Here is a 72,089-nt window from a genome sequence, read left to right on the forward strand (position 1 = left end):
GAATTATATAATTTGAAATTTAATTTTACTTCTCTGTTACACGATTTAAAAGTTACAAAATAATATTTCTCTTATATGGGAATGCAGAAAAAATATATGGAGGTGCAGAAAGCAGTTACCCAAACAATTCTGATTGAGCTAGCCGACCCAATAAAAGATAGATATCTTGAGTTTTTTCATGAAGTATTTAGGACAGCTAAAATCTTAAATTTATGCTAGAAAATAAGTTGCTTTCTTCGTTATAAAAGTTTTTTGGTTATGATTTTGAAAAAATCTTTTTCATTCAGTTTTATATACACTCATGTAATTTTTTTTATTGTGAAATAACGTTAGTAAGTTTTAAACTACTTTTGAGCAGAATTATCTATAAAATTGTAATTATAATTTAATATAAAAAAAGATATTATATCTGTTTGGAGAAATTTCTCTATAAACATTAAACAAAAACAACGAGAAGAAAAAAATGCATATAATATTTTTATAGTGCCATACTTAATCTTATTTTTAAATGTTAATTTTGTTTTCAAATGTTATTGTTTCTCTCGATATGTATGTTTAATTAAACAATTATTATATGAAACTTCGAATTTGAATATGAATATTTGATGATAGAGGAGAAAAATAGATTTCATTGCTCTTAAATTTTCTTTTCATGATTATATTTTTCATTTCATCAATAGAAAAATGTACTACCTATTGCAATGATGAATCGATTTGTTTGTTATTATTTTTTTAATAGAACAAAAAAATTACCCAATACATGTTTGTTTGATATGCTTTATTTTAAAAAATGATTTTTTTTTAAAAAAAATATCTTATATTATTTTTAAATAATGTATCTTACATTATTTCATCAAAAAGACTTATTTTTAGTTTAATAAAACTTGTCATTAAACTTTGGTGCTGCCATAGATGACTCCATAAGTGGACACTGCAATGGAATGTTTGCAGTGGACAAGTCCAATTTGAAGTACGTTTCACTTATTTTATTTTTTAAAAAAACACTGAAAACCTTAGTCTTTATCTAATTTTGTTAATTTTATTACATGTTTTTTCTCCATTCATTTTGAAATAAATCTCATTCATAATACTATGATGGTTGCCATTGCCAACTTTAAGAAAAAGGTCTTTATCAATAATAAATAATCCATTAATTTAAAATTTGAAAAAAAAATGACAATGTTTAATGTGCTTCACCAACATCTTATAAAATGACAAAAAGAATAAAAGTAAATAAGTTAAGAAATAATTGCACTGAATTTTCTCATCTCACTTCTCTCTCATCAAAGGAGGAACTGGTCAATATTTCATTAATGTGTAGGAGATTATACTCCATCTAGTTTTCTATCACCTACTTCAATAAATCTCTATTAGAAATATTTTTAATTTTAGATAAACAGTTACTTCAACATAATAACTCTTGATATATTTTATTTTTAACACAATAATAAAATAATTATAGTTTTAATATAAAATTTTAATTATGTTGATTTTGTTTGAGATTCATTTAATATTGAGATAATTGAATATATGTTTGTGTCTAGTACTTATCTCATCTATTTATTAAAGAGAAACTTAATGTTAATATGTAATTAATTTTGAAGGTAATTTTTAACTTTTACTTTTCTGTTTTATAAATTTCAAATCCTTAATAGTTTATTCAAGATTAATTTTATATCATTGCTAATTTTTTCTTCAATAAATACATGTGATAATCATTGAAAATCAAATATATGTTCAACTATGTTAATGATTAATGAAATTGAAATAAAACTAACATAATTGAAGTTTTTTTTATCAAAACTAGTTTTTTTTTATCGTAATAAAAATAATGTTAATATTTGTTCTGCTAAACCAATTATTTACTTGTAATTTTCATTGTCTTCATAAATTCATACATTACTAATTATTTGGCTAACAATAGATTCATTGTACATGTACATAGTCATAGTTTATAACCGATCACATACATTACTAATTATTTGCTTAACAATAGATTCATTGTACATGTACATAATCATAGTTTATAGCCGATATCAAATAATCTTTTAATTTTATATCATTTTTCTTGTATAATCTTTTTTGACAAACCCTTTTACTGTTTCTTTTACCTTCCTATAACTTTACCCGTTTTCAAACTAATATAATAAAAAGAGAATAAGTCATGGAAGAAGGTGAAAAAATTTAAAAATTGAATTTTTATGAGAAAGAAGAAAGAAGTGAAGATTAAAAGATAATCGTATATATACACCATTAAAGAGTGATTAATATAAAGAGATATTTGAAATGATTTTGTAGTTTCTTTTTTAATAAAGGTTAATTATGGTTGTAAACTAATAATTTTTATCTTAATAAAATAGAAATAAAATTTTATTTTAAAAACTAATATGTGTATGTTACATACTTCGTCGTGTTATTCAATTCCTTGTACTTCTATTTATTGTTACAAAACCCTTTTTCATGCCCTTTTATACCCTTCCCGAAATTAATTTTTCAATATATTTTTTGGGCGAAAAGTGTATTTCAAGAATTTACTTCGATGAATTTTTTCTTAATTTTTTTAGAGAAGGAAAATGAAATTAAATGCTATGTCAACTAAAACTTATGTTCAAGTAAGTTAAAAAAAAAAGTTTAAAAGGAAACTTATACAAATCATTTTGAACATAAATTAATTCTAGCATGATAAAAAAAAAACTAATTTCAATTATTTCTCCCCAAACCTAGTGGTGGAGTTGTTCCGAACATAGGAAAACATGCATGTTGGATGCATGCATTAGTTCTTAATGAATCTAATTGTTTTGAAATGTTTGCTTGTTGTATTAGTGTTGCTGTCGGTCTGAAAAGTAGAGTAATAGCATTGATGGTAAGTGTAGGAAGAATGACTCTCCTATCCACATATCACATTTTTTATCGATTCAAAAAGAAGAGTCAAAACTAAAAGAATTAGAAAAATGTCTTTTTAACAATTTTTTTACAACGATCTACGTGGTAACTTGTGATTGGTCTGTTTTAAATATACAAACCAATAAAATAGTGACACATAATCTGTTGTAAAAAAATTGTTAAAATATCATGGTGGAAAGAAAGAACTATAAGAAAAAGAAATTGTTTTCAAGATAATCTTTGCAAGTGGGTTTGGGTAACCATGTTGAAGTATAGTAATGAAGCATGAAGGTCCACTTGTCACATCTCAAAGCCATCCCTAATGGTTGGACATAACATACACTATGATCGCAAATAATGTAGGAGGGAGAAGGATTCATTCAACACCACATCCATGTGGAATGAAAATGACCTCACATTACACTTTGTAACAAAATCAATGTTTTGAATTATTAAATGGGTTACTCGTGTCTTTTAATTAAAAAGTACTTTTTGAGGAAAAAAAATAGTAAATTTAGTTATTTTTATTCTAATTGTCTATGATTTATACCGTTTTTCTTTAAATTGTATTTTCTTTTAAAATTGACCATCTCTTTCTACCTAATTAAAAAGAAATAGAGTTTATAACTTTTGTAATCCAAAGTGCACCAATAGATATTCTTAGAGTTTATTATCATGTATTCAATGTATTTTAAACTTTAGAGATTAAAATTTTGCTATGGGTTTCTTCTTTGAAAAGTAAAAGAAAAAAATAAATATTTAAATTGTTTTAGGCCTCTACTTTTAACGGTGTGAGATTATTGTGTATGATAGGAACAATAACATTTATGATTTTACTAAAAATTTTAATAAAAAAGATTTTATGAAAATAATTAAAAATAGTGAAATTTTTTGAAAAAAATAATTATATATAGATAGGAAGGGAGTATTTTAATAATTTTATATTGAAATATAGATATTGATACTTTTATCAATAATGATAAAAAGGTAAGTTAGAGCAATAAAAAAAAAGAAAAAAAAATTATGAAAGATTGAGATGAGCGAAGAGAGGAGGTAGTATTAAAAATTAGTGAAGGAAAATGATAAGTATACACTTTTAAATCTTTCCACACTTATTGAATACTTAAAAATATTAATATTTTAATTTTTCTACTTGATTTTATCTGTAAATATTTGGTACTTTGTAAGAATTTTTTTTGTGTGTTAAATAGGTGTGGAATTAAAAATGTGATGTTTGTTTATCATCATCCGTAGTAGTTTTTCTTCTTTCTTTTTCTTCTGTTTTGAATTTTGGAATTCATGAATTTAAATAATTATTTTTGTCTATGTTTAAAATTCTCTTAAAAATTATCCAAAAAGCGTATTTTATTACAAGTATTTTTCAATTTTCTAAAACTTTTATAAAAAATAAATATTAATTCAAGCATAAGTTACAGTCTTTTAATACAACAGAATTAAATAATGCAATAGGAATTCCTCTTTCGTAAGTAAAATTTTGATATTGAGATTCACATATTTTCTATAAAATATAATATAAACTTTTGTTTGACATTGTGACTATTATTATCAGTTGAAAAGTGTCAAATTGATAGATTATGAATGCAAGAATATTTAAGTTCGATCAATAACTTGAATCAATCCACAAACGTTTATAAATCTAATAAATTTATTTCAAGACATTATGAAAAGAAATCAAACTACAACCTTAAAACATTATATTAGTTAATTTAGTGAGTGATCAAAAAATAATTAATAATTTTGATAACTTGAGAAACATGTGCACCCTTGGAGAAAAAATAATAATAATTGGTTCTTTTGATGATTCGATATACTTTATGGGTCTTTTGCACCCCACCCTTATTGTCCCATGCATAACAATCATCACAACTTCACAACCACCTTTGAATTAATTCTTCATCCTTGTTTCTTGCAAATGAAAAAGACTGACACCAATTTTTTATAAGATAATCATACTTTAATAATATTTTTTTTACAATATTTTAATATTATCTACGTGTCATTATTTCAAAGTAAGGTATATTTTAGTCCTCCTTCAAAAAAGTCTTAATTTTTGAAGATAAAAAGTTATTTAAAGTTTTTTTTAAATAAAAAGACTAAAATGTACCTTATTTTGAAAGAGGAACTAAAAACAAATTCATAGTTTAGGGAATAAAAACATATTTAACCCTAAGTCAGTGAAGTTGAATAAAGGAAGGGAATCACTTTAAATAATCAAAGTTAAAATCAATTTGAAAAGCTAACAGTTAGTTTATAATATTTTCTTCTAAATTACCTTTTTTATTGTTTTGTTGGTTTGGAAAAGTAGATATGGAATATAAAGAAATGTTATTTCACTTTTTTATTAGAAAAAGGAGTGACTATATGTAGACATAATAGGAAAAGATAAATTATGATTCATTTCAATTCCTTGTATAGTTTTTTTTTTTAGATTATCAGATAAGTGTTTTCGTCTTTATAATTTTAAATATAACTAATCTCTTACGAATAACATGTTTAAACTAGAAAAAATATAAATGATAACTCTATTTTGTTTTTTTGTTAATAATGGAATACAGTTCTCGTCAATTTCCATCATACACTGGTCATATCAAACAATTAAATCAATTTTTTATTTCATTATACATGCACATGAACATACATATACACATATATATATATATATATATATATATATATATATATATATATATATATATATATATATATATATATATATATATATAATCGATATTTTTACTATATTTTTATCCATGTCATTTTCTTATTTATCACTGATCTGGATACCGTATCGATTTCTTTTTGTTAATTCTTAATCTGTTATTATAATTGAATTTATATTCTAATTAAAGAACTATTTGTTTTTCTTATAGTATTTTACTATTTTTTAATAATATATACAAATCAATTTTATTCTTAAAGATAAAAACGTGGATTTGTAAATAGGTGGTAAGATTTTAGGGGTTGTTTGAAAACTTTTATTAGTCGAAATGAAATTTTTTATTTTTCAAAAAGTAAAGATTTACCTATAAAAACCTTTATGACACTTAAATAAATAAAAAAATTTGGAATTTTTATAAATAATATTGAATATAAATGATTATTTAGTAAATAATTTTTGAAAATAATTAGTTGTATTTTAATCAACATGAATCTAGATTTTCATTGAAAAATAATATTCATCTCAATTTTAATAAAAAAGTAATTAATAGTTATAAATAATAGTTATAATATTAAATTATCGAAATTAATTATAATACGTAGATATTATTTAATAAAATTAGGTTTAGACTTTTAAAATGAAAAAAATTAATAAATTTTATTGAATAATACTTTTTAATATATTTATTGGATCACGTAGATACAACTTTAAAAAGTTTAGAATGCGAAATTTAATTTAAATAATTGAAGCTATAAATGAATGTTAAAATTGATAATTAAAACAAATGACCAATCATAACCGTAGAAACTAAAACTGTACAATTATATGCTCTTAAACCTAATTTGATTACGTTCTATAATAAAATTATAATATATGAATATACAGCCACACAAACTATACACAATCGGTATAGAAAGTAGTGTAATCATAATCCTAAAAGAAGTAACAACAAATACAAAATATGGTGTTATTAGGTTTTCTCTGACATTGGAGAATTCAGAAGTTTTAAACTCTAGCCTTCTAAAACTTATCGTAAAAAGAAATGCCACGTATGAGATATTTATTTTGATAATATTTAATATATGTTATTTTAATTTAGATTGACGCTAATAATTAAGTACTTTTTGTGGTGTCTACAATTTCTTTTTTTCAAATTTATCTTTTAAGTTTTATAATTTTTTAAAATTTAATCATTTTTTATTTAACCGTTTATAAATTTAACCATTTTCAGAATTAAATAAATAAAAATTGTCTACGAAATAAATAAAAAACTATATGATCAAATTGTAAGAATTATTTATATTTATGTTTTGTATTTTTATTTTACTTTTTATTATAAAATTAATATATTTTTAAGTAAATTTATGTTAGCCATCTATATGACATTCTATAATTCAATAATATGTATTTATTAAAATAAAATAAGATAAAAAAATACAAAAACACGAGTATCACATAAATCTCATTAAAATTAAATTTCACGAAAACAGACTATATTTATTATAAAAATTTTAAATAAATAAATTGAGATAAAATATTAAATCACTTATACAATTATCTGAATTAAAATTAAATTAACTATTTTATCAATATCATTATTTTTTTTACAGAAAAATAAGAGAAACTCTAATATCAACTGCATATATATATATATATATATATATATATATATCAAAATAAAAATATCTTGTATAATATATGTATATATTATTTTAAAAGACATATCAGTGTACGAAATGCAAGCATAATGGTAAGCTATATAGGTATAGTATCCACGCATCATAGGTCAAAAGCAAACGATTGCCATAACTGTTGTGCAGAGAAATTTTGGCAGCTACTTGGGAAGGTTATAACTGTATTAATATTCTGAGCTTATCAAGCATACGTAACGTACTGTAAGAACCTATTTTCTAATGCACCTGAAGATAACAATCAGAACTAGGATAGAGATCAATCATCACATTTTTTCTTTCTTTTTTTGATGAATTTTTTAATTATAGATAAAAATCACTTTCAAAGGAATAATTATATTCTTCAAATTAATTTTTTAGTTGCTGCACAATCAAATTTAAAACGGAAAAGCAAAATTGTCACGCTACCATAACGTGAATTAAACAGAGTTCAATAATAGGAGTGGGGGAAAAAAGAAGAATCACGCGCGCTGTTCAATTTTGGACGGTGATTTAAGGGTCTGTTTTCAACGTGTGAATAGAGATAAAACTTCTTCAAACAGTAAATAAGTGAAAATAAACTTTATTTCAGTTAAATTAAATTAAATTTAAATTAGAGTTTCCTATATTGTAATACAGTACTATAATTTTTAAAAAACTTATTTTATATTAAATGTTTAATTCGAAAAGTGTAATCCCTCAATCTTTCTTAAGGGTGTTTATCGGTCAACCAACCACTAGGCTGACCGTATGGTTAGATTATAAACAGTAATCGTTTATTAAAGTCCCTAATGAAGATTAAGGTGTGATTGAGCCATCATCAGACCCATAAAAGATAAAAGTCCATTACGACTACTACAAATAAAGGTCCCAAGTATGATTTTTGGAGGTGGCATAATACATGCTCTACTTGCTATAATAACCACTCGGTTAGTGCCTTTGACAGGTGTCTACCCATCCAGCTTGGAGAACGAGGAGGGAGAAGAAATACTACAACTGGGATACGAAAAAGAGAAGAGAGCTCGTTCGATCTTTGCCAGCACGTCCAGTCCTCAACAAACAAGTAACCGTCCGATTTTCCAAAGCTTGGAGCGCCTGAAGTATTTACGTGGCCCTTCAACGTCCGTCCGATCATTAACGTCCATCCAGTCTTCAATACAATTAGGAGTGTTTTAGTATGGTCATTCCAGATCGGACCAAAACAAAAAAGTATTGAATAGTATGTCTCAATGGTTTTGTCAGGCCTTTTGCAATTGTTGTGTGGATAGATATAAAAAGTGTAGCTGCCTTAGTTTTGTCCTTCCTATCATATTCATCATATTCAAGATCGTGATTGTCATTCTTCAACTCTTTCATTCTTTCTTTCAAGTCGCTTTTGGAGAGGTTTTGAAGAAAAATGAAACGAGTTAACCAATAATTTAAAATTAAAAAAAAAACTAATTGATCGATTCAATAAACATAAACAATGATAAAATATTGTTAATTATTTTGATATCCAAGATGAGTTAATATTAAGAAATAGTTGTATAAAATTAATTTAGATTTAAAATTTATTTATTAATATATTATTAAAATTATTTAAAATTCATTATTTGTGTAATTTATCATATTATCCATTTTCGAATCATCATTAATTAAGTTTATTTATGATAACGATTAATATTTGTAGGTACCACCACCACTCAGTGAGCCGTCAGTGATATCAGAAAAGAGTAGGAGTAGCTGTTACCGCACACTTACTGCACTAAGGTCATTGGAGGTCGGTAATTGGGACTATAAAATTTCTATCAACCACTAAGCCAATAAATTATATATACGTTTGTGTTTAATTAATTTAACTTTCACATTTCTTACATTAATTATATTAATTAATTTTTATTCTTATATTTTTTGGAAAATAAACAACTAAAGTATATTTTCCACTTTTAATACAATATTAATTCAATTAACATATATTTATTTATAACTCACTGTATTATGTTTTATTGCAAGACTTTATATTACTTTTAACTTATTATCATTTTTTATTCCTTTAATTCTTATCATAAACCACATTTACCTTAACTCAAATTGAAGGTATCGTCTCCAAATTCACCCTGTTACATCTAAAAACGTCTTTCCATGCTTTTTATATGGGCAAAAACATAATATTCATAAAAAAAATTAATATGTTTTTTTAACTCTTAATAAAAATTAAAATTATTTTTTCTTTTTTAATTTTAATCTAATTTAATTTCTCAATTTTAGAAATGTGTATATTTAATTTCTTTAACTAAATTTTATAAATAATTCAAATACGGTCATAAAATGTATTTAAAACATTAAATAAATTTAATAAAATTTAATTAAAAAACTAAAACTCTTAAACCAAACATATATTTAAAAAAATGTATATTTTTATTGTGATGGAAAAGATCTAAAATGAGATAGGCTTTTCCAATCTTCCTCCTTCCACTATTTTTTTTTCTTAACAAAGTGAACCATAAATATTAGTAGACATTCCAAGGTGTATGGTATATAGTATAGACCGAACGATCCATGTGCTACATCAACAAAGACTATTTGGTCTATCTGCTACATCAATAAATGTTGGGTCATAATTGGACCATCGTTTAAGTTATTATTAGGCCAATAGTTCAGCGGACGATAAAATGACGAAAGATATCTCATTAGAGATATTGATAAGCTGTTTATGAGTAAACAAACGAATCTAAAGGTAAGTTTATTTTTATTTTATTGGATCTGTGCTAATTTAGGATCCATGAGACACTTATAAATACAAGGTCAAGGCCAAAAGCCAAGTACGTTCTACTTATGCTCGACTCACACTCTACGAGACTCAAATACTCAATTAAACTGCTCCTAACTTGAGCGTGAGAGCGCCTTTTCCAGGTACATCCCCCGATCAAGAGTACAATCGATCGGAGCAGGTGACAACTGAGCGGAGCAGGTGATGGCCGAACGGAGCAATTGACAAGTGAGCAGTCTAGACTGAAAGCGAGCGGTTCAGACTATTCAGAGGAGCGGTTCAAACTATCCAGAGGAGCGGTTCAGAAGATCCAGGTATTCGGAACCATAAAGAACATGTCAGAAATGTTAGTCTCTCAATCCTGCACAAATTCCTACTGAAACACAAATTTAATACTTGGAATATATATATATATATATATATATATATATATATATATATATATATATATATATATATATATATATATATATATATATATATAGAGAGAGAGAGAGAGAGAGAGAGAGAGAGAGAGATAGATAGGTTTCATGATAACGCTATTTATAAATTCTGTCAATTTTTCTATGACCCACCGCTTTTAGGCTTTGTTCTTTTGATGTGATTTGGGGGAGATGATTTGAATGGATTTGAGTGGATTTTAGGATAATATTTTTGTTGTTTTTTGGAGTGGATTTGTGGGTAATTGAGAGTAGATTTGGAAATAAAGTTTGTGAGAATCAGTGTAGGATTTGATTAATGGGACAAATTTAAAAAATTTGTTTAATTGGTAAAAATTAAAGATTACCAAAATGTCCCTAGTTATTAAAGTAATATAAAATGATATTTGTTAATGTTATATTTAATTGTAAAAAATGTTTATAAATCAGGGTTCCTTTCTGATTCAAGTCCTAAATTGTTGTACTCAATGACTTAAATGGAACCCTCTTTTCCAATTCTGTAGGGCCACCTCCACCTCCAACTGTGCCTTCTCCCAATGAAACCGCTCTGAAAGGTTCCTTCAATCTTCATTTTTCGAAACCCCAAAAGCCTGATTTTGTTCTCTCCTTCTGCTGTAATAATGTTAGATTATTGCCAAAGAAAACATTGGATTGCAACGGTCAAAACTTTAATTGCCATTAACGTTTAAATTCATTTTACTAAGTGCTCAAACGGTAAAATATTTAATGGCTTTTATTGTCTTTTATTGATTTTATTCTTTTCTACCTCTATAAATAGAGAGCTTTTCCCATTCCAAAAACACACCAAAAGCAGTCTTCTCTCCTTCTCCTTTCTTCTTTTCCACTTCTAAAATTATTCTGGGTTTATTTTATACTCTTTTTAGATATCCTTACTAGTTCTGAGATCCTCAGAGATATTCTGAGAAGTTCCTGTTGTATACTGGGAGACTTGAGCAATACACTGCGGATAAGTCCTTAAGGACAGTGAATCTACTAGTCTCAGGAAATACTGCTCGTGATTTTGTAAGCATTTTTACAACAATCTTAAGGACTTATGGCTGACATCAACAACTCAATCCCGGAGGATCAAAACTTTGTTTTCAGAACTCAGACGGTATTTGCGAAACCCATAACTTCCAAAGGCTGCCAAGGTGCTTGCAGCAACGATGACTTATGATCGCATTTGTAAGGACCACAGATGAGGACGAAGAAGATGAGGTACTTGAGTAAATTTTCGTATACTTTACCTACAAAGGGAAAAGCACAACCAGGCATTTTCTCGTTTACCAATTTTAAAAAATATTTTTAAAATTATGGGGGTGTAGGTAATTTTACTTAATTACTCGAAAAAATAAATTTTGGCTTTTCACTTAATGATATTGATAATATTTTAAATTTGAAAGTAGAGAATATGTTATTTTGTATGTGAATGACATGTTAATTCTGGTATGCAATAAGTTTGTCACTAGAACTAAATTGTTTCTAGGATCAAAATTTGAAATGAAAGACATGGGTGAAGCCAATGTGATTTTAGGTATTAGAATCATAAGGAAGGGAGATATTATATTACTATCCCAAGAACAATATATTGAGAAACTTCTTAAGAAGTTTAGGTTTTATGACCTAAAACCAGTGAGTACCCCTTATGATGCTAATTCTAAATTAATAAAAAATAAAGGAGAATCATTGTCTCAACCTCAGTATGCCCAGATAATTGGGAGCTTACTGCATTTGATGAGTTTTTCTAGACCTGATATTGCTTATGCAGTAGGTAGACTGAGTAAGTACACTCAATGTCCAAATCAAGAACATTGGGATGCACTTGCTAGGCTTATGAGATACTTAAGAGGTTAAATGGATTATGTCATTGAATACAGTGGATTTCCCGTTGTACTAGAAGGGTACAGTGATGCTAACTGGACTTTGATTCAGATGAGACAAAATCCACTAGTGGTTATGTATTCACACTTGGGGGTGGTGCGATTACATGGAGATCAGCCAGACAAACAATTATTGCAAGATCAACAATGGAATCTGAGTTTGTCGCTCTTGAGATGGCTGGTAGTGAGGCTGAGTGGTTGAAAAACTTCTTATCAAACATTCCACTAGGAATGAAACCAACCCCATCGGTGTCAATACACTGTGATTGCTAATCGGCAATAACTATAGCTAAAAACAAGGATTACAATGGAAAGAATAGAGACACAATTTGGTGAAGCAGCGGCTAAAGAGTGAAACTATTTTCATTGACTATGTGAAGTCAGAACGAAATCTAGCTGGTCTTCTTACAAAACCCTAGGAAGACAAATGATATTAGAAACATCGAGGGGAATGAGACTTAAGCCATTGGCAAACAAACAAGTGATGGTAACCCAACCTTTGTGATTGGAGATCCCATGAATAAGGTTCATATGGGTAAAAACAAGTCACTTGTTAGTTCTGATAGCACTAAATTGATTTTAATCAATTATGTCCCTTCCTATGGTGTGTATGTGAAAGTGCTAGAGACTGCATTATGAGAGGTTAAACTTTTTCGTTAAAATTCTATGTGGTGAAAAAATTTTAGCGTAAACAAAGTTTTTAATGATTTTCATATCCCTTATGGGTGGTGTATGATTTGCAGCATACACTTGATGAAATCACCTATATGAGTGTCGAGTGGGGCCGCTTGCATGAGATCTTGGCATGATCTCTAGAGCACTCATGAATACCGGGCACGCGCATGGCCTAGTTAGCGCAACACAACGATAACAACAAGGATTGTGGGGGTGTATTGTGATTGATAAACCTCTAACACATATCAAGTGTCTTTGGTTTACATAGCTTGTTATACCAACTACATTGTGTGTTAAGTATTTCAATCTATGACTGGTTCATATAGTTTGCTATACCAGGTCTGATGCATTACATCCTATGAGACCCAAAATAAAAGTTTCTTATCTTTTTTCTTTTGCAATAAGTGGGGGATTGTTGTAATAATGTTAGATTATTGCAAAAGAAAACGTTGGATTGCAACGGTGAAAACTTTAATTGCCATTAACGTTTAAATTCATTTTATTAAGTGCTCAAACGGTAAAATATTTAATGGCTTTTATTGTCTTTTATTGATTTTATTCTTTTCTACCTCTATAAACAGAGAGCTTTTCCTCATTCCAAAAACACACCAAAAGCAGTCTTCTCTACTTCTCCTTTCTTCTTTTCCACTTCTAAAATTATTATGGGTTTATTTTATACTCTTTTTAGAGATCCTTACTAGTTCTGACATCCTCAGAGATATTCTGAGAAGTTCCTGTTGTATCCTAGGAGACTTGCGCAATACACCGCGGATAAGTCCTTAAGGACAGTGAATCTACACGCCTCAGGAAATACTGCTCGTGATTTTGTAAGCATTTTTACAACACCTTTTTCCAAAACCACGCATTCTCCAACTCTCATATATCTCATATCCTTGAAACCATCACGCTGGAAGCCACCCCAACCATGCATGCAATCGAATACTTTGGAACCGAATACCAAGCTTCTTCTTCATGGGAACCGAATATCAGGATGTTGTTCTTGGAAGAAGATTTTCACATAAACCTTCATCCTCTTCTCCATGCCACACATCTCCCTGCTCTTCGTCGTCCTTTTCTCCACCTGTAATGATGTCTGCGTCCAATGGTGGTCGTAACAACACACCTCCATCCTCTGCGGTCTTCTCCTAAACCCCAAGCCACCGTTGCTTCCATGGCGGATGAACACGTTTGACAGTGACGCCACAAACATCATAACCGCATCACCCCATGGATGGCCGGAAACACGGTTCTGCTAACCCAGTTTTGGCGACGAAGTTAGTATTCCAACTATGGGGAACCGGAGCACAGAGGTGCCATCCGCAGAATCGAAGACAAAGCACGCAGACCAGAGACTGATAGCTATATGGATTCGGTTACGCGAAGCATGTAATCGAATACACCTCCTTCGCAAATCCTTCCTATGGCTGGAACCGGATACGCTTTACAGTGGAACCGAATACATCACTATCTCTTCTGCTTCAAGCTTTCATCTTCTTCATCCGCTTGCCTCCTCCTCATCAACCGCCTTCTTCCTCGTCCTTCCTCTTCTTCATCTGCTTGCCTCCTCATCGTCAATCGCCTTCTTCATTGACGTCCAAACACTCCTGTCTTCGTCTTCACCGTTTGCATAATCGAATATGTTTCAACGTTTTTTTTATATTATACATGCCTTTAAAATGGTCGTGGAATTAAAGAAATAACACAGGGGCATATAGGACTTTTCGGTATAAATCATCGCAAATCTTTGCAAAATTGCGAGATGCTAAAAATAGTACAAATTTCGCAAATCCGTGCTTTTATCCGTTTTTCATTCTTCACAAATCACACCAAGCGAACAACGCAAACGAACACAACGTTAAGGTTATTACAACGTCCTCAACCACCAATAAGGTTAATTATTTTACTTTTATTTTATTTTATTTTCATTTCAAATCAATAATATTGAACTTATAAACCGTTGTTAATCATCTTCAGAGAGATGATGCACTTATTTATATTCATTAAGAATGTTTGGAAAAGAACATCAAATGATTACTATTAGTTAAGTTTTATTTACATTTCTATCCATCAAACAAACTAAAACATTTTGTTATATTTGGATTTTTTTTCTTCATATTTTTAAATAATTTGATAGATGTTTCCAATGTTAAGGTTTAATCAATATTTTTAAAATATACATTCGTTATAATATTAACAAGTAATAGTGAAAGCATCAAAGTCAAAATAACAAGATAAGATCTTTTTTAGCGACTTCTTTAATAATTTTAAGTTTAAATGTTATATTTACGTAAATATAAGATTTTGAATTCAGAATTTGGTAGCTCATAAGCTATATGTTAGTTTCAAATAATTCATTTTAGGTATTATAATAACTTTTATTTCTAATTTAGGCCAATACTTCAAAATTCAATAATTATTTGTAATCACATTAACAATTATGAAAATAAAAATAAAATAATACAAAACATGAAAAGACCACACTAAACTCAAGGTAAATTATATATTATAAGAAAAATATAAATAAATATATTGAGATGAAGCATTAAATCATTTATAATTTATTTACGAATAAAAATCAAATTAACTAAATTTTTCTTATTTTCTAAAACTCTGAGAAACCAAAAGTTGAAAAATCATTGACATATTAATCTTAACTTTCTTTAAAAATACTATTATATTAATCAACTTTTCTTTCTAATAAACAAATTTATTATGAATTTTATCAGCTAAAGGTTAAAAAAAATCATATATTAAAAATCCCATAAAGTGACATATCTAATCAGAACACCATTAACTCTGACTCTGACAAAGAGATGAGTATGTTATAAGATATGTGTTTCGGTAGGGATTTGTAGAACCAAGAGACTAACTTTTCTGACGTGTCTTCCTTGTCTTTGGAAGACTGGAATGCCTGAATCGCCTGTCTTCCTTCAGTCTGGGCTGCTTGCTTCTTTATGACCGTTCGGTCTGTTGGTCGTTCGGTAATGGCGCGAACCGCTCGGTCTCCTTCTTGACAAAGGGGGAGGTACCTGCAAAAGGCATTCTGACGCTCAAGTTAGGCATAGGTTATGGAGTCTTAGCTTTCAAGAAAGTGATTTTGTTATCACTGTGGAGTATTTTTGAGTGTGAGTAGAATATACCTGGCTTTTAGCCTTAACCCTGTATTTATAGGTTATCACAAGTCTAATAAAATATAAACAGATTTACCTTAAAATCCGGTCGGTTGCTCATAAACAACTTTATAAATATCTTTAATCACATATCTTTGATTATTTTATCATCTGCTGGATTATTAGCCAAAAAACTTAAATGATGGCTTAATTGTGGTCCAACACCTTTTAATTTGGTTTGACTTGGTTGACGAGCGTTGTTACAGTAGATAGACCGAACGATCTTGCATGTTAACCGTTCGGTCCCCGATTATATACCATACAATATGCAAAATCAATATAATAAACTTTTATATAAATCAAAATAATACAACACTTGACTTAAGAAATGTCAATTGATGCTATCAAGGTTATATCAATAATATATTATTATCTTTAATATTTTTTATAAAGAAGATTAATAACTTCGTAAATAATAAAAGGATAATTTTAACACTTTTACCTTTAATAAATCCATTTTGAATAGGGGAACAATATTGTTACCAATCACCGCAAACTTATAAATTAAAAGTTGTGTAATGATTTTGAGAGAGTTACATCATTTCTGGTATGAATTTAAATATTGTTTTTATAATTCCTAAAGTGAATAAGATAGAATATATAACTAATTTTTGTCTTATAACTATTTTTTCACAATATGAACATCAATACGAATAATATTCCGAAAAAGTAATGAAAAATATTCGTCAAAACCAGTTGAACCACAAACACAATCATTATTAAGTGAAAAATTGCATTCTTTACTTCATCAAGGTCAGGACATTTAGATAATATGTTTTTGACTTATAAATTTTTAACAAGTAAATTTAGTATAACCTATTGTCAAATATATTTTTATTCTGTCCCAATTAAGTTGAATTTTATGTTATTTTTAAAAGTTTGTATTAAACCTATTACAATATTATATTATATAAGAAATCTAATTAAAATATACAAAAGTTTAATCGTGGCAATAATAAAATATCGGGTTGGTTTGCTTGCTATTTTTCAAACAAGTTCTTATTTAATAAAATAAGTGGATTATCGTTATTTAATAATAAAATATTAATAAAAGAAACTGTTCAAATAAAAAATTAATAATGAATTTTTTAAGACAAAATTTTTTTATCACAACTTTTTATATTTTTTCATCAATAAACATATATTACTTTTTAAATAATATTATTTTAAGTAATAAAAGTAAAATATATTTTTTTAAATTTTATTTTATTAAATGATTAAGTAATATAAATCACAAAAAAAAGACTATATAAAAAAAATAATACTTTAAATATATTATATTTTTTAACATATTATTAAATATGTAAAAATATGTTAAAAAAACTTTTAATGATATTAAAATGTGTGTAAGCGCATACACTAAAATAACTATTTATTTTAAAAATCAACTTACTTTAAAATAAATATCAATATTATTATTTTTAAATGATAGTATTTTACATACTAAAACTAAAATATATTTTTTAACGTTAAATTTTATTAAATGAATATATAATGAAATATCATAAAAAAAATAGTAATGTAGCAAAAATAATTAATATTATAGAAATATCAAATGACAAAAAAATTAACAAACGTTTATTCAGAGTAATTTTTCTAGTATCATCTTTTATTATATTATAATAATTAATAAATATTAGTTTAATTTTTACATAATAAAATATAAATAATAAATAATTGATTAATAAAACAATTTTACGAGGGAACAAAATAAATATAAATAAAAAATTATTTTAAAATAAAATAAGTAGATAAAAAGATAAAATAAATTATATACACATATAAAACAAAAAAATATAAATAAAAAAATAAAAAATAAAATAAAATAAATAAATAAAAAATAAAATAATTTCCATACACATATAATAATAAAAGAAATATAAATAAAATAGAAAATAATAATATCAAATAATTAAAAAGTTAATTTGTAAGACACTTATGAATAAAATAAAATAAATATTAAAATAAATTTCAATTAAAAAGAACATGTATTGTTATACTATTCAGTTTAAAAACTAGTAAAATTGAGTTTAAAACTAGTACAATTCAGTTTAAAAACTAGTACAATTCAGTTTAAAATTAGTATAATTCAGTTTAAAATTAGTATAGTTAGTAGTTCAGTTTAGTTTATATTGTAGTTTAGTACAATTTAGTATAGTTCAATTCAGTCCAGTTTGATAAAACAACAAACAGTTCAGTGCTCAGTTTTTTTATTATTATATAAGGATCAAGAAAATAGATAATAATAATGTATAAAGTAATTTTCAATATATACATGCCTTAGTACATTTTACAAAGAAAGTTGTTTCGTGTTGGAATTCTCATCCAAAATATATAAAGCATTTTTCTTTATGATGATTATATAGCACAGAAAACTTATGTTAAAATTTCCACTAATACGGAAACTTGCGTGCATTGTAACTAATGAAAGGAAAATCGTGCTTAATTTTGTGGACAGGATTTATGCTAATTGTTCGTGTTCATTAATAACCACAAAATTTAAATAAACAAACAATCATTCTCTTTTGCCACTTATGGTTAATGTAAAGAATTTTACGTGTGAGTTTTTTTATTAATCCAGACAACTTAAACCAGCCAAATTAATTTTATTTCAATTTGCAACATAATCCAATAAGATAGTGATTAATGAAATGGGATTGTGATTTACTAATTTGTTGAACTTTAACCAATTCATTAATGAAATATAAATAATAATTTTATATATTTTTATAATTCGGTAAATATTTTTTATTTAGTATAGTGATCAACATTGACTTATAAAGAAAAATATTTGTCGATCAGCTTTTAGAAAATCGTTTGTACACTCAATAATTGAAAGGTCAAAAGTCTTCTCATTTGTACTATAATTTATTCGGTATAAGTCACTCATAATAGATTTTAAATTTGTTGTTTATACATCTCTTTGATGATTTTGGTTTTCAAAATCATGCTTATTTTATATATTTTTTTTATCAAAAGAACTTTTACATATTTGCATAACTAAGATTCAAGATTCAAGATTCAATTGATAATATTTATTTGATTTATTGGTTGGTTTTAAAAATAAAAATCTAAACTGACGAATGACTTGCTCAGTTATATTTTAAATTAAATCTGAGCTGTATTTGGACAGGTTTATACTTTAGTTGCTTAACTTTATACTAAATTATAGAAGAATTTGCTTTTACGAAAAGGTAATCTGAATATACATTTTTCTTTTCCATTTTAGAAACTATGCTGTTAATCTCACGAAAATGAAAAGATCAATGGAAATAAATATAAATTGATAAATGACATTTTTCATAATTACCTTATCAGAAAGTGAAATCAATTTAAATTAAATTTTATGCATTTATGGTAGAACGCGTGTTTTCTATATTCAAATTTCAAAATGTAATTTCAGTATTGAAAAAGTCCAATGGTAATTTTGATAATTGAAGTGCCAGTTTTCGACAATTTATTACAGTGTTTCTTTCTCAATTATTGAATTCTCTGTTTGTTAATTTTTAAAATTTAAAAACAAAAATCTGAAAAAAAAAATACACATGCAAATTGTTCTAAGATAATGATCTGGATTCCGTTTGATTCTTCACCTGTGCCCTTTGGTTGGTTAACCACAGGACCCATCACGAAGCCTCGAAATTTCGGAATCCTCTACAACAAGACTCCACGTGGTCCCCGTTATCCCACCTTATTCGTCGTCTTTGATTCTCTACGTATATCCTATCCTCCGAATCAAGGGCCAACCGCGTTTGGCCACAGTCAATCAAGTCCAACCACGTGTCCAACCTTGAAACCGTTTCAATCCCACTCTCTATAAATCTAACCCAAGCAATTCTGCCACTCCAAAGCGAGAAAACGTCCCACACCGAGAAAATCGACAACAACTCAGGGAAAGTATGTAGCGCCGCCATAACCCTACCTTCTTCCATTTTTTTTTTCGATTTTGCTCTTTCGTGGCCCTTAAATTACAGTTATACCCTTCTGGTTATGAGAGCTTCCAACCGGCGCAAGCCAGAGCCACCAAGCCGAAGCTCTTCTTCACCACTCGGCTTCCCTCGTCACAGATATTGCCGGTACCGCCGATTGAAATAGAGAGCCGCCGAGCCAGCCGAACAAACATTTCTCAAAGTCCGTCTTTACCCTTCCCTGTAAATATTCTTTCTTTTTTATTTAACTGTTTGTAACCACCATGCAAAACTCGAAGAACCACCGCAACGGCCAGGCGGAGCTTCACCGCCGGGGGAAGTTAACAAATAAATCCTCTTCCTTTCACAGCCAGTCAACGTCAACCGCCGGCATGCCCGGTGCATCGATTCGGCGGCCAATGACGGTGCCGGAACTTCTGCTAGACAGAAACCGCTCCTCTCCGGCCGCGGCGGCGGAGGTTGTCCGGAGGCAACCACCGAAGCTCTTGCTGAAGGTTACGATCATGGGAAGCCTTGGTCCCGTGCAGGTGGTGATGACGACGGAATCAGCCGTCGGAGATTTAGTGGCGGCGGCGGTGAACCAGTACGTTAAGGAAGGTCGCCGACCAATTCTTCCGTCGAACGATCCTTCGCAATTCGATCTTCACTATTCTCAGTTCACCTTAGAAAGTAATCTTCCTTACCAAAAAAAATTGATTTTTTTCTGAACGGAAAATCGTTAGAGATGTTAATCTTCTTGTTACTGTGTCTGTATTCAGGTTTGGACAGGAATGAGAAACTGAGCGATATTGGGTCTAGAAATTTCTTTCTGTGTCCGAGGAAGCATGGTGGTGGTGACGGTGGCTCAACGACGTCGTTTACTTCGTGTTCTACAGAGGCAGACAAAACGACGAAGGGTGGTGCGTTTGGATGGCTAAGGTTCATGGATTTGTCACGCTGAAAATTACTGTCCTAGTATTTTATCACAGTTATTTGCAGATATTTTTGTTATTAGATTTTTAATCTTTAATTATTTGTAATGCATCATTAGTGAATGGCCAATTAGTGTAAACAGAATATGTCGGCCATTTCATATTTAACTTTTTGGACGAAGCTTCCTTTTTTTCTTTTTTTTCGTTTCCTTCTCCAGAAGCTATTCCATTCTGCAAGTTGAAATGGGGCACACACTGTCTTGTTTCGTAATAAAAGTCAGTGATGTTGATATTTATAAATGATTCATTTTTGTATACCTAGTTTTGGTTCCCTTGAAAAAGAACTCCATGTTCTTAAATTTCCTAAAAAGTAGTAAATTAAAATAATATATTTATTTTATTGTTTTGCATATTAACTACATTATTATTAAGGTCATAATCTTTAGTATTAGAAAGAAGACAGAAGAGGTTAAGCATCGGAATAATCAAACTAACATTTTCTAATGTCAACCCGATTAATTTGTTTAGTGGATTTTCAGTGCTTTGGAATTAAATTATAGATGTTCTGGTAGTAGATGACACTCACGGCACTTAACTTTCACGTGTTAAAAACTGCTACTGTTTGAACAAAATATTGATTTGTTCAATTTATTTAATTAAAAGGATTAAATATTTGTTGATAAGTTTAAATGCAAATAGGAATAAATGATGCTACTTTATCAATGAATTACTAATTGTACTAATTTTAAACTAATTGTACTAGTTTTAAACTAATTGTACTAGTTTTAAACTAATTGTACTAGTTTTAAACTAATTGTATTAGTTTTAAACTTGTACTATTTTTAAACTGAATTGTACTATTTTTAAACTAAATTGTACTATTTTTAAACTGAATTAATAGTATAACAATACATGTTCTTTTTAATTGAAATTTATTTTAATATTTATTTTATTTTATTCATAAGTGTTTTACAAATTAACTTTTTAATTATTTGATATTATTATTTTCTATTTTATTTATATATTTTTTGTTATTATATGTGTATGGAAATTATTTTATTATTTATTTATTTATTTTATTTTATTTTATTTTTTATTTTTTTATTTATATTTATTTTGTCATGAATATTATTTTACTTTTATATTTATTTTTATAATCTTTTATTTATTTTTTTTGTTTTATATGTGCATATAATTTATTTTATCTTTTTATCTACTTATTTTATTTTAAAATAATTTTTTATTTACATTTATTTTATTCTCTCGTAAAATTGTTTTATTAATTAATTATTTATTATTTATATTTTATTATGTAAAAATTAAACTAATATTTATTAATTATTATAATATAATAAAAGATGATACTAAAAAATTACTCTTAATAAACGTTTGTTAATTTTTTTTTCATTTGATATTTCTATAATATTAATTATTTTTGCTACATTACTATTTTTTTATGATATTTCATTATATATTCATTTAATAAAATTTAACTTTAAAAAATATATTTTAGTTTTAGTAGGTAAAATACTATCATTTAAAAATAATAATATTGATATTTATTTTAAAGTAAGTTGATTTTTAAAATAAATAGTTATTTGAGTGTGCGCGCTTACACACATTTTAATATCATTAAAAATTTTTTTAACATAATTTTACATATTTAATAATATGTTAAAGAATATGATATATTTAAAGTATTATTTTTTTTATATAATTTTTTTTATGATTTATATTACTTAATCATTTAATAAATTAAATTTAAAAAAATATATTTTACTTTTATTACTTAAAATAATATTATTTAAAAAGTAATATATGTTTATTGATAAAAAAATATAAAAATTTGTGATAAAAAATTTGTCTTAAAAAATTCATTATTAATTTTTTAAACGGTTTATTTTATTAATATTTTATTATTAAATAACGTTTTCTTAGCAAGATGGAGCAATTGAACGGGAACTAGAGAAGAGAAGAGAGTAGATACAGTTCTACCGAAACTCTTATAAGTTCAGTTTTTAAAAACTAAACCATAAAATATTATACTGAACTTTTAGTAAAAGTGGATCAGTTTTTTTAAGTATAATATAGTATACTTAACTATAGTACAGTACATATCAGTTATTTTTGTCCAGCCCTATATTTAACCTTATAAAATGTTAAGATCGAGAGGCTAATTTATTATTTCTTATTATTTACGACGTTAAATATATTCAATATTAATAAATAACTATGTTTAAAATAAAACTTTTATACTTAATAAGTTCAAATTTTATCTAACGGTCATGATGACCAATAAAAAGATCAGGCATAAGTGGAAAGTTCGTATAAAATTTTAAAATTATGGAAATAAATATTTGTTTAATTTACTAAGTAAATGAATAAGACCTCAATGCATAGCATCATATGATAAAATAGAAACGTGTAAAGACTGAGAGTGGATGGTTAGGTGAGTTTGAGCAACTTTGAATCGACACTTTTTCGTATATATATAGATATGTTATTCTATGCTTAAACCTTTTTCTTTCCTATGTTGTATTCTAAGCACGTTTCTATTCTATTCCCTAAAATATAGGGACAAAATAGATAAAAAGGAACAAAAGGGGAAACTCCAATCAAACCAAATATAACAAAATAGAGCATTTTAAAATAAAAAATCTAATGAAAGCCCAGCTAAAATTCAATAGTCTAATAAAGGGTAGATCTTCTCGCACCCTCCAAGTTCTACCTGCACCTTAAAAACATTTGGAATTCCAGTTTTATCCTTCTGATTTTTATTTTAAATAGCATTTCCATTAAAACATCGCATTTTGTTTAAAAATGTCAAATGTACTCGTGTGTGTGTGTGTATATATATATATATATAAAATTATTATAGATAATAAGTGAATACTTTATATAAATATCCACAGGTACCGAATTAAAAAAAATGATTATTCACGGTGTCACTCGTGCTTAAACCAGGTACTAAGTTGCTTGTTCCTAATTCCTAATACTACAGAAATAAAACACTCAAGCTCAATTGATAGTTTTTTACTATATTTAAGAATGAGTATGGATTGGATTTTTGGAAATTACATTTAGATTCAATTAAATCTAAATATATAGATAGAATTTTGGATGCAAATCTATATTTTTTGTGTGTGTAAAACTAATTTGAATTTTTTTTAAATTTTGATCAAATGTTTGGATCAAGTTATAAATGTATATTCAAATATTTAGATTAAATTAGAAATCCAAATCTATTTCTAAATCTATTCATAATGAAACTTTATTTTTTTTATAAATTTAATTTTAACTCTAAATCTATATTTTAAAATTAAAATAACTATTTAATCTAATACAGTAAAAAAGTTAAGTGATAAAGAAAATAATAAAAAAACAAAAATATAATTTATTAATATTAAAAATTAAAAATCATATATTAAAAATAATAAAATTATAAATTTAATTTTAACTTTAAATCTATATTTTCTGTTTGGATAACAAGTTATTGAAACTAACTTTTTCCTAAAGTAAAAGTAACTTATGAACACTCTAAAAGTATTATAACTTATTGACTCTCTCTTTTTTAAAATAGTAGTGTTAATTTAAGAATGTAAAACTTTGTAATTAATAAAAGAAAACTATATATTAATTTTAAATAATCGTAATTACCTTAATTTTAAAATAACATCAATTAACCTATTCAAAATAAACACATATAATAAAAAGTATGTAAATAAAAATATAGATAATGAATTAATAGTTTTCTATAAAAATAATTATAGAATAACAATTTGTACGTTTGGTGTTTTGTGTTTCCATTTCCACTTTATTTATTTGTTATTCAATTTTTTTATTTTTTTTTATTTTTTATTTGTTTGAAAAAATTAAGTATTTATTTCCAATCAATTCAATTTTGAACATAAAATTCGTGGTTCTTTGTTGGAAGAAATAGAGAAGATTCATGATTCCCTCCAAAATTTTGGTAGGGAAGATCTTTTTTTCTTTTACTATTTTTTTTTCTTTTTAAAAATAAAAAAGAAAAGAAAAGAAGATGACATAAAAACCCGACAGGAACAATTTTTTTATTTTTTCTATTTTAATTGTTCCAATAAAAATTCAAACAATAAAATTAAAATTAAAAATAAACAAAATATCAACGTTATTAAAAGTAAAAATAAAGGGAAATGACACATGCATACAAAAAATAAAATAAACAAATAAATAAGAATAAGAATCAAATAAAAATGAAATTTATAATGAGTGGTAAAATACTATTTAATTATTATACAAATGTAAACAAATTTGGGATCTATAAAATGAAAATGGATTTTATTAATTTTTTTTATTTACTCAAACAAAATTGGATGTTTACAATTTAAGTGTTACAAACCTTATACATGGGGCACTGAAATTGCATTATTGTTTATGCACTGTATACGGACCTTTTTTAATATTATTAAAAAATATTGTTTATATGTAAGAATGTGTTTAAAAATAATAAATTATATGATACTATTTTATTCATCCATATTTAAAACGGACAGATAATAAATTATTATATAAGCGATATTAAAAAAATTGTAAAAAGAATTATTAAGAAAATATTTTTTATTTAAATTTAGGCAAAACTTATCTTGACAAATCAAGTAGTGTGGTAAACTTGGCCTGAGAACCAAGAAAAGTGGAATGAGAATTTGGATAACTCTTGTGACTTAATCTAAGTCCGTAAATTTTGTCCACGTTTTATTGAATTAAAATTAAATTATTTTCTGGATTGCTTAGGGTTGTTTGCAACTTTAATGACATTTTCCCTAGCTTCAACCAACCCAATTCTCAGACTCAACCGCTACCAAATTCACTACCACTCCAATCCTCTTCTTCTGCAATCTCATGTTTGATCAAACTCACCATCATCACTTTCACTTTCCTCTGCACCAATTTACACATAAAACAGACATTACAAAACTCTGTCTTTTTCCCCATTCACACACACCACGGCAACAGGGACCTCTCTCCATCACACGCCCTCTACTTTTCTACCTCCCCTTCCAACATTCCAACAACACAGACTAATCAATCGAGAAAGGATTAAAATAAATAACTGGTAAGGATAGAAGGTGAAGTGCGATGGTGGCACTGGCATTGTCCCCGATCACGATGAGCAACAACTGTGGGTGGGGCTCGACAAAGATCAAGACACGGTGGCTGGATTTGATGTTTTTGCGCAAGAAAATAGGAGGTGAGTGACGTTGTTGACACCGACAAGCACTTCGACTCCAATTGGTGTCGTCGTCCAAAGCTCAGACCGACAAGATGGCGGGCGGCGTTGAGGCACTTGATTCCGATGGTGGTGACTTGCGCGTGGAGAAGGAGAACGGGGAAGAAAAGTTCCTTGAGCGTTGATAAAGAAGGCCACACGTGACAACTTTTTCGGTATATTTCTGCAACAGAAAAAGAAGAAGAAATGAGAGAAAGTGAAACGAACATCAGAGAGAGATGAATGGATGCAGTGCAAAAAAATGAGTAGAAATAAAATTTTCAAATTAGTTAATAAAATGATAAATAGTAAAAATAAAAAAAATTTTAATCTAAGAATAAAATTAGAATTAAAAGAATTTAAGGAGACGAAGGGAGCAACACCCTAAGTTACATATATATCATCCGCTTTGTCTTTATTCTCTATTTTGCATTATTACACGATCTTTCTAAGATCGTGTATAAATAATATCAAATAGAGGTACAAAATAAAAATAAATAAATACTAGACAATATTTTTAAAAGAAATGGAAAGTTATAGTAATTTTAAAAATATGGGATCAAAAGCCGAACAAATAGTTGTTTAGTTTACTCCTTAGTGAATGAATAAGACTTGAATTTGTAAATTTATGCATAGCATCATAGATGGGGGTGCAACTAGAAATTCAGGGAGTTCAAAACGTAAACCCGTGACAGAATTATTGAAAGAGTGTTTTATCTACACAACTCATCTTACACTTTCAAAAGTTTCACTTTTAACTTTTTGAAATTTCATCATTATCCTACACCTTTAACTTTAAAGAAAATTTTACTTTTAACTTTAATAAATATATTTTTATTTTAAAAAGACTCTACACCACCTTAACAATAACTAAATTTAAAATTCAAATATTATTTAATATAATTTTATATTTTAATAATTATTAAAATATAATTTATGTTATAATAATAGTTATATTAAATATATAAAAATAAAATAATAAAAATAATAACAACAAAAATAAAATTACATTAAATAAAATATTTAATACATTCAAATATATTAAATTACATTAAAATATTAAATTAAATTAAATAATTATTAAAATTTAAATAAAAAATAAAATTTTAAAACAATTATTTATCAAATAACAAATAAAGTTATATTAAATAAAATATTTAAATATCCTAAATTATATTAAAATATTAAATTAAATTCAATAATTATTATAATTTATATATAAAATAAAATTTTAAGAATCATTCTTTATCGGATATGTATCTCTGATTCATAACTTATGTGATGTGTATTTTCGATTAACAAAACTTGTTTTTTTTAAATTTTAATAATTATTAAATTTAATTTAATATTTTAATATAATTTAATATATTTAAATATATTAAATATGGTTTTAAGTATTATTTTTATTTTAGTTATTACTTTTTAATTTTTTTAATAGAACTATTTTAAAAATATAAATCATATTTTATTAATTATTAAAATATAAAAATATAATAAATAATACTATAATTTTTATTTAAGTTTAATATTTATTAAATTTTAAATAAAAATAAAAGTATTAACATATTTTACAGATTTTAATATATAAATAAGTTTTTTAAAATTTTCATTTTTATTTAAAATTTAATAATTATTTAATTTATTTTAATATTCTATTATAATTTAATATATTTGAATATATTAAATCAAATTTATTATTATTATTATTTTTATTATTTTATTTTTATGTTTTTAATATAATAATTATTATAATATAAATTATATTTTAATAATTATTAAAATACAAAATTATTTTAAATAATATTTAAATTTTAAATTAAATTAAATTATTATTAAACTGATGAAGATTGTTTTTAATAAAAAAGAAAAGAAAATGGATAAATATTTATTTAAGTTAGAAATAAAAGTTTTGAAAAAGTTGAAAGTGTATAATGAAATGTGAGAAGGTTAAAAGTGGAATTTTTGAAGATAGGGTATAAAATCTTGTAGGTGTAGATGAAATACTCTTGTTGAAAACACAACAGAAAGTGAATCAAAACAATTAGGCTATTTCTTCCTTCACCCCAGAATTACTAATTACATCTATACACTCCTGTCACCACTACCTCATTATTTCCATCATCCCAAATACTACAGAGTAAAAAAAACTCATTTTGAAAAACTCTATCTAAAAAATATTTCATGTATTTAAATTTTTTATTTCAAAAGCTTTATTTCAGAAGATATTATATACGTTCAAGAAAAAAAGTCCTCTTTTACAAAAATTATTCAAAAATACATTTAATGTGTTTCAAAAATCTTGTTTCAGAAATATCATCCTGAAAATCTTACTCTGGAAATATCAGAAATCTTTTCTATAAATTTTCCAAAATATATGATTTGTAGGTTAATTTTACAAAATGTGAAACAATCATTTTAATAGTTTAGAGGTGCGTGAAAGAAGGTATGGGAGTGCAGGTAGTAAAAGCTGACCGATATTGGAAAGATATGATAATGAAAGCCCATCATAGTATAGTATTTTCGACAGCCCAAACTATTTATGGTATCAATTGTGCTTAAACGAAGTCCTAAAAATTTGGTCTAATAGGAAGTTATTTCTATTTTGTTAGGTTTTAATGTTCGTAGTGTTTTTCTTCTTATTTTTACACAAGTAAATACGCCAGCTTTTTCCCATTTAATTTATCCAAAACTATATTTAATTGAATTTATAAAAAAAATTCTTTTTTCTATTTTTAAAAACTTTTAGATAAAATTTTCCAAACATATATTTCAATTTTCAATAAATTTATTAAATTTTGGATTATGATCCATTAGCCAAATTCTGTTTGAATAACAAATTATCGAAACAAACTTTTCCATAAAGTAAATTCAACTTATGAACACAAAAGTGTTATAATTTATTCACTCTTGTTTAGATTTCATAGCCCTCGTGTTAATTTAAGAATGTCAAAGATTGTAATTAATAAAAAAACTCTATACTAATTTTAAATAACCGTAATTACCTTAATTTTAAAATAGCAACAATTACGTTAATCAAAACACACAGATATAGTAAAAGATAATAATAATTATAAAATAATAATAATATTGATTGATTAGCTAAGTTTAATCTATAATTGTGCTTTAAAACAAAGATCATGCTCAATATAAAAAAGAGTAAACAAAATATTTCAGACAAAACAAAACAAATGCTAAATTAATATATTAAATAATAATAATAATAAATATATATAAAACTAATCGGACAATTTCTTTTCAAGAGAAAAAAAAAGAAAAAGGAAGAAGAAAGAGGCGCGGAGAACTTCAAAAACCCTAACGAGTTGCATAAAGCACTATATATACATTTCTTAAACCCTCACATCCATTTCTCTCAATTCAATTTCTCTTCCTCCTTTTTCCCCTTAGCTTTTCTCTTCGGTACCTGCAAATGGACTCACCAATGGAGTTTTGGGGTAACTTTTTCTCTTCTTTTTTTCTTTATTTCATTTTTTTTCCGTCATTTCTTGCAATATCCTAAGTTGATCGATTCTTCTTCAAACTGTCGGATCACAGTTTCATGTGCTAATGTTTATGTATGTTTTTTGCGGAATCGGTGAATGATTTTGGTGATGTGATCTTAATGTTATGTCTTGGTTTGAAATTTAGGTGTTGAGGTTAAGGTTGGGCAAAATGTGAAGGTTGATCCCATGGATCCAGTGAGTGCGTATATACACATTTCTCAGGTTGCCCTTGGAGAGGCGAAAAAGGAAAAGGCAAATGAACCTGTGGTTGTGTACTTGAAAGTTGGTGATCAGAAGATTGTTTTGGGAACCCTTAAAAAGGATGATATCCCTCACCTTTCGTTGGATTTGGTTCTCGACTCTGATTCTGAGCTTTCGCACTCTTCGAAAAGTGCCAGTGTATTTTTTTGTGGATACAAAGTTCTGACGTATCCTTCCTTCATATTACACTCTCGATTCATTACTATATATTGTTATTTTCTAGAGAAAGTAACGCTTTATATTCTAAATGTTTTGTGTGAAGGTTCTTGAAAGGGTTAGTGGTCACTACTTGTCTTTCGATTTTTTTTTTACTTACTGTGGGTGTGATTGCAATTGTCGCTGTAATAGACCTAATTTGTCTGCAATTTTCTGCAATATCAATGAATGTCAAGAAATTTTGACAGCAAAGATAATTTAAAACCTTGGTTCTGGACCTATTTTTTTGATGTTTATGGTTTATTTAAATTTCTTACTGTAATGGCGGTATGGTCGTGGCATTGAGATAAGGATTTTATTTTTACCAAAATAGAATTCATTTACATACCTGCTTCATCTTTCACTTTTCCTTAACTTATGTGTTGCTGTGGCATTAGGGACGACGGTAACATTTCTGACTTTTCTGGTGAGGATCAACTGTATCTCTGTAACCTGGTATTACTGTTCTGTTATATAATTTGTTTGCTAAAGCATGATTTTATTTTGTGAAATTTGAGTAGATAGTGAAGAAGAGGAGGAGGCTCTTCCCTTGAAAGGTCAAGATAATGGTAAATTCTTCCTCTGTATGGGAAATATGTTGTTTAATTGTGTGTATTAGTATATAGATAGCTAATAGTTATATTCTTTTAGGGAAGCCTGTAACAAAAGCTGAAGGAGCAAAGGTTACCAAGCCCTCTAAACCTGCTTCCGTGAAAGGTGCATCTGTAAAACAAATAAAGACTGTTGATCCAAAGAAAGAGGATGATTCTGATTCTGACGAATCTGACGATGAGCTTACTGGTAATGATGAATCTGATTCTGACGAGGTATGTTGGTCACCAATGGTTTAAATTAAAGTTTTATGTACTCTATTTTATTTGAGATATCAAGATGTGTTATTTTTAAATCCAAACTTACAGCATAAGGTAATGCTTCCAAAGAATGATTTCCTTCCAAAGATTTCTTCATAGCACCTTAATGTTTTTGCAAGTCTTGTTTAAGTAAATACTTTTTTGTCTTTATGGAAATAATGTCTTGTGTTTTCATACCCGTTTGTGATAATTTTCCATCTTTGAAAATTGTAGATGGATGATGGTAGCGATAGTGATGAGGAGAGTGAAAGTGAGGAAGAGACCCCTGCGAAGAAGGTAAGATATTTATTTCTGCTGTAACATGTATATATTTTTTATTTGTCACAAAATATACTGTCTTCAATTATAATGGAAGAGTTTCTAAACAACTTCACCATATCTTAGATGTGACTTTTTCTTATGAATAATGATCAGGGAAAGAAGAGACAAAATGAGTCTGCCTCAAAAACTCCAATCTCTTCCAAGAAAGCTAAAACTGCTACTCCTGAGAAGACTGGTATCATATTCACATATTTCTTTTTCACATATGTCTACTATACCGTATACCAGTGCATCTTAAATTAGTGTTATTGATTAATGCATTTCAATTCAAGTTGTATGAGGCATATAGCGAAGTATCCAAGTTATAAATGCTTATAGTAATTGTTGTACACTGACTGGTAATATTCTGATAAAAAAATTTCTTGTAGATGGTAAAAAAAGTGTACATGTAGCAACTCCCTATCCTATGAAGAAAGGTGGAAAGACTCCCAAAAACGTCACAAAAGTGCAGTCTCCCACTTCTGCTGGACAACTATCTTGCGGATCTTGTAAAAAGTACGATTGTATTTTAAAAAATAGCACTAGACCTTGAAGAATAATAGCTTTACGAGCTTTATATAATATATCTTGTGCTTAATTATTTTATGGTTTTGTAGGAATTTTGCCAACGAAGATGGGTTGCAACAACATAAGAAGGCCAAGCATGGTGGTCAGTGATATTGCATTTTAGCGTACTCAAGTAGTAATTTTCCCTTGTATTACTGTGAGTAGTTTCAGTTCGTTCGAATTTTTATCTCAAGGGCTGGGAAACCTTTGTTTAAATATGAACGCAAGGTGTGGATTTTTCTTTTTGATATCGATGAGGCCTATATGATGGATCTGCTCTTTTCAAATCCTCTTTTTTATCATTCTACTCTGTTTTTGTTGGCTGCTATCCTTTCCAAGTGTTGCAATCTCACTTTATTCTAGAATTCATTTAGATGGTGAGATTCTTATGCAATGATAATTTAATTGCAAGAAAATGCTTTCCTATCATATTTGAAGGTGCTTTTCCTTTGTCTTTTGATGGCATTTATAATTTCAGGCTATAGAACATAGCAATTTTGTTTTCATCTTTCGTCTAAGTTAATATTCAAAAGTAGCAATCACGTTAGTATGTATTATTGGCTTTATATTTTTCTAATATCTGAGTTATTATTTATTAAAAGCAGATCAAATCAACGAGTAATTTTATTTTTTTCAGATCTCATCATTTGTTTTAATCGTTTCTTTGATAATATAAAATTACAAATAATTTTTTAAAATTAGCTCCAATGTTTTTGTTATGTATTAATAGTTCGGTTTTAACTTTTTCCTTTGCTCAATTGCATTTGTATACATTGTATTTTTAATCAATCCTATGTGTTTTGAATTTTCTTTTCAACTTAAACTGGAATTCAATCAAAAATTTTGGAAAAAAGAGATGATATTTCATTAGAACGCTGCACTCTCAATGTTACGACATATAATGGTAAAATAAATGTGGGTTGAAAGAATGATTTGCATTCAGTATGAAATGTGAATAAAGTAGACTTTTTTTTTATTATAATAGGTGGCTTAAAAAATAATATTATAGTTTGTTTATAATTCTTTTAAAAACTATGATCTTTCTATAATTTATTTGATAGAAATTATCACATTTATTTTATATTAAAGATAGATATCAAAATCTTTCCAATTTTTTTTTTAAAGAGTAAAACAATTTCGTTAAATTTTTTATCATCGTCAATGCCCATAAGCACTAACGAAATTAATGTTAAGTTTTTCAAACATTCTCTAACTTTTATTTTTCAAAATTAAAATTTAAGTCATTAAGTTGTAACATATCGATATTATTGTAATCAGAATCTCGATGTAATATTTAATTAAAAATATATATCTATTACTTTGAAATATTACTTAATCATGTATACCTTTTAAAATTATTGATAAATATTTAATTTTATTTAATAATAATACGGTTAAATACATTTATAATTTCTAAACTTTAACATAAAATTTAAATTATTTATCTAATTTTTGATATATATTGGTGTTTAAATTTTAAAAGTAAATTAATAATAAAAGAAGTAAATTAACATAATATATTATGATTCAAAGATCTTAGTCTTTTTATAAATTTAAATAATATTTTAGACTAACATTTAAGTTAAAATATTTCAAATAACTCAACGTCAAACTAAAATATTATTTTATATGTAAACAAATTAAATTAATTAAAAATGATTATATTTATTCGTTTTAATAATTAGGAAACCAATTTATATCATAGTTTAAAACAAAAATAAATTTTAATTTGACATTAAAGTTTAAAGACTAAAAATATATTTAAATGATAATAATATTTGTTTTTGTATTTTTATATTTATTTGACTGGATAAAATATAAGGGGAGAAAAGATGAAATGTACCTAAATAATATAACATGGAAAGGAAAAAAAGATAAAAAAAACATCTAGGAAAATAATTAACATAGGAACAAGAAATAGTGGATTCAAGTAAATTATTCAAAAAATGAATGTATGGTTACCTACTTATTAACCAATAGAGAAAGTTAATTTTTATTTACATAAAAGGTTTATAATATTGAAAAAGGTATTAGTTGTATTATTTACTTATTTTGTTCAATTTATCTCTCTCATGAAGAAATGTTAAATAAAATCTCTAATTTTTAAGTTGTAATAATTGATTTTTTAAGATTTAATATAAAGTTCAGTAATTTTAAAATACAATAATACATTATTTAATTTAGGATTAGATATATTTTTAGTCCCTAAACTATTGGCCGTTTTTTGTTTTCGTCTCTCTTTCAAAATAAGGTACAATTTGGTCCTTATTCTTTTCGAAACTCTAGTTTTAGTCCTCGAAACTTTGGTTTTAGTCCTCGAAAACTATCACATTTTTAACGGTGTTAGTTTTCAAAAACTAAAACCAAATTTTGAAAAGAATGAGAATCAAATTGTACCTTAGTTACGAAAATAAAAAACAACCAATAGTTTAGGGACTAAAAATATATTTAACCATTTAATTTATGTCATTAGTTTATAAGAGCGTGTAAATATCTGTAGGAGTTATGTAGGCCATTGATTATTGCTTGAAACAACTCTTCACTTTGTAAGATTCTCATATGCTCTTGAGTTGATTAATTTTCTTTTTAAGTAGCTTCTGCAAACACCTGTTTTTTTTTTAAGAATATGAAACAATATTTGTTTCAAATATAAATTAAAATAAAATTATAATTATTTGATATTCTTTTAAAATTTATTAAAAAAAATATATAACACCATAGAAACTACAAATGTCAATTAAAACGCGGAAAGCAATTTCCGTCAAAATGTCTTATAACTATGTAAATTAAAGGTTTAATCCTTTTCGACATCCCTATTTATGTACGAATGTCTCAATTGGGTCCTCGTTTTCTAAAGTGTATCAAAATGATCTTTAATTTTGAAAATTGATATCAATTGAGTCCTTTCCGTTAAGTTGGCTGGACGACGTTAAAAAAATTGATGAGTGGATGCTGAGATGACGAACGAACGCTCGTCCACCAGCGAACGAACGCTCGTCCATTAGCGAACGAACGCTCGTCGACCACCGAACGAACGGGCGTCCAGTGTGGAACGAACGGTCGTCCAGTAGTAAGAGGTCGACGAGCGTTCGTTCTCTGGTGGACGAGCGTTCGTTCGCTGGTGGACGAGCGTTCGTTCGTCATCTCAGCATCCACTCATCAATTTTTTTAACGCCGTCCAGCCAACTTAACGGAAAGGACTCAATTGATATTAATTTTCAAAATTAGGACCATTTTAATACACTTTAAAAAACGAGGACCCAATTGAGACATTCGTACATAAATAGGGATGTCGAAAAGGATTAAACCTAAATTAAAATCATCAATGTGTATTGTTACATTTTAAAAATTCAGAGAGTTAATTAATTTTTTGTTAAATTGAAAACTGAGTATAATAAATCAATAATGGCTTACCAAAAGTACTGAAACATAAATAGTGTCCGTTGGAAGCACTAAAATATAAAAAGTGATTTTAAAAGTTTGCCCTTTAAAACAAGAAGCTGGTTTGCCCGAGTGGTTAAGGGGGAAGACTTAAGATCTTCTGCACATAAGTGCGCGTGGGTTCGAACCCCACAGCCAGCAAATTTTTTATTATTCTTAAAATTAAAATTTTTTAGTTTAACTTTTCAAAAATAAAATTAAAGGGTCAAACTTCACTTTTTGTAAAAAGGAGCAACAAAGTAAAAACTTAAATTAAACCTCATTAAACCAAACTTAAATTAATATTGTAAACAGGCAGAAACGTTAAGGAATCTCTGGTGGTCCAACAAGCATATACAGCCACTTCATATTATTAGAAAATCCAAAGTGGAAAAGTAATTATCAATGACCACAGATACAAATATTTGAAATAAAAAAATCAGTGCAGTGCAACAATATTGTAGAAATTTTATTTAGAGGTGCATTTAGTTGTATCATCAAAGGTATGATATTCAATTTTTATTTTCCTACATGTTTTTATTGAATAAAATATTAAATATAAATAAAGTCTCGTATCAAATAAAATAAGAGATAAATATAAATTTACATACAAATAAAATAATTAATGGATAAATTGTCTTGAAAACAAATTCTTGAAGTTATTTAATTCAAAGTGAACAGTATCTACCATGAAGATTTGTGATTGATTATTCATTTATTTTGTTTGAGTTTCAAATTTTTTGTACTATGGTCTAAATTTTCACAATGCTTTTTGTGGGAAATAGGATTTGATTTCATGATGAATATGATGAAAGAACAAAATGTAGCTGGTACTCTGACCTTTATCATAGGCTTTTGAGAAAAATCTTACCTTGAAAGTATCTATTTTCTTTATAAAAAGGAAATCATTCTGACATACCTTTTAAACTAAAGGTAAAAATTATGTTGACCCCTTCCAATTATCTTAAGAAACTTAGTTTAATTAATAGCACCCTCTTTATTATATGAGGATTAAGGACTAAGATTGAGTGGTGTCTTCATAATTATTAGACAGTAATTAATTTAAAGGAGTATAAAACTGGTGAAAAAGGTTACATTCATAATGATAATGACCCTTTTTGCCTCAAGTAACCAAAATGACAACTAATCATTCTTATCACCATCCAAAAGGCCTTTCTGCTTATTTTTAATCTTTTGATGAAATTTAAAAGATATATATTTTTTAAAAGGTTAAAAATTTAAATATAACTTTAAGTTTCACATTAAATAAAAAAAATTAAATATTATCTAAGAAAAAAGTTTTTTTTTTAATTTTGCTTAATAGTTTTAGATAGCTGAGGATTGAAACAAAAAATAATTTAAATATTTTTTTTCATATTTTTAAAGACAAAATCATTATGAAATACAAATTCCAAAAATAGTATTAATATATTATATGAATTGAATTTATACTTTATTGGTATTGTATTTATTGTGTGATTACCTCAAAAAAATCCAAGAAACATAGTAGTTTTAATGAAATCATGATTCTATTGGTGTGTGTTTATTTTTTTTACTGTTTTAAATTAAAGATAAGGTCAATATATTATATAAATTGAACTTATATAAATTGAAATTATGTCTCGTTAATATTCTTCTGGATTTATCTTATGATTATCTAAAAATATTCAAAGAACATCATGTTCTTAGTAACATGATGAAGCAATATTAAGAAAGAGTTATAATTGAGCTATTTGCATTAAGACAACTGGCTTGAGAATGTTAGTCAGTTGAAACAGAGGTCTAGTGAGTGAAAAAAAAAAATTATGGTTGATGGTGTAGTTTTAGAGAAGAGAACAAACAGCACATGCACAACTGCATTTGATTTCTTATCCTAATGTTTGTTTCTATAAAAGTTGAAAGATATTATCAAAAATTGCAATATGGCATCCCATGCTTTTCCCTCATAGCATGACATGTATTAAAATAAGTGCAAAGGAAAGACTGAAAAAAACAAAAGAACTCCTTTTTTCTGAACTAATGAAAATGATTGAAAGGGCTATCTGAAAATTTTACAATTATTTGTTTTCTTGTCGGAAGGTTAAGTAATCAAATATGATGTATTTTTTAAATAATAAATGAAAAAAATAAAAATAAACATGAAGGTGTGAGTGAATAAAAATATGCGTTAGAGCTTAATCATAGAGAGCATAGACAGAAAAGGTGTCGGTAGGAGAAAGCTATAGTGACTAGGGAATATTCGCATTCTTTGTAACCAAGTAACTTATTTTTCAGTTTCTTGTAAGAGATTCCAAAAGGTGAATAAATATTTTTTTAAGAGAATTGTTTTATTTTTTTACTGAAATTTATCAAAAATTGCAAATTTTTGCACCCCACTTTTCATTTCAGTGGTTACTCTTTTGATTTTAAAATTTTGAATAAAAAGAATAAGAATTTGTTTCAAATTTGACACAAATTCAAAAGGGTACCTAGTCTTTCAAGTCTATATCTTTTGAGAAGTTAAAGAGACTTTAGATTGAACCCAATTCTGATGGAACAATGTGATAAAAAAAAAGTGTTATTTTAAAAGGAAGACAAACTTTTTATTGTAATAAATAGGAGAAAGAAGGAGAAAAATCATTGGTAAAACATTAAAGAATATGAGTTTATTTTTACTCTATAGTTGTCCACACAAACAAAATGTGAAAGAAAGTAGTAAATGATTGCATGTATGGTAAATAGAATTCATTCCTTGGGGAAAAAAATGACAAATAACATGAATTAGAAGTGCATTTTTATCCACCACATTATTTGGCTCAGACTAAGCAAACCTAACAAATAAAAGGACTCACCAAATATATAACTATAAGATCTCACAAAACAATCTATGCAAACAAAATCACACTGTCTACTTATGATGTCTAAGGCTCTAACTTAAGCACTTTTTGGTACATCTTCATAATAGCTGCCATTAAGCCTGTGTGATGCAATTCTAGTAATAACAGCACTTTGCCTGTGATTTTTGTATCTTCTTGATGGATGGCAATGAAATCTTGGAAATGACTTTTAATTTTTTTCCAAAGTTGAAAATGATTTGCTCTAAACTAGCTGTAGTGTAGATCCTTTGGCACAGCTTTTGTTGGTTGAAGAAATCAGCCTCCCATGATGTATGTTTTTTGAGGAGAAACTAGAAAAATATGGACACAACATTGATTGATGAAACTTAAGTAACTTTTTTTCAGAATTTGGCTCATTGAGCTTTACACAATGGTGCCAACATAGCCAAATCCTACAATTGAGAATGTTATGGTCTGAAGGAAGAGGTAGATGAAGTAGTTGTGCTTCCCATGCACAAAATCATAGCAACCACATAAGAAGAGGAATGCAGCAAATCCCAGCTCCAGTAAGTTAAGTCTGTTCATGTTCAAACAACAAAACAAATCATAATTAGAGGCCTAATAATAATATCACAACTTTTAAGAGCTTTTATGTACATTTTGTACTTCTCAAGTTCTCAATAATGTAAAAAGAATGATGATTTGGCTTAGACATTCTGAATTGGCATGTGTCGGATTAATAAAGTGAGCTAATAATAATAATTGAGTAGAAAAGTGGGACATAACTTCTCCTTTATTACTACATATTTTGAGTTTATGCTAAAATTATTTGTTGATGTGGGTTTTCTGAGATCCAGACAAGGGCATGTGGTTTTCTAAATTCTTCTGTCATATTCATGTGCATGTGACAGAAATGTTTTGATTAGGGTGGCATGGCATGATGCTGTTGATTTGAAAGTGGACTTAAAAAAGTTTCATATAAATGTTTACCTACCCAAAGAGAATCTTAACTGTTACAATGAAGAATATCTACAAACTATTCACTAATAAGTAGGAACCTATGGAATTATTTCCTTGCAATCATTAAATTATTGGTCACACACAGTCTAGAACCCATCTGCATTATGCCAGTGTGTGTGTGTGTGCATGACTAATCCCAAATGCAAACATAATTATTTGCTTAGGAAAAATAAGTAAAAATAAAACTCAGAAACTGACCTTTCAACAAATTTGGATCGAGTCTTTTTGGGTGCCTTGGTGGCAACATTCTTCTTGGCAGCATCTCCTGATTTATTCTTGTTATTGGCATTGACAGAATCACCAAGTTTTTCAGTCACAACCCATTCATTAGCTCTCCCATACTCTAAGAGACCTATAAATGTTGCCTTTGTACGGTGCAAAGACATCACATTCTCAAAGAGGATCCAATAGAACAGAAGGTGAATGGACCTACCAAAGTTGCACACAATTTTTAGAACAAATTTTGAAGTCTGCAACATCAATGGCAAAAACAGATGAAAAACAAGGGCAAAGCGTACCTTGGTGTTCCTACTGAATTGAGAATGGTTATGACAGAAGGAATATAAACAGCTCCCCATATGGGAACGTGAACCTCAGGGATCAAGATTGTGAGAGGAATCACAAGACAGTAGAAGAAGAAAGTGACCATGTGAGCTATGATTTTTCTAACAAAGAAGAAGCTGTATATAACGTACACTTTCTTCCAGAATCTAACTTTCTGCATAAATGTTTAAACATCAGAACACAGAAAGAAACACTTACATTGTCCCTTACATCAGAACATACAGAATAAAACAGAAAGTACTCACCTTGTTCCTTACTATCTCCATAACCATTTTGCGGAACAAATTTGCAGGACCACAAGACCATCTGTGCTGCTGGAATCTAAAGGCTCTCAAAGTACTTGGAAGCTCACTTTTTGCCTGTATAAAGTGTCATTACAAAAAGGGTACAATTACTTAGTATAAGAAAATACATATCATAATTCATATAACTCCATAATGCAAAATATTAATTGTTCATTTTGGAAGTAGATGGAACATTGATTATTCACCTGGAGGTCTCCGAGGTACAAAAATTTCCATCCCCTAAGACTAGCACGAACAGCAAGATCCATATCTTCCACTGTTGTTCTGTCTTTCCACCCTCCGGCTTCATTAATAGCAGCTATTCTCCAAATACCAGCAGTTCCTGCATTAAGGTCCAAAATCAGAAACTTTTCCAGTAAAAGAACATCATGCTACAACAACCTATGAATCACCTATGCTATGACCATGTACTACTGTGTAACAGATGTGTCACTGAAGTAGGTAAGGTCAACATGTTTGGAAGAGTAGAAAGAAAGAAGTTAAGCGAATTACCGTTGAATCCAAAGAAAGCATGAGTGGCTGACCCAACTTCTTGCTCTACAGTGAAATGGTAATCCAGAGACATCTCTTGCATTCTTGTCAACAAACACTCATCAGCATTCACTGTAAAAAAAATAAAAAAATTACCCAGTTAGTATAACACGTTAAGAATGCAAACTTATAGTTAAAAGGTGAAAATGATTAGATGGCTATTAACAATTTCAAAATTTGAACCAACCATTAAAAGGGTTAAAAGAAGGATTTTGACCTAGTGATCATACTATTTTACTTTGCTACTTAATCACAGAATCAGGAAAAATGCAACCACAACTACAACAATAAAGCAAAAGTCAGCATTGACCCCACACTTGCACATGTCATCACAACATTCATTTTTTTTTCTCCAAATAAATGTTGCTCAAATTAATTTAATTCGAGAATGTGAGTGGAGATATAGAATTTTAATAAACCAACACTAGTTTTTGTACTACACTAGAAGAACAATATTGCCCTATTATATAATTCAACTAATATATATATATAAATTGTACCTAACTAAGATTATTATTTAATTTGATTAATGTTATAAGTTTGGGTGATGTAATAAGAGAGAAGGGGAATTTGAGAAGTGTCGGCAAGGGAGAGTAAGGTCCACTATGAGGCACATGGTACTCTTCTCACTGTTATTTTTTTTTATATATATATTTTTATCTAAGCCCAAAAAATTCTGCAAAGGCACGTGGGAAGTGGGTTCGCTGGATTGGGAACTTTGAAGTTTGGATGGATACTGAAAATAACAATTTTACCCCTCTCACCATGTTCTATGTTCTTCCCCAAATGGTTGCCCCTAGAGGGATGAAAAAATAAAATGTGTCAGGCTGTGTGGGTCGCTCTATGAACCCCACAAAGAGAAAGATAAATTTAATACCATTTTTGTAACTTATTCATAGCAAGATGATCCAAGTTTTTAACCCCATCATCAACCTTTTGTAGGATGTGGAAAGATACTACTACTCCCACAACACCAAGAGTTCATCCACTTAATTTTACCCAATTGCCCCCATTAAAACACTAATTGTCTTTCCCAAAACATCATAAGCAGAACAACACATTACAAACCAACCCTGATGTTGTTGGAAGTATGTAATCTTTTCACAATCTCACTATTATTATTATTATATTTGTGTGTGTGCATTAACTATGAAAGGTTAGATTTTTGTGAGCTGGCAGCAAGAGTGGATGAAAAAAGAGTGAAGCTTTTTATTTGTTTGTTCTCGACACTCTCTTTCACTTGTTAAGTTACTGTTCTGAATGGGGACATGATCCTGAAGGAGACAACCTTCACAGTGCCTCGCTGGTGGCCCCCACCCGTGATTGAAGGTTTGTTTTGTGAACTAACGGGTCAACCCGAGACAAAGGGGAAAGTGAAAGTCCACATAATAAATATTAATAATTTTCTTAAATTAAAATAAACCAAATTAAATGCCACCGACACTAAAGGAGTTGTTGTGTTAATAAAGAAAAACAATGTAAAAAAGTAGTTGTCATAAGAATGAATAAGAATTGGTGAAATATATATTTATTTATTTTATTTACCAAATCTCCAACGAGCTTGAACAAGAGCAATGTCGGGGTTGCCCACCAAGAAAGGAATGGAACGTCTGAGAAAATCTGGTTCTGGACGAAAATCAGCATCAAAAATTGCCACGTACTCGCAATGTTTCACATAGCTACGTTTTAGGCCTTCTTTTAGAGCACCAGCTTTGTATCCACCTCGGGTCTCTCTGATTTGGTATGTTATGTTTATCCCTTTGCTTGCCCATCTCTGGCATTCCATCTCCACCATTTGCTGCAATCACAGTCCCAAATCTTCCACACTCAATACACAGATTCAATCAATTCATACACCAAACTCCACAAATCATAAATGCATTACCAACATTATACTCCAATCAAACATCATACCAATACTAATATTATAATAATAATACTAGTAATAATGCACAAGCACAGTTACATAAATCTTTCACATAAACTGAAAAAATTGAAGAAAAAAAACAAACTGTGTGATTGTTAATAATAAATAAAACCTTGATGGCAGGGTCAGTTGAATCGTCCAGCACTTGAATCACAAGACGATCCGCGGGCCATGAGAGATTACAAGCTGCTCCAATTGACACCTTGTACACCTGATCCAATAATTAACAAACCCAATAAAATTATACATGTTAGTACAAACAATAGTTTTGAAGTTAGGAAAAATCTATATACACAGGACATTGTAACAGTCAAAACCAACTAATACTCAATCATTTATATACACTGTTTTAATTATGTAATTCTCCAATGTGGGATCTTGAAACGTGTATGGAGATTGCAGAAGTGAGAGAGAAAGAGGGGAGAGGAGAATCTTGCAGACCTCTTTTTCATTGAACATGGGAATCTGAACAAGGACGACGGGGAAGTTGGTGTTGCCGAGTTCCTCGTCTTCTTGGAGGGGTTCAAACCTGTAGCGTTGGTGGGGTTTCTTCCAGAAGAGTTTGACGAGGATGATGACAATGCCCATGTAGACCCTCTCCATGAAGAGCATGAGGGCCATGGCGAGGCAAATGTACACGGCCAGGTTGAGCAGCGGCACGATCAGCGGCGCCTTAATGACCTCCCAGACCATCCTCATCTGTGCCGTGACGTCGAAATTGACGCCCTGGATTGACTCCGGGATGAAGAACTTTGGCTCCGAATCAACCATTCTGGCAGGTGGGTGTGTGCTGTGAGAGAGAGTGAGAAGAAAAGTCGAAGGAGTGAAAGTTTTTGAGGATGTTTGAAGGTGTGAGCTTTTTGTATGGCGTTGAAATGGCAATAAAAATCTGCAATGCCCTTGTTGGGAATGACACTTATGTTGCAGATCTCTCTCTCCCAAACATGGAAAAAAGTTTCTCTCTGCTTTCTCTTCTGTCTCTCACAATTTGTGCCTATCAATGCTTCTCTTCTCTATAACCTTTCTATCACAGTGTTACCGACACAGGAGAATAGAGGCATTCTGGACAGAGAAAGTGAGTGAGAGAGAAACAGAGAAAAGAGAGAGAGAGAGAGAGAGAGAGAGAGACTGTCTGTGAGGGGCAATGGATGCAGAGATAAAGGGGTCCTTTATACATGTTTTGGTGATAGATTTTCCTTTTACACGTTTTTCTTCTTATATTACTAATTATTATTATTATTATTTATTTTGTCTCTCTGATCTAAATTCTGATCTCACTCTCTCTTCACTGTCACTTAATGTTGTCTTTTTGTTTAGTAGAAAATGATGTTACCTTAGCTAAAGTTATATTAGTGTTTAATCAGTGTTTTCTCTTACTTTGATTACTCGGGTTCCAAAGGTAATACTTTTTTTTTTTCTTTTTCTGATCGGAATTAAAAGTTTTTTCATTTTTAAATTATAGTACAAAACGATCTTCTCAATTAAAACCATCAATAGAATGTTCAAATTTAATACTTACCTTTTGGTTATTTTCATCTGTGCAAGAACACCATTAACAAACAGAGGTTTTTTTGGATAAAAAATAACAATCACTTACCTGTTATCTGTTTACAGTGATTTTCTTGAATATAAGCAAATATATTTTCTAAAATTAATGCCTTTAATTATTGAATTTTGGATACAAAAGGTGATTGGTAGTGTATTAATGTAAAAGAAGGAAACTTTTCATTTTTCTTTTTGTTATTGTTACTCAAAAATATGAATGTATTGATTATTATTTGTCTTTGCCAATACCTAAGATTATTTTTGATACATTTATTTACAAAGTTGTTTAGTAAAATTTGTACGGGGAACAATGACACACATTGCTTACATTATTAACATTACTTAAAAGATATATCTTTTACTAGAAAAGAAATTACAGAAATAATGTTTTATTTATTGATATGAGATCAGTTACAAAAACTTGTAAAGTCAAGTTTAATACTTATTATAATAATATTAAATTGAATTTTGGTAGAGTGTTGAATTGGTGTGACATTATGAGAATCACAAAATTAACATGGATACTTTATTTAAATTGTTTATATATCTAAAAAATAAATAAACGATTATAGCAAGTAATAGTCGTTTATGTTTGTCGTATAATAATTTATTTAACTTTTAATATGCATTTATTATATTTAATACATTTTGTTCCATTCCATTATTGCAGTTTTGGATTTATAGTAATTAAGATTAGTATATATTTTTATTTTGAAAAGTGATCGAATTTCAGTTTTTAATTGTTTTTTTCTAAATTATGAAATGGAATATGAGCTCTTGCTGAATTATGTAAATCCACGTCATAAGCCCTGGTCACAATGGTGCATATTTTTTCACACTAATATATTCAATAAATTTTAGTTTATTCCACTAAAAAAATTAATGTTATTCCAATGAGACATTTTGTTAAAGCAATGTAAAAATTATGAGAAAAATATTATTTTTTAGGTTTAATTATACAAATGGTCTTTATTTTCTGTGATTTTTTTTTCAAATAGGTCTTTAATTTTTTTTGTCTCAATAATTTAAAAAAAATTAAAACAATGTCATTAATTATGTACTAATACCATTAACGAGAGTATCACGTGTCATTAGTTTGGTAACAACAACACCGTTAATAAGTTGTTTATGTTTGTCATATCATAATTTATTTAACTTTTAATATGCACTTATTATATTTAATAATTTTTGTTCATTCCATTATTGCAGTTTTGGATTGATAGTAATTAGGATTAGTATATATTTTATTTTGAAAAATGATCGAATTTCAATTTTCTTAGTTGTTGTTTGTAAATTATGGAATAGAATATGAGCTCTTACTACGCTATATAGATCCACGTCATAAGCCCTGGCACAATTGACCCTCCAGATTTTTTTCACACTAATATATCAATAAATTTTATTTTATTCCATAAAAAAACTAATGTCATTCCAATGTAAAAAGTGATGAGAAAATTATTTTTAAATTTAATCAGTCTTTATAGTGATTTTTCTTATAGAAGTCTTTAACTTTTGTATGTACTAACATGGGTGTTATGTGTGAGATTGTAGCTTTTTTTTTTTTTTTATAAATATTTTTTTTTCTTAATTCTTATAAGTAAATATGTTTAAACAACATAGTTAACATTTATATAACTAACTAAATATAGATATAAATAAATTTAATATTATTAAAAATATCAATTTCAATAAAAATATTTGTAAAGATTTATATATAAATTAAATTTTGTTTGAATTTTGAGAGGGACAAAATTGTTTAATTTTTAAGAAAATTAGGATTATATTGTGACAAAATAAAAGTACTGGTATCAAATTGAGACAAAATAAAAATACGTGAACCAAATTGAGATTAATGCAATGCCACGTGACTTGACAATGACACATGACATTGACACTGTTAATAGTAGTAAGGTGGTTAAGGTCATACTTTCATAGCTATCAAGCAAATGTCCAAACAGACGACCCAATTGAAATGATCTTGAGAAAGATAAACCTGATTGACCGAATGGTCAATTAGTTTGTGCAGTTATCGGAGTTCGACCTTCGTTTTGAATCGCATGGCTCAGTCAGAGGCCACCACTTGACAGATTTTTTCGCTGAATTGCAGGGTTAAGGCGACCATCCAAATCAAACATGAAAAATTCATGTTGATGGATTGTTTGATAAAAAGGGCGAGGAAGTAGAAATTGTGTTGGAAGGGTCGAATGGTACTAAAATAGGGAATTCCATGGGATCAAGTTTCATATACCCAACAACCATGCAAAAAATGAGGCCTTGATAGCCGGCCTAACCTTAGTGAATGAAATGGGAGCATGTGGAGTTGAGTAAAAGGCTGACTCCCAACTTGTTGCCATCCAGATGAAAAGAACTTTTTAAGTGAAGGATGACCAACACCTCCAATATTATCATAAAGCTACTCAACTAATAAAAGACTTTGAAATAGTTGACATCCAATATATACCTCGAATGGAGACACTAGAGCCAATGTATTATTTAAATTAGCAAGCGACAAAGAAAAAAGATAGTTATCTATAGTAATAAGACAGGTGCTAACAAAGCCTATTATGGAATGCATATCTAACTTGACAACTGAGCGAGAAGACTAGAGTGATAGGATTAAATCACTGATGAAAGATCAGGATGAAGGCAATAGAATAAGTCTAACAAACACAACGAAGATTACGCAATTTGCTTTCATTGAGGAAGAAGCTCGTTACATGTTAGATGAGATGCACAATGGTGTTTATGGTCTCCACATTGGACAAAGAACACTTAAAGCCTGAGCCTTGCGAGCTGGCTATTATTGACCAACTATGGAAGCATATTGCAATACCTTTGTTGAGAAGTGTAAAACGTGTCAAGAACATGGCAATAATGTTAAATTGCCCCATTAGAATTGCATAGCATATCTTCCCTTGGTTTTTCATCCATGGGGAATGGACATTGTTGGATCTTTCCTGATCGAAAAGTGCAAATGTTTGCATGGTAAAACACCACGCGTCATTTTAGTCACCATCATATGTTCATTAATGATAATGGCCAAGAGTTTGTCGACAAGAAGTTTGTGAAGTTCTACAAAACTTAGGCATACTTGTTCGATGAAACATGCTCAAACGAACCATCAAGCAGAGGTCATGAATAAGATTATAGTGGTTAAGCTTAAATGAAACTTAGGATAAGCCAAAGAAGCATGGGTGGATGAGTTGCCTAAAGTTCTCTAAGCCTATCGATGTTCATCGCACGGTACCATTGGAGAGACTTCATTCAACCTAATGTATGATATTAACGTGATGCTACCCGTGGAGGACGGTGAACCTTCTCTTAGAAGTTTGGTATAAAATATGAGACTTAGCAACAAACAAATAAAAGCGGAGTTTGAGAGCATAAAAGAATGAAGGGAAGTAGCAGTCATCCGGGGAAGAAGATGCACGAGAATGATAGCAAGGAGGTACAACAACAAATTCAAGCCGTGAAGTTTCAACGAAGAAGACCTAGTTTGGAGGAAGACAAACAAAGCTCAAAAGAAATTAACATATGGCAAGCTTACACTGAATTGGGAAGTACCCTTCAAGAAGACTTGAAGAATGTAGCTTAACTTTTTGAATACTTGAATGACAAGAATGTGCCTAACACTTGAATGCTTCTCATTTAAAGTTTTATTTCAATAAAGAATTGTAATCTTTGATTGGCATATTGTTTCTTTCCACTATCATTCTCTCTTAAGGAGGATTTTGGTTGGAGAGGTTTAAATAAAGCGTCCGAAGCAAGCAATATAATTATATTAAAGTCATTATGTGTAGATTGTGCGTGCTAACTCTAAACAGCTACAGGCGAGTTCTAAAATGAAACCCTACTGAAATAAGGTTTAAACGAATGGTTAAAGACGAGTTTTAAGGATTGAAAAACTCTCAGTTAATGAACAATTTGGTAAAGAACCCTAGCCAAATGGTTTAATTGTAAACGGTTAGGGAAGAGTTTTGTTAAAAAACCCCTACCGAACAACCAATGAAGAGTCATGGAAACAGAACCCCTACCAAACGCATTATTCGTAACAACTTAAAAAATGGTTAAGGGAAGTTCTGAAGAACCATTACCATGTGTAACCTTGAATTCTTTATTATTAAATGTAAAATATTAAGGGCAAGTTCCAAAGAACTTTTATCGTGTAATGCAGTCATTAAACTCTGTTGTTCGGGTAGATTAAAAGTAGTAACATGAACTAGGTAATCAACAATAAAAATCGAAAGAAGAAAGAATCAGTCGAATTATCAAGAAATAAATTTCATTGAAATAAATGGAGTATAGTCTTTACAAAAGATTGACATACCTATATTATTAACAGAAGGCAAGAAAAACTTGTCCCAGACAAAAAATATTCAAAATCCTAAGAGTTAGGAGCATTTTGAGCAGCGTAAGTGATAGCAACATTTGCGATGACAACATCAAGTTCCTCATTCCCTTCAGTCGACGCTTCATGAAGGAATTCAAACCTTCCATCATAAAAGTCTTTCGTCATGTCGAGGTTACCTTCGTCATGTCGAAGTTACCTTCGTCTATGGCATGTTGTAAAAATTGGCCGCTTAAGCAAGTGCCTTCTTGAAATCCAAGTTCATGTTGGTCAATTATAGCTTGACCATTGTCTTATAGTTCAACCACCAAGGTAGTGTTATGCTTGGTTAGGTCCTCAATTGTCTTCCTGCCCTTTTGACAATCGAGTAATAGATCGTCAACTTCACGTTGCAGTCAACGGTTGGCCTCGGTCAAGCGCTTCTAAGCCACCTTAGAGTCTGCTAGCTAAGCATCTAAGCTTTCTTAGGCTTGCTAGCAGTTGGAGTGAGTGATGATGACGACCTTCAATTTATAATCCAACTCAACACTCGCCATTAATGCTTGCTCCAAGTCCAACAGAGCTCTGGAGAACTTTTTCTTCAACCGCTCAGCCTATACTCCAATAACCATAGAAACTATAATGCTCAATAATACCACTTGAACGTTAAGTTCCCCAAGGGCATCAACCATTTCTTGTTCGATGATACCCTTGAGCATGTTCTTCTTAGCTCTGGACAGGTTGAAAGATACATTTTCACCTAATTACAGTTTAGTGTAAAAAATATCCTCAGCCAAAGGCCATGATGTTCCATCCTTCGTCCGATGACTCTTTTGGTGGGAGGATAAGGACTTTTCTCCTTGTTAGTGAGACTTCATATTTTCTTTGCCTTTCTTCTTTTTCACTTGTTGATCGAGGGAAAAGATTGTACATATAAGAGTAACTTAAAGATCGATCAATTGGACGTTTAGACTTGACCCCTTACTTGAAAGAAATACAAAATAAATAATATTAATATTTGTACAAAAATTATAATTTTTTTATTCTACTAAAAACCAAATATGTCAATCCTTGTTGTCTTTAACCATACCTAATAATTAAAAATTAAGACCTATAAATGGACCTACTTGGATCTTGAAGTAAAGGTAGTGGTAATGACAAGTGGTAATAGCCACAATGATAATATCAGAGCGTAAAAGTGAGTAATGTTTAATGGCGACAATAGATTGAAATGTCACACTAATAATGGGAACCAACATCTGAAATTGCAAACCAGAAGTAGCAACAATGATAACATTAACATTAAGTGCTATCAATTGGTGACAACAACAACGAGCACAAACTCTTTGAGAATTATTCTTGTAAAATTGAAAATACTCTTAATCACACACCATTGTCTTCTCCTAAGTCTTCTTACCAATCGTTTTTCCATAATCTTTCCGTCACTTTAGTACTACTGAGTTGGAGATACCTATAAAAGACACTCAAACACTTAAGTAAGTGTTTGATTAAACGTGCAATTCTAGTACATGCCTTATCTAAATGTTTTATTTATAATGTCTTTAATTATTTTTTACCTTTTGGAAAGGTATAATTATGATTCAGCATCCAAACTTTACTTAAGGGTTAAATTACATATCACATCCTTAATTTTATCATTCATCTAATCTTTCCATCCCGATAACCTCACTTATAGTTAATCAAATAATTAAATAATAATTTTATCGATCGACATTGTATTGGCAGTCACAAGAATGTCTTAGGTTATACAAGAAAAATTCGAAGGGTGAAGATGAACAAACATGCAAGGAGAATAAAGAACATTAAAATTGTTGCATATTCTAAAATCACTATATAAAAACATTATTTGAATTTGAATTTTCATCTTACTCTACTACGACAATTTCATACGAAACAAATATTGTAGGAAAGCTGCAACAATGATTTTAAAGTAATTGATATAATATAATGGATACAATAATAATAAAAAGTAATCATTATCGTTTAATTGGAAAAAATTTTAAAAATATCATTAATCACTGGTTGATGAATGTTATAGAGAAACCATCATCATTATTTAAGATCGTCAATTGAATATTTTAAATATAGAAGAACCATCATCATTAGATTGTTGAATATTTTAAACCTGTTATAAACTATGTATTATTTATGTTTGTTTCCAATGTGTAACTTATTTAATATTTTTATTACCACTTATATTTTTTATTATTCTTTATTCCTTGTTTTTTACTATTTTCTTTTAGTTTCAGAAAGACAATTTTTTCTTTTATCTCATGTATGTAGGCTCTCACCATTTCTTCATGGTCTATGAATTTACGTACGTGTCATATACCCTATATTCATGCCTTTGCTTCTATAATTTATTCCTTTCATTTTTAATTCCTGCATTTACTTTCACTATAATACACGCATTTAAATCTCATACAATCATTTACTGCCTTTAAATCCATACATTTACTTTCCAATGCCTTTGTCCCAACTCTACAAAACGTCCTTCACCCTATTCCAAATCCCTTATTTAAGACAAGTAACTTATCTCAATAAAGATAAAGCCAAAATATATGGTTGTCACTCCTTTGACTTTTAGTTCTGATAAACTCTATATAAAGTGATTCATAACTTTATGATTGTGCTTCGTTAAAAAAAAAAATAGAATTTTCTTAAATCTGTCTTATTTAACTTGACACAATTAAAAATTTTAAAAGTAAAATTTTAAAAGTTTTTAAACGAAACGGATTTCAAAAAATGTTTTGAGTATGGTTAAGAATTATTATCAAATATTCTTTTACATTTTTCTTCTAGTAATTCTAAATTGTGAGGACTAATATCATATTAGAAAGTGAGTTTAAACCTAATTCAATCTCACAAAACTGACTTGTAAAATAAGATTTGCACTACACTTATATATTATAATTTTGTCTTATCTCTAATAAATGTGAGACTTTCAAGACTCTCTTCCATATTAAAATACAATTATCAAATATAACAATATAAAATATATGACTATATAAGTAATGAAAACTTATTAATAATAAAAACTTAAGTGAATTTAAGTTTAAAATCTCTATCGAATAACCTGTGTTCAATTCCCTAATTGAAATGTTAAATCAGTTAAACTTAATAATTAATAATTCTTTTTATTGGAAGTTATCTTAATTTCCACATCATTCAATATTTAAAAAAGGAGATGAGTATGGATAGTCAAAATTCAATAAAGGAATTCTCAAAATTTGAACTTAAAGAAGGGAGAATGCTTTATTTGTATAAATTAAGATTGATGTAATATATATTTTTCAAAATATATTAAAATATGAATAATTTCATTACTCTATTATTATTGTTTAATTTTAACAAAACTTAACTTACATAACCATGATGATATAAAATTACAACGTGATATTCAGTAAATATTGTACCAATGTAAATATATATAGAATTAAGAGTAACAAAAGAATTGTGAGATCGATAAGTGTCGGTGATAAGCTTTATAATTGGTAACAGTTGGATGTTGTTACCAATTATGTGGTTAAATATTTATATGAAACGGAATCAAATAAAACTTTCTTAACTTCACTCACGTACACATGCTTATCTGTCATTACAGTAAATGTCTGACAGAACATACGACTTTATTCTCGTTTTCGTTTTTCTTACTCTGCCACCACAATCAATTTGGTTTTTAAATACAACAACAATAATGTTTCAGTTTTATACCATACATTTACTTTTCTTACTTCATGGTTGTTGGGATCCCTCTCCATTACTGTAACAGTGTGAAGATATCATAGTTTTTCAGAACAAGTTTTTCGGAGACAAAATTTTAGGTCTATCAGTGTGAACGAAATGTGGAGAAAAAATGAATGCATAATCACTCCGCATGTGATGCCATAGGAAAGGCATCAGAGTGAGTGACTGTGTGTCACATTTGGTCAAAATTGAAGCATGACATATATGACATACGTGTAATACGAGGAGGAAAATTAGAAGTAGACATGTCAAAACAGGTCATTAGCTTCACCCAGTTCGGTTCACCATGGATTGGTTACTTAGTGAGTCAATTCAATCCGATTTATTTATTAGTAAGTCAGAAAAATTCGAACCCGGCCTGATCCACCACGGGTTGGTGGGTAAATGGATTGGTTCACTTAATTACAATTTTTTTTTTAAAAAAAGTTACAAACTTTCTATAATTTAAATCTAAACAAATTTCACTCCAACATTAGTGTTTAATTAATTTTGAAAATAAGAAACTTAAATAATTTTTTCAAGTAAAAACAAAATAATAAATATTTTTTTATAAAATTAAAATTAAAATTTAATAAAATAAAATTAGGTAGGTGGGTTGGTGAGTCACGGGTTCAACCCACATGAGCCGGGTTTAAATCTAACCCACATAAAAAAAAATACAATTTTTTCAATCTCAACCCGGTTCAAATCCGTGGAGGTTGACCCGCGAGTTGTGACTCATTTTGACAGCTCTAATTAGAAGTTGTATATAAAGTTATTTTATAATATATAACTTGATAAAAAAATTATTTTAAAAATTGATTTTTTAATATTAATTTAGATTTAAAAGTTCACTTTTTTAACATGGTATTAAAGTTATACGTTAAAATTTATTCTAACGAGATTTTTTATTTATTTGGTCTATTATATCATTTGTTATACAGGTATTTGTTGTTTGTTGTTTGTTGAATATATTGTTTTATTCGATGTTAGACTATTATCGAATTATCTATTAATGTCTAATAGATATATTTTTCAACATAAGTGATACTCACATCAATTATAAATAAGACCAATTTATAATATATAAATGGATATTATCTTTTTCTAATAATTTATTTTTGTAAAATTGAATTTGTTTTAAATTTATGTTTGTAAAATTGAATTTGTCTTAAATTTGTTTTAATAAACTTATTTTGATTTTTTAATGGTTGATCTATGATCTATGATATAAGAGTCTTTTAATATAATCCTACGTAAAAGGTGGTGTGCTGAAAAATACAGCTGATGATCTTGCCGCAATTTACTCCGTACATGAAAGTTGAAATTGTTAATAGTTCTCACAAGTGAGTGTAGCAGAACGGAAAGACCTCTAATTAGCTTAAAGTCAAAGGTATTTGGTTCACTGTTATATTCTAACTTGACTCAACAAAATATCCATAATAAATAACAATTAAAATATTTTTTATTAGTTTTAAAATATAGTCACTTTTACTATTTACTTACAGGTTTAATTAATTTTAAATATTTCATAAATTTTAATGTTTGTAATTTGAATAATTAATGAACAAAATGCAAGAAAAATATGTAAAATGTGAAAGAGACGAGAAAATTGTTAAAGTGTGAGTGTAAATGTGAAGTTTTACTTTAAATAAAAATAATCAAGTTGAACAATATATAAAAAAAATCGATAAATCTGTTACTAAGATTCATTTAAAATATATCATAAACTTAACTCACATAAAAAAAATAATAATACTATTCAACTTAAAAAAATTAAAACAAATGATTTATAAATATTTTTTCTTTTATAGTTTTCAACTATTTTATATTTCACTCAAAGTAGGATTGGAAGCTTATATTTGAATTCTTAATAGTTTATCTTTTTAGATATGAGTAACACATTTCATTAAACTTAAAAATGAACATATTCATCTACTTTGTCGAGTTAAGATTTTAAAATGGAACAACGTAAAATTTACTTAATTTAAATTTAATTAATCGATACAAAGGTATAATATTTATCTCCTTGAAATTTTTAATATGCCATATTAAAATCATTGGTGCAATACATTGTAACTTAATTTCACCAATCAATCAATTGTATTTCATTGATATCAATTAATATATTTCTAGAAAACTAACGATAAGAAAACACAATTATCCATTAACAAAACTAGATAAATCAATGGAAAAACGAAGCTTAATTTGAATTTGAAAACTATTCAATTTAGAATGCCACCAATGAATTAAAAATGTTTTTTGTTTTATTTGGCATTATTCGATTCATTCCAAACTTATCTTTTAGAATTTCGTGAATCAAATCAAATTTGACATAGTTGAACATAAACATGGTAACTCACCAATTAAGGATGAGAGTGTATATGATTCCGACAATGAATGCGACATAAGCATGTCAAATAAAAATAAGTTAACCAATTTTCCCTTAGCACCAAAATTTGCCCTTTGCACCCATCTTGTACAAAACTACAAATACAACCTACGTAGTATTTGCTGACACAATTCAAGTAATATTCGATTTGCAGAGGTTGGTGTTGATTACACAATCTCAATTTATGCACCATAAAGTGTCGTATATATGTATATACAATCTCAATATTTATTGTTACAGTGAATTTGATGTTTTTGTTCATTTCTGAAAAAATCTTATTACGAATATTCCATGCATTAAGAGTTTACATTTAATACACTACCACAGTAAATTTTATCATACCATTGACTGAGTAGAAACTATTTTAAATATTAAAAACTATTTTTATACTATATATGATGATATTATGTCTAAAGGACAAGATACAAAAATATTTATAACGTTAATGTATTTCAGTTAAATTATTCTTTTATATTTTGTAATATTATGTAAACGGAAGTGGTTTTCACAATGAAATTTACATTAATAAATCAATGTAGTACATGATTTATTTTATTTAGGGAAAAATCAAGCCTTCTTCTATTTTTATTTTTAGTCTTTTTTTTCCTATTGCGTTGCATTATTTTTGTTCACTACAGAGAATGTGCGTCTACCACTAGCGGGAAGCCACCACACACCACCATTATTTTAAAATTTGTTTCAAAAACTATATGTTAGGTTAATGATAATATATTTTATTATTTAGTGTGTAGAGTTAAATGCTTAAACTAAGTTTATTTGTACGTTAAATTTGATTAAATTTGAAAAAGATGAGTTATATATAGGTTAAATTTTATTAAGTTTAACTATAACTTAAATTTAGTTAATTTTCTATTTGTGATATGTTAAATTTGAAGTATGTGTTCGTAAAATAAAATTCATAGAACACTTTTCACATGTATTTTTCTCTACAAGTAGAAAGTGTACATACACATTAGTTGTTAAAGCAATTGATGTGATATTTTATTACATTATTATGAAGAAGAAGAAAAACTAATACAAAAAGTGAAGGGTAATGATTATTTTACATCAATTATAGATAAATTTAATGTTATATGTAGTAATGTTTATGTGATGTAAGAAATAGCACACTCTTCACATTGATATCATTTACATCAATTGTATAATTGAAGTAAAATACCCAAAATCAACCAACATAGAAAATTATTTTAATAGTATATGTATTTCTATATTTGATTTTGTAATAAACACAACAAAAGAGTGCTTAGTTTGGAGAAAACAGATATGTAAAATTAAAATAAATAGTAAATAACACATCAATAATGAAATAATTTATGAAAAAATTTAATAGTAGTTTTTTTTTACTTGTTAAACACATAATCAAACTTAATGGAAATTAATTTGCAGAACAGCTTTCTGAAATATAAAAGGAAAGTCTTAATCTCACATTTCTATTGAATCAGTGTTCCAATTGAGTGAAAATGGTACTCAATTGTTGGAACAAAAAAAAGTTTATATTTTAATTAGGAAAACTTACCTTTTGTGATATTGTTGTTTTAAATTGTGTGAGATTGAAGACCAAGATATATATATTGATATTTTTATGAAAACTTGCTACTTAGCATGTGATTGAACTCATTTATGTGATGACCAAAATCAAGGTAATATTGTATTATAGGAAACAATTCTAATTAGTCTAAACTCTTCCATTCTCATGGTATTGGAATCTACAACTTTTTTATTGTTTACTATGATAGCCAAGTTTTTAATCCGTGCATGTGAGTATGAACTTGTTACGGTTTTTTTTTCTTTTTTTCTTTTTGAATTCTAAATGTGGTTGTAGATGCAATAACAAGTATATAAAAAATGGGATAGAGACAAATTTGGATATAGATATGGATTTATATATTAAAAAAAATTACATTTTGGGGTTGATACATCTTGCATTAAATGTTTTTACTCAAGTTGAATTAAATTAATGGTTTATTGCTTTGGGTCAACCCTGTATTAGAGTAAAAACAACGTAATATAAAGTAAGTGTAACATTAAAGTCAAATCTAATCTATATACTCCATATGACTTGGGTTATGGGAACGTGTTTTAAGCCTAGAGCCTTGTGCAGTCTCACTCCCAAACACCTTCTTAGAGAATTCTTCTGTTGGAAAAATAAAAGATGAACTTTTTTTACTTTTTATGTCAGATTCTCTTTATATTTTCTGAAGATGTGGTTTCGTTTAAGTATAGAAGTTTTCTCTTATTTTAGTACTTTTCTTCATTTATAACTTTGTAACACATAAATTACTACTTTTTATAACTATAATAGTTTAAAAATTCTATCAATTGATAATAAGACGAGTCTATAATATATATAAATGAATGTAAATTTTATCTAATAAATACATTTTATAGGATAAAATCAAAGTTTAAAGTTTATTTTTTAACGTAATATCAGAATTATAAATTTATCTTAATAAGATTTGTTATGTGTTTTTATTGATAATAAAATTAAATGAAAACTTAATGTAATTAATAGATTTTAAACATATGAGCCGTGAAACATCTTGAATGAGTGTAATGACATTGTTTATCTAAGATTGTGTAACAAATTAATGTGTTTGAAAATCTTATATAAAATAAAAATAAGTAAGATGTGAACACATTTTCAATGGTTAAAACAATTTGTAGTTATACATGCAAAATATTTTTTTTTAAAAAGTAAAATTTTATGGACACAATTACCCCGAGAATCTACAAAATAGATCGTCTCTGAAATAGGACAAATCCAATTGAAGTTGCTCTCACTTTATTCATATTACAAAATCCATGTAGTAATTCATAAATCATTGAAAAGCAACGAAAAAACAATGAATTGTTTGATCAAGTAATGAGTTCTTTTAAACTTTTTTGGATCCCACCAATTCTTTAATGTTATCCCAAATGCTTTCTAGAGTTTGATTGTGGGGTCATTTAAGCAGATTCTTAGAATTGTTGAATCATAGTAATAAGTAGTGTCATTAATTTACTCTAATGTAATTAAACATATTTTTAAATTTGTGGATAATTATTTATAGCTAATTGTTTAGATCCGTTTGTTGAAAAAAAAAATATTGTTCATGAAGTTTTCTTTTTGTACCATTTTTAAAATCAGAAGAGATGAACAAACATTGGTAGCTGAAATAAGTAGCATTTTAGTTTTAAATTATTATTAAACAATGTAAATTTCAAGATTTTTTTTTTGTGCCCACCAAAGATTACAACCATGCAAGTTCTAACAACATTTCAATTATTAGGGAATAAGATTCATGAGTGACATATATAACATATATAAAAATAAATTGATGGGTAATGAGTAAGCATCTCGCAATAGATTATTATTTTGGTTTAATTGAGTTGATTAAGTTTGATTAAACAACGTTCAAATTGAGTTTTAATTATGCATAACGTATAAATAAGTTCAAATTGTACGAAATCCATATGGACAAAAAAACGGATTTTGAACAGTCCAAAGTGTGCCCCAATACAGGTGGCAAACACATTTGTTGAATTAGATATTTAACACAACTGTTCAAGAGACGTTAATTAATTGTGGGTTTATTTTAATCTACATGGCAAAGTTAATTAATTACTTTTTCTTAATAGAAGAGAAGCATATGAAAGTACAGTTTCCATATACCGGAAGCATATTCTGTCAAAATCATGGATCCAATCTGAATTATGATCAAATGAGCTACCCAATAGATCCTACGCTCATTTTTTCTTCTTCACAAAGTCGTTTCATTTTTTCCTTTCCTCTGTTTAATCACCATTTATTAGATGCTTTTCACATCAAATATTCACCTGTTCCTTAAATTTGATTTTTGTGTCTTTTAACCAATAAAATATGACAACTAAAAGCAGAGTTACTGTTATTTTTTTATTGTCATTTCTATTTAATTTAATTAGTTTGGGTGTGGGATCAAGTGTTTAGCTACAGGTATTCTTTCGCTATAAGTATTCTTTCTTCAAACGATTATCACAATTCAGGTCTCTTTGATTTGTGGAGTCTCTTGTGAATGTTCAAATAATACTTGAAGAAACTTTGATGACAAAATCAAATCAACTTAAATAGAAAGCTACTAATGTTATATTTAACAACTTTTTTATTTTAAATTAGTTTAATTATGGCTGAAACATGACTAATTATGCTTTAATCATAAGTAAATTATTTTAGAGTTGATTTACTTTAGTTTTATTTGATTTGTTTCGGTGGTTGACGATTCAATTTATCATTAAGTTGATCATTTATCATCAGTTTAGTAGTTGATCATCCGACTTGATATTCTATTGTGTTAGTATGTTAGGTAATCGTTTGGGTTGACAACTTGTCGTCTGGTTTGTTAGGTAATCGTTTTAGTTAATAACTTGTCGTCAGATTTGTAAGGTGATCGTCCAAACTAACCGTCTACCATCCTGTTAGGTGAGTGTTCAGGTTGATAACCTATCATCTGATCTGTTAGATGGTAGTTCGAATTGATGATCTGTCATTCAGTTTATTAGGTAAATCATCCGAGTTGATGACATGTCATATCTAATATGTTAGTTAACTATTTATATTATAATTGCAATCAATTTTATAATTTACGAAATAGTTAAACACATTGATCTTTCTTTATCAATAATAATATATTATCTATTATTTTATTTATTTATTATATTTATTAATAAAAATATTTGTCTGATTTTAATTTGTATTTTTCTAATTAGATTCATTTTTACCAAAAAGAAAATGCGATTTTTAGGTGAAAAGAGTGGTAATTAAGAAGTGAAATTGATAGTTCCAATGTCTTCTTATCCAATCGTTGCAAGTACTAAAAAAATCCACTTGTAAAAAATTATTTGAAATATATAATATAGAAATGAGTATAGAAAAATGAGAAAAATACTCTTATGGTGATACATTTTGTATTTAGGTTTTTTAACGTTAAATGAAAGTCGAAAAAAATATAATTTATTAGCATGTACTTGAAGTTTGTTACTATATATCTTAGTTACAACAAATCTGAGTTATTCAAATGTTTGATAACATAAACATTTTCAAAAGTCTCAGAATCATGTTATAACGACATATTTGTTCTCAATATTCAAATAGATATAAGTGTGATTTCTCTCTTAATGACATTTAATACTGACCTTAACTACTCGACAATGACCGTTACCTCATTAATCACGCATTCATGAGCATTCAAACGCTGTCTCCAGTAAACGACTGGCAACGCCTGATCGGACATACTAGTTCCCCATACTCGGTATTATCTAAACACTATCGGTCGGTTAATCCTACTCGATAGTAACACACCAACGCCCGATCAGACATACTAGTTCCCCATACTCGGTATTATCTAAACACTCCCGGTCAATTAACCCTACTCGATAGTAACATCTATAAATCTCATTTAACCTGGCAGAACATAATTCTATTTGAATTTAATCCATAACACTAGACCATACAAGGTTAACTAATTAGATAGTAAAAAACTTGATTGAATAACTATGATTTACTCAACCTTAATTTATTGACAGTGTCATTATCAAGAACGTGATCATTCTTGTATTGGTTAGACTAAAAACATGTGGAAGGAAGGGTTTAACTCATAACCAAAGATAGTTTAATTATCGTGTAATGAACTAAACTTAGTAATTTATGGAGAAAACGAGTAAACCTTGGGTAGCTGAAAGAAGTAATCATGTGAGGTATTAATGAGTGACATGAAATTTAGCGCTTTGGAATGATGCTTATATCAGTTTTCGATGGGACATCTTATATATAATTAAGCAAAATGACACACTTAACAAGCCCTTGATTAAGGAGTCATGTCTGTCATCTTGTCAAATTTTTGTGCTTCTTTTCTCATCTTGTTCTTCTTCTTTCGGCACTGTGTTCAGGAAACAGCATACCTAGAGCCCCAGACATTAACATTATGTTCGTAATCTCAAAATCAAATTAAGTTTCCTTCAATTTCGGTTTCTCTTCAAAAAAAATAAGTCAAAAAAACTGTTTATCATGCCATGAACAATTTATTTTATAAGTTAATTTTTAAGAATAAATTAAATTTAAAGTCTATTTTTTAATTGTTTTATTGTAATTTTTGCTATGATAAATTTTTTTTAACTCAAGATAAAATAAGGGATCGACATGTAAGATACATTTATTGATAAGAAACTTTTTTAACTATATCAAAAAGTAAATCTAGAAAATTTGATTCAAAACAGATAATACCTTATCATTGTAAAGATATATTTGTATTTGGGTTAAATTATATTTAAATTTATTTTTAAATAAAAGAAAAAGTGTAACTTTTTTTTCTATAATTTCACAGTTTTGACATTAGATTTCTGGTGTGTGATGAAGAATTTGTATTGGAATGATTTGAGTTTGCAGATTCCAAAGTAGCTAGAAATGAAAGATTTAATTTTTATGTAGGAGCATTCGATTTAGGGTTTTGTTGATGTGGGCATGATCATGAACATGTGAAAAAGGGTTGGAAATGTGACCTACCCACCACATTGAGTGTGTACCACTGTGGACACACCTATACGACCTACCTTTTTTTTTGTTCTTATCTTTATTGTTCTCTTTAATTAAAGTTATCTTCTTTTCTTTAATTTTCGTTGCAGAATATAAATGAAAAACGGATCAATATAACACACCCATACTAACTTTCTCAAACCAAAAGGGGAGAAAAAAGAGAAAGGAATATCATATAGTTCATGTGTTCTCAAAGCTAACTCTACCAAAGATTGAACTCACTTAAACCCTACAACCTCAATTCATGTGTTCAACCTCAATTCATGTGTTGTACTTTTTGTTTCAATAACCAATTGAATTAGGTTTAAACTTTCCTTTTTAATAAATCTAATCTTTATTTACACCACATAAATCTTCCTTGTATTCTCGTTTCCACAACGTCAATTTTTTTGTTATCGTTTCACTATCACTAATCATCATCTTAGTTTTTCTTAAAGATCTTTCAGCGTAATGCCCCCATTCAACAATAAATCTCTATCAAGAACATTGAAACGAGTAGAACTTTTTGCAGTCAAATTAGACAAACTCCAATGACCCATTTTTTTCTCTTTCTTTTTAATCAGAAAAAAAAGAAAAACACAAATTCAGACATCTCAGTTTCCTGGTTTGTGGACTTTCATCAAAACAACTAACTTTGACAAGTCTTTTAAGTTGATTAAGTTATTGATATGCCATTTTCCCAGTAACATGCGCATTATTTTGCGCTCCACACACTCTCCTGCAATTTCTGCAATTGCTACTTGCTTTGATTTGGATCCTTCATCCACAACACAATAATAATCACTAATTTTGTCTCATCTTCCACTTTTTAAGGTATTTTTTCTTCTTCTGATCTTAAATCTCCAAAATGGTCCAAGCAAAAATAAACAAGTGGACTTTAACGACCACATAAATCAATAATATAAAGAAACAATATCCCTTGGACTCTACCTTTGATATGCTCATAAAGTCATCACTCTAATAATCTTTTTCTGCCTTCTATCAATGGTTAACTAACCAACTACCCCCTCTAATGCATCACTTCTTTTCTTATTTTAATCACATTAATAATACAAAATTAGCAATATATGAAAAGTTCAATTCTTTTCACTCACCACTCTCATAAAACACATCAATCCATTTTTTCTTAAATAAATTGAGCTATTGGGAAGCTTATTGATTTACCAAACTTAAACTTATGAGACAATTAATTTATGAGACATTAGCACATTTCTTCTAAGAACATATAAAAAATTGTGTCTGCCTTATCACATGTGGGCCCTTTTACACACTCATTTGGGTTAAAATATATTTATAAATAAATTAAAATATGAAGAAAATGAGCAACAAAATCTGATTGTTTGGTCCTACTGTATCCACGGAAGCAAAGGGTTTATATTAAAATAATACAATAGATTTAAGTTTTAGGTGTTATTTGCTATAACGTATCGGAAACAATTTCCCAGCACTATTCAACTAATGAAACTGTCGGTAGCCAATAGCCATCGTTTCTCTGCCACTGTTCATAGCTACCACCAATTATTATCACTGCAATTTGCTGTAATTTCAAGTTTTTGACTAATATTTTGAGAAAAACAATTTATGGAATCAACTTAAAATTTCAAAATAATAATATATGTATGAATTTTTCATTTTATATTTAATATATTGAATTTTTGTATTTAAGATTCTTCTTGTTCTAAAATTACTAATGACTTTTATTATGAGAATGTTCATTGAAAATATTCAAGATCTTGACATTATTTTTAATTTAAAATATTAAGATAATAAATTTATAAATTTTTTATTTATATATTTGTTGTAAACTTACACTACTTGAATTTTGAACCTTTTCTTTTCTTCCATTAAAGAAGTTGGAGTTGATATTATTGAGAGATGGTCGGTGATTTTGGAACATTATGTGTAACAATGGGAAAGTTGAATTTGAAGAGAAATTTGTTCAACCCTTTTGTTTCTCTTAATCTAGGCAAATATGATTAATCAGTTCCTGAGTTTTAGGTACGATATACAAATCACAAATGAAATTGCCACAGTAGAAAGGAATCTCAACTCCACCATTTCTTGTTTGGTGTGTTGATGAAGAAGGGCAAGGGTACCCTTAAATTGAATTATATGTCTACAAAATATAGATCATAGAGACCCACTTCACCATACCCTTTCTTTTAATGATTTATTAAAAAAATGCAAATATTTAATTTGGGTTTTTCTAAATTAGTTCGAAAGAGCAAGAAAATTCTATATTCTTCAACTCATACTCATAAAAAACTAGGATTTATTAAATCAATCGTTATGTTATGCCCACCTAACCGATTTGTTTTCTATGTAAAAAAGCAAATTAAGTCATAGTCATTGTCTCTAATGGCGATTTCTTTTTCTTTTGTCTACTTTTGTTCCTTTCTTTTTCTCCTTAAAGAAAAAAGAACAACCCACTAATATTTTGTACTATAATTTTTTTGGATTATCTCTGGATTTGTGATTCTTTTACTCTTGCACAACTCAACTTTCTTATAAGCTTGTCAATTATTCAAGAGTCGATCATGAGTAAATAGAACACTATTATCAATGTCTTTCTTTGTACCAAAACACATTGCTTTATTTTTTTCTAAAAGGAAAAAACCCACTTCCCACGTAAAGGAGATACCTTGATCCTTGTATTAGACTACAAATGTAGGAAAAGAAAACATGTTTGTCAACTTTGTGTCCTATACCAGTCGAAGAGATGATTTATAATTTTTATAAAAAGACCCAAAAATGTTTGAGAAAATTAAGAGCGTGATTTATGATAAATGAGTGGCGTCAGTGTATAGGAAAATGTTTAGATTGAAAGTGACATTAAACTGTCATGGGATTTTCTGGAAGATATTGCATGCTAGAAAACAATGTGATAATGACCAAATTTATCGATTTTGATGAGATAATTGTTGGAGAAAGCAGATACATGAGATGTGAAAGAAGATGAAAAGAATGAGCACAATATTATATGACATGAGCATTAATAAGATAATAATAGTGTTTGATTGTTGGTTATGATTTCACTTTTAATCCCAAAAATTTTGTAACCGAAACTTTGGCAAATCTAATGCACGCCACATTCAGCAGTTTGACTCTTCATTAGAGGCAGAGGTAATCATTAACTCCAAAGCATGCAAATTTTCTTGGGCTAAGTTAGGTACATTTTCATCGGTGAAGTACAAAGAACATAAACTAGTAAACTTATTAACTTTGCACATCTTAATTTCCACGACATTTTTATTATAATATTTTAACATTATTTACGTATCATTATATTAGTCCAAAATGATCGTAGAATTAATAATAATAATCATACATATTAACACAGTAGATGATTTAAAATGTTATCAAAATATCATTATCGTTTTAATTTTGCATCCCTTTTATAGTTTCAATGATTTTAATTGATCTTGGTTCACACATTGTTTCTCTTGTTCATATGCTACTTGAATGCTTCAATTGAATTCCAGGTCATTTAATTGTTTTCAATTTGCATCTCCAATCATTCAAGTTTAAGTCTATTTTCATTTCAGTTCATTCTTTATTTCATTTGTTTCTCATTCTTTTCCCATTTGTTTACCATATTTACTCTCCTAATCAATCTTCATCATTGATAAATTTAACCATAGACAAATGTTTAAGACCTTTTAATATTAAACAATTCTGTCAGAACATTGAGTTGGCACAAATAAGACAAACCCTTCTCACCATATCACATGAAGATTCCAAGGTAGTTACAAAATTCCTTGAAATAGCTTATATGTCTGATATGATAAAAGATTTGTTTAGTTTGTTTTCCTCTGAAATGCAAAAATTAAGAAATAATTGCAACCAATTTTTGTTATTCAATATGAAATGTTATAGAATGGTGATATTTATTGGCCATTAGTAAGGGCACCACTTGTACATGATCCAATCACTGATATATCAGTTGAAGACTTGAAATGTGTTGATTTTTCATTCACCGTTTAGGTTTCAGACAACAACTTCTTTGGGGTCCCCTCCTTCTCAGCATATGTTTGCAAAAGTGGAATTTGACAATTATCTCAAATCCAACATTATTTACCTGAAAATTCCATGATGCAACTTTCTTCTTCTCTGTTTCATTGTCAGATTTCTCTCAGACAACTTAACAATGTTACTTGTTCTTTCTATAGTACTTTTAACTTATAACACCGTAAATTTATCTCTACCATTCCGTTATACATTATAAATTTATCTTATTTTTAGTCTATATAAAATTTTCAACAAATTCTTTATTCTAAAATATACATATGTACATATTTATGAGTAATCCTATAACAATATTAGAATAGTTGATACGTTTAATAAAAAAATCTTATGAGAATGAACTTTTAAATACTTTAATATTAGTTTAAGTATGTAACAAACTTTCCAAAAATATCAAAATTAACAAAAAAAAATAAACCAAAATATTATAAGAAAGGAGAAAAAAAAGAGAGAAAGAGAGAACAATACAATTAAACAATCAAAGTTGTGTGTCTTCGAAAGAGTAAAAAGAAGTTTATTTATAAATTCTATGAAAATATCCATTTTTTTAGCTTGTGGAGAAGAAATCAAGATTGCGACATAAACTCGTAACCTTTCAACGTTCACAAAAAATCCTTGTGATAAAAGTAAAACAACCATGCTCAAAACAAATTAATCAATCAAACAAGGTCTTTTACGGAAGATATGTATACAAAAACTTCAAAACTTCTACGTCAACTTTTATAATATTAAGAAGTAAATTTTAAATCAAACTTAATCTTAAATAAAATTTACCTATTTAAAAAGAGAAATTATTTATTTTTTAAAGTTTTTGAGAAAATAATTTTACTTTGTTCGGAATATCTCTTAAGAAAATAGAACCCCTGAAAGCTGACAAAAACTTTTAAGAGCAATGTTTGGAAGGTGAATGGATTTTTTAAGAGAAAGGTATCTGAGCATGCAAATGGGTCCAATTTATATCTACTTAGCTGGCTCTGTGAGGACTTGTCTGTATCCACTTCACTCTCATATCATATCTTCTTCAAAATGTTCCAACTATTCATTATGCTTTCACAGACCAACTTTCTTAATTTTCTTTTAATTAATAATTATACCTAATTTAATTTTAATCAATAATCGAATATTAACTTCTCTTATCATCAAAACTTTCAGATTGGATCGGAATACGAGCCTCGGAATACTCTCTGTGTTGCAGCATAATTACTTCAATAAGAAATGGGATTCAATAACAAATTTTAACTTGGTTAAACTGTTATTATTATTATTATTATTATAATAATAGTAATAATAATAATAATAATAATAGAGGTATTTAGGTAATGTGTCTTAAAAACAATAAACCTATACAGCATCTAATTTCGCCTCTTTTTTATATTTTACTTTAACTTTTACTATAATATTAATAAAAAATAAATGGCTTAACAAAAAAAGAAAATATAAACAATTTGGGCCGACACTGCAAACATCAGTGTCCGAGTCCAGAGTATACAATCAATGTATAAGAAAAAAATGGATATAAATACAAGAAAAGAAAGAGAAAAAATGTTAGAGACAAAGACTATACACCCACCACCAATATGAGATCTAAAAAAGAATAAACTTCGTCATAAATATTTTAATTTTTTTAGAATTTGAAATGGTTAATTATTTATCTATTTCATTTAATGTTCCATTATATCTTTTAAGTAATCATTATTTTAAATTTAAATAATTACGTTATCATTTTTAACATTTAAGTGATTGTTAATTTAAATATAACTATTTTTTAAATTAAATTAACTATTTTACTATTTTATTATTCTAAAAAATATTTATTTAAATTTAACCATTTCTTAAACTGAATTAATAATATGATAAAAAAAATACACAACCACAAAACGCATATGTTTCTATTATAAAGTATAATATATATATATATATATATATATATATATATATATATATATATATATATATATATATATATATATATATATATATATATAATAACTATTGAATTTCTATTTATGATAATCACTAACAAAGATATGGTTTAAAATAAATAAAATATGATGTAGAAAAATGTTTTGAAATAATGAATTAAGTGATTGTTAATCTTGAATCTGCGTGGTGAATTTATCCGTTTTAAATAAATTTTTTTAACACCTTTAATTTCCATCCTCAATTCCTTGTTAATTATGTATATATTGAAAAAAAAAAATCCCTTACATTAATGTCTATATAGATCATATGCATGGTATATGTTTGATAAAAGTCGATGATTCAATGGAAACAACCTTTGGTTGATAAGATATATTGCCAATTTTTATTTTTTTACTTAAGCAGAACAAAAAAAATACCATACTTTTGCACTTTCAAATTTGATTGTTACAAAAATCTAAACATGTAAAAAAAATAAAGTATTTAAATTGATCTAAAACGCACTAAACGATAATCAAATTTGATAAGAATTTCGTTATAACATGTTTAAAAACATTTCTAATTTGGTTATTAAAACGCAGTTCTAAACATGTGGACAAAATGAATTTTACTAAAATATTTAGTTTCTGTATATTTAATTTAAGATTAGTTTAGAATAATTTTTTCAGCCAACTCGGTCAAATTTGATCAAATTCTAGTTATGACCGAGTCGATCAAATTCAACCAAATTTCAAACGGTGTCAACTCGGTTAAATTTAACTAAATTTTGGTTGTGGTCGAATAGGTTGAATTTAACCAAATTTTAGTTGGGACTGACTCAACCGAATTCAGTTGAATTTCAGCTGGGTTCGAATTGGTCAAATTCAAACGAATTTTGGTTAAAGTTGACTCACTCAAATTTGGATGACTGAGGCGAATTCAACCAAATTTTGATTATGGTTGATTCTGTTAAATTCGCCTAAATTTTGATTGTGATTTGAGTTTTCCTGTCTCAACCTTTGGTCTGACTCACCCGTCTTGACTTTTGATTTTAAGTTAATCAATAATTTTTTTCGGTTTGGTTAACTTATCTTCACTTTCGACATATATATACCTATGTACTATTCATTTGATTAACAAAGTAGTTTTAAATTAATGAATAGTTAACTAAAGTGTAATTTTAGATATTCAATTTTTTAGAATCGAATTACAGAAAGATTTAGTTTAGTTTTTAATATAAATAGTTCATTATTTTCAAAATAATATTATATAATTATTTCACACTTCAATTCAATTTGATTAATTTCGTCTACAGAATTTGTATATTACTATGATGAAATGTAAAACCTAAGATTAATTATAGAGGAACTAGATAATTAATCTTGGGCATACTAATTATATGGTTTTTCCTTTCTCTCTCTATTTAAAAAAGGGTGTTGCTCCCTCCACCACCACACCTTTCTCCCTCCACCTCCCCAATTTTTTTTATTCCAATTATATCCTCAAATTAAAATTTTTTACTTATACTATTTTAATTTATTTCAAACCTAGTTCTCCTACTTTACTCCCTGCACTCAATCTTTCCGTCTCTCAATTCCGTTTAACAATTTGTCTTCAGTTTTACTCTACAACTCCATTTGTCTTCTTCGTTTCACTTCTCCTCATCTGTTTCTTTCTTCTTCATTTTCCTTACATTATTAAAATACATTAAAAATATATTCAAAAATAATAAATCAAAACATTTAAATTAAATTATTAAAATATTTCTAAAATAAAGAATAAACTAATAAAACAAACCCTAAAATTAAAAACGTAGGTGACATCTTTCAACGGATGTCAACATCCGTTTAAGGAAAAAACAGATGTCAACATCCGTTTAAGGGAAAAACGGATGTCAACATCCGTTTAAGGAAAAAACGGATCCGTTTTTTCCTTAAACCGTTTTTTCCTTAAACGGATGTTGACATCCGTTTTTTCCTTAAACGGATGTTGACATCCGTTGAAGGATGTTGACATCCGTTGAAGGATGTTGACATCCGTTGCGTTGAAGGATTTCGACATCCGTTGAAGGATGTCACCTATGTTTAAAGGTTACGTTTTTTATTTTAGGGTTTTATTTGGAGGTTTATTCGAATACTCACCTTGAGGAAGTAACACACGCACTGCACCACTCCACACATTGCACCACGAGAGCGACACTGCACCACGAGAGGGAGACTGCTTGATAATTCTTTCCACCACCATCAACCTTTACAACTTGTAGTATCTCACACGGACAAAAGAAAGAGAGGAAGAAATATAATGTTAAAATAAAAGAAAAATATTTTACTCATATACGAAGGACTGGAATAAGTTATTAGTGGAATAGGTTGTGAATGGGTAAAATTAAAAAATAACCCTAAAAGAATTTTACTTAAGGGCAAAATAGTAAATGGGAGGTGGAGGGAGAAATGTGTGGTGGTGGAGGGAGCAACACCCTTTAAAAAAAGTAAACAAATAAAAGACATTCATTTGGGCCTCTATTTTCTTATATTTGGTGCATTTCAATTTGGCAAGGATTTCCTGCACCCAATCAAATTTCTTGGTACACCCCATCAAAAGTTTTCGGAAAAATTATTTCCGCAGTAATAAAAGTAGGATGATTGTCTACCGACAAGTATTTGTTTCAATGTGTTTAGGAAAATAAAATTTCGGAATGATAGGGTGTAGAAAGTAATATCCTTTAAATTTTTGTCTTTTAATAGCCATTAAAAATAACTCTTAACCTTTGCTTTGCAAAATATTATTGACTCAGGCTGTAACCTCCTATTATGAGAGGGTGCTTGCAACAGTTTTGTTCTTCTTAATGTTTGTCAGCTATTTTATCCCATTATTTTATTCTGTATCTCCAATTTCCAAAATATAATTTTATAATTTTTTCTATTTGATGAAGAATTTTTTTTTTATCAAATTTCGAACTCTGATAAAATATAAAAAATAGGGTTCAGAGGTTTTTGAATTATAAAGATATTTTTGGAATTTAAAAGAAATTTGAAGATGTAAGATGAAATAATTGGAGGTCAGGATGAAACAGCCATGCTTGTCTTCTTTTTTTCTTTCTATTTTTATATTAAAACTTTTTTTTTTCAGGAACTAACTTTCTGTAATATAATATTATAGAAATGGATATTTTAATGCAAAATATTCAGAAATTAACTTTTGTAAAATATTAGAGTGTATAATGAATATTAGTTTTATGAAATCCAAGAAAAAAGGTAGGGGGAGTGAAGATGGAAAGGGAATAAATTATCTTGAAATATCAAAAACAATAATGAGAGTGTAAAAAGCAAAACATGTGGTTTAAATATCACTGGACCAGTCTGTCATATTTTTTTTGGACCACTACTGCAAAAGAAGAACAAAATAAAATAAAAAAAATGCTAAAATAACTCGTTCCTGAGATTTTTTTTGGAAATTCGAAAAACTCTTTTCGAAGTTTTCTTAAAATTTCATTCCAAAAAGTGTTATATCGTTATGGAAAGTCTATTCTTAAAATTCGAAAAACTTAATTGGTCATTTTTCAAAAACTGATGGGATGTAAGAAACAATTGATAGGGTGTAGAGGCAAATGGCCTTAGGTTTTGTTTTCCGTTATACTTTAAGGAAAATGTTTTTTCAATAATTTTTTTATAACAATTTAACAATTCTTTTTATGATATAATTTATAATTGATCTGTTTCAAATATATATTAATAAAATATTAAGATATAATATACTGTTAAAAGTTATTAAAAGTTCATACTTTAACAAAAACAAAGCCATTAGAAATTTCAGGGTTATTTTTCAGTTTTACAAAAAATCTTGAACATCTCTTGCTGTTACGGAATTAATTTTTTACAATATAAAAAGTATTCTCAAAAACCCATTCCAAAATAAGTAAATAATGACCAATGGAGCGTTTGAAGAATCTTCTAGACTTTTAGATTTTATTCACATGAATGAATTTGGAGAAGAGTGTTTGAATGAATTTGAAGGTAAATTTTTTTGTTGTTTATTTGAATGAATTTAGAAGTAAGTGAGAATGGATTTGGAAATAAAATGTGTGAAAATTAATGTAAGATTTGATTGATGTGACAGATTAAAAAAATTTATTTTCAAATTCACTCTTATTTATTTTCAAATTCACTTAAATAAATAACAAAAATTTACTTTGTCTTCCAAATTCATTCAAATAAACAAAAATAACAAGTACAAAACAAGTTATTTCAAGGTTGAAAGTGAATGCATTATTGCGAAACTCACAAAAGAATTTATTTGTACTGTTTTGGATGATTTTTACGTTGAAAGTAAATCATAAAATTCAAAATAAAAGTAATTAAAAATAATGAAAATTTACTATTATTTTTTGCCATTTTCAGAAGTTCCAAACTTCAGTGAATGAAATTGGAAAGACCCTGATAAATTCTTAAATCCCGAAGGAGTTTTTTTTTTTTCAGTTTTACCTTAACATAATTTAAAAAATAAATATGAACATAGACTTGTTGCTTTCAGAATAAAAGTTTAGAAAGTATACAGCTCAGAAATTCTATATAAAATAACAATTTCTTTGCATCAAACAAACAAAGAAAAAAAATTGCTGCTTTCAGAATAAAAAAAAAGTAATTATCTCATAAATTTAATTCAAAAATGGCCTAAAATGAAGTTTTCAAGACCTCTCGTTCTTACTTTCTTTTATTGTTATACATTTTTCATTTTATTGTTATTACTATTTATGAATTTTATTATTTTATAATTTAATTCTTTTAACATTAAATTTTTTTGAAATTACATTTACTTCCAATAAGTATATTAGACACCTACATCTCTCCACTTTTAATATAGACATTTACTTTCTTTCTATTTGTAATAGAAATACATTCATCTCTTTTATCTTTTAAACGTGTAACTCACTCTTCTTAATTTATTTATAACAATGATATCTTTTTGTAAAAAAATTATCTTTTATAAAAAAATTAATTTATATTTAAATTTAAAATTTTCTTTATTTTTATTGAATTTTTAGGCAATATATATTTTTAAATAAATAATAATATTATTTCATA

General features: G+C 27.9%; 3 protein-coding genes and 1 non-coding gene across 4 annotated transcripts; 3 read left to right on the forward strand and 1 right to left on the reverse strand.

The window, feature by feature from the left end:
• The first annotated feature begins 19,980 nt into the window (after positions 1 to 19,980).
• LOC148201707 (uncharacterized protein At4g22758-like) lies at positions 19,981 to 21,302 on the forward strand. The gene is made up of 2 exons (XM_088108348.1): positions 19,981 to 20,745; positions 20,835 to 21,302. The coding sequence occupies exons 1-2, from the start codon at positions 20,340 to 20,342 to the stop codon at positions 21,014 to 21,016; spliced, it is 588 nt and encodes a 195-aa protein (XP_087964474.1). The 5' UTR covers positions 19,981 to 20,339; the 3' UTR covers positions 21,017 to 21,302.
• Positions 21,303 to 29,518: 8,216 nt separating this feature from the next.
• LOC124822053 (histone deacetylase HDT1-like) lies at positions 29,519 to 32,214 on the forward strand. The gene is made up of 9 exons (XM_088108317.1): positions 29,519 to 29,684; positions 29,878 to 30,160; positions 30,587 to 30,615; positions 30,710 to 30,757; positions 30,840 to 31,015; positions 31,274 to 31,336; positions 31,475 to 31,556; positions 31,750 to 31,876; positions 31,978 to 32,214. Exons 1-9 carry the CDS (start codon positions 29,660 to 29,662, stop codon positions 32,036 to 32,038), a joined length of 894 nt encoding a protein of 297 aa, XP_087964443.1. The 5' UTR covers positions 29,519 to 29,659; the 3' UTR covers positions 32,039 to 32,214.
• Positions 32,215 to 35,426: 3,212 nt separating this feature from the next.
• TRNAL-UAA (transfer RNA leucine (anticodon UAA)) lies at positions 35,427 to 35,509 on the forward strand. The gene has a single exon. It is a non-coding gene; the product is annotated as a tRNA-Leu (tRNA).
• A 3,005-nt stretch (positions 35,510 to 38,514) lies between these two features.
• On the reverse strand, positions 38,515 to 43,662 carry CSLA02 (cellulose synthase-like A02). The gene is made up of 9 exons (XM_047310322.2): positions 42,952 to 43,662; positions 42,623 to 42,721; positions 42,129 to 42,381; positions 40,545 to 40,655; positions 40,238 to 40,374; positions 39,993 to 40,106; positions 39,702 to 39,901; positions 39,382 to 39,612; positions 38,515 to 38,740 (listed from the first exon to the last, which is right to left on the reverse strand). Exons 1-9 carry the CDS (start codon positions 43,279 to 43,281, stop codon positions 38,587 to 38,589), a joined length of 1,629 nt encoding a protein of 542 aa, XP_047166278.1. The 5' UTR covers positions 43,282 to 43,662; the 3' UTR covers positions 38,515 to 38,586.
• Between the last annotated feature and the right edge of the window lie 28,427 nt (positions 43,663 to 72,089).

This window comes from Vigna umbellata, chromosome 3 (assembly GCF_029865625.1).
Source record: "Vigna umbellata cultivar VRB3 chromosome 3, Vumbellata_1.0, whole genome shotgun sequence".
NCBI classification, from domain to species: Eukaryota; Viridiplantae; Streptophyta; class Magnoliopsida; order Fabales; family Fabaceae; genus Vigna; species Vigna umbellata.

Coding starts and splice junctions, on each gene's coding strand:
- LOC148201707 (XM_088108348.1), top strand. CDS start 20,340: ATGCAAAACTCGAAGAACCACCGCAACGGCCAGGCGGAGCTTCACCGC. Junction 20,746..20,834: donor TTCTCAGTTCACCTTAGAAA/GTAATCTTCCTT, acceptor GTCTGTATTCAG/GTTTGGACAGGAATGAGAAA.
- LOC124822053 (XM_088108317.1), top strand. CDS start 29,660: ATGGACTCACCAATGGAGTTTTGGG. Junction 30,758..30,839: donor CTTGAAAGGTCAAGATAATG/GTAAATTCTTCC, acceptor ATATTCTTTTAG/GGAAGCCTGTAACAAAAGCT. Junction 31,337..31,474: donor AAGAGACCCCTGCGAAGAAG/GTAAGATATTTA, acceptor AATAATGATCAG/GGAAAGAAGAGACAAAATGA.
- CSLA02 (XM_047310322.2), bottom strand. CDS start 43,281: ATGGTTGATTCGGAGCCAAAGTTCTTCATCCCGGAGTCAATCCAGGGC. Junction 42,382..42,622: donor CAACTGACCCTGCCATCAAG/GTTTTATTTATT, acceptor CTGTGATTGCAG/CAAATGGTGGAGATGGAATG. Junction 40,107..40,237: donor TGTACCTCGGAGACCTCCAG/GTGAATAATCAA, acceptor CACTTTATACAG/GCAAAAAGTGAGCTTCCAAG.